Raw genomic sequence first — 69287 nt, forward strand, 5'->3', positions numbered from 1 at the left:
CGAATTAGTATTTCCTATCTCAGAGCAGAGGCCTGGTTTCCTTGCTTTGCTCTCGTGTGTGTGTGTGTGTGTGTGTGTGTGTGTGTGTGTGTGTGTGTCTGTGCCTTTAGAGTGCTGGGCTTCTAAGCGTCAGTCATGAACCGCAATCACGGCATGCAGCCCCAGAACACCCACGTCAGGTTCCACAAGTGTAATGGGTGGGCCCTGACTGCTACCCTCAACCCCAGGCTCCTTGTAGTAAGCCCTGGCAGTCATTCCCGCCTTCCTTTTTACCGCAGGTGGGCTCTTGCCTGGTCCCCTCTTGAGAACAGTCCACTCCCGTGCACATCGGCCTCCTCCTAGGCAGGATTACAGATGTGAATTGCACCCCTCTGGGGTGCTTTGAATAAGAATGGCCTCCACTGGCTCATTTGCGTATTTGAATGCTTAAGTCACCAGGGAGCAGCACTGTTTAAAGAAGTTAGACCGATCTGGAGGTGTGGCCTCTGTGGGAGGGCTTCCTGGGGCGGAGCTTCGTGGGTTCAAGCCTTGTGCCAAGCCCAGTGTCTCATCTTTTCCTGTCTGCTTTCTGGCTGAGGAGCGGGGTGTCACTGTCACGTCCTTCTGCCGCACCATGCCTGCCACCACACTCCCTGTAATGGCAATGGACTAAACCTCGGAGCTGAAAGACAGCCTACAATGAGATGCTTTCTTTTATAAGCACCACCTTGATCATGGTGTCTCTTCACAGCAATAGACAGTGACTAAGATTCCTCTCTACAGCAGTTTACCCTTCTCTTGGTTTTTTTTCTACACAGCCATTTCTTTTACCTTATCTTCCGGGTCTACCCCACAAGGTCCATGCCAGTTCTCTAAAGATGAAGGTGTCATCTGATGTGTAGGGAGCTGGAGAGATGGCTCACTGGTTAAGAGTGCTTGCCGCTATTACAGAGGAACCAACGGCTGGCTGGCAACAGCTTGTAACTCCAGTTCCAGGGCATCTGACGCCCTCTTGTGGCCTCCTTGGTCACTTCACATATAATTTTTATTTAAGGGTGCACTTACTGCACCTAACACAAGATATCCAGTTCTGGAAGAGGTCATGCAAATGGAGGCAGTGCCACAGTGCTGAGGAATGGCCATCAGGGACACATCGCTCCTGGACTCTGACTCCATATACATACAGCCCTGGGCCAGGCGCTAGACACCGCCTACCATGCTGATGGTACTCCTCATCTTTGTAGGAGGGACCAGGCGATGTGGTGGCAGAATACTTGAGGTCTCCATGACCCCAGGAAGCCACAATCTGCTCTTGGGGGCTTGGCTAGCTAGCCCTTCCCAGGTTTGCAGCTGACTACAACCATGCAACTGACTTTCCAACGGAGGCACTGTGGGGGGTGGGGGAAGTGGCCTTTGCCTGCCTGGTGCCCTGCCTGGCTCTTGACAGCACAGATCACTGGGGGTGGTTTCAAGCTTCATGGGTGGCCTGAACCCCAGAACTCTTAGCTAAGTATGGTGGCTTTGTACCCGAGATTCTAGGGCTGAAGCATGAGAAACGAGTTCGAGGCCAGCCTGGTCTACAGAGTGAGTTCCAGGACAGCCAGGGCTAAACATGGAAACCCTGTCTGGGGTAGCGGGGGAGGGGGGAACCTTGTCTCTAAGCCAAACAAAAACTTGCTGGGCTGTGGCTCAGATGACAAGAGTGCTTGTGTAACGCGCTCAAAGCCCTGGGTTCAATCCCCAGCAGCACATACACTTGGTCAGGGCAGTGCATGCCAGTAATCCCAGCACACGGGAAGCGGAAGCAGAGGGACGCTGGCATAGTGCGTGCTCAGTCACACTCACGCAGCTCGAACATATGCAGGGCCAACATGTAGAATCTGGCTTTTATTCAGCCCTTCACATAACTACAGCTAAGACAACACAGACGGGCGGGACCCCCAGCGCCGATTCCAGCTTCCTCAGCCCTGCTCCCCTTACCCCTCTACCAACGCTCTGGTGGCCCCTCCTACACCTCACCCCGGGCATGCAGCATGAAGTGGCCATGCAGCTCCCCGAGGTTGTCAAAGGAGTCCTCACACTCCGTACAGTGGTAGGTGCCCCCCTCCTCCTCATCTTCGTCCCCATCCCGCCCTGCTGGCCGATTTTCCCCAGTGCGAGACGGTTCCTCCTCTTCCTCTCCAAGAGCCCTGCTCTCAGGGCCTGGGGCTTCTTGGGTTGCTGTCGCAGGGCAGCAGAGTCGGCAAGGTGGGGTACCCGGCGGGGCCTCTCCCTGCGCTGATCGGCCGCAGAGCTGGCAAGGCTGTGCAGGTGGGCCAGCAGGCTGGGTTGCTCGGGGGGCTCGGCGGGACGGGCCACCCCTGCCCCCACCTATTCGCTGTTTCACCTTATAGCCAGGGTCATATTCGGGGTCATCAGTGGTCTCCTCTTCCTCTTCCTCCTCCTCCTCCTCCTCAGAGTCGGGCTCTGAAAGAGTGTATTCAGAGTCAGAAGAATGCTCCGGGCCTGTTGGGGCAGGTAGGACAGACATGGCATCAAGGCTGTGCCCAGCTGCCCCCGAGCCCTATTCAAGCTCACGGTGTGGGCAGGACAGCTTGGCACAACACAGATGCAATGTATCTGCACAGCTACCAAATGACTACCTGTCGAGAGCTGCATCTGTCATCTGTCATCTGTAACGACAGTATCAAGGAGGCTGAGGCAGGAGAATCACTGCAAGCTCTGGCTTAGAGAGAATGAGATCCTGTCTCAAAATAAATCACACAGGTGGAAGTGGGGATGGGGTGGACAACAAAGACAGCGCCGTGTGCCCACCCAGCGCTTACAGCAACACCTGACCAACGTGGCCACGACTGTCCCCTACACAGTCTATCACAGAAAGCAACGGCCTGGCCTAGATCATTCCAGAAAGACCAACATCAGAATTAGGCAGCTAAGCAGTAGACACACAGGTCTGTTTTGGTTGGATTGGTGTCAACACTGGTGATTTCCTTAATCATTCGCCATCTCATTTTTTAGATGGGGGTCTCTCACTGAACCCAGAGCTCAGCAATTTGACCACTCGTTCATGCCTGTCTGTGCCTTCCAGCGTGGCAGTCCAGGTGCAGAGACCACACTACACACTATGCCTTCATTTGGGTGCTGGGGAAGCCAAACTCCTGTATTCATACCTCCACAGTGGCATCCTCCTCAGCATGTTTATCTGTTTTGTTTGGTTTCTCATGTAGCCTAGGGTTGGCTTTGAACTCCTGATCTTCCTGCCTTTGCCTCTCAAAAGCTGGATTACAGACCCGCACCACTATACTTGGCTTTTATTTTTTGAGACAGAACACGTATGTATATGCTTATCTCCCACGCTGGCCATCGCCTCATCATCATCCTGCCTCAGTCTCTAAGTGCTGGGATCACAGATAATTCCCATTTCAATAAACAAGTCAACTAAAATGCTCAATTTTAAGTACAGGTACATGACTGTAATTTCAGCATATAAAAGTGGATATAGATGAGTTTGGCATGATCAAGGGTTGGCAAGATGGCTCAGTGGTAAAGGTGCTTGATGCTAAGCCTGACAACCTGAGTTTGACTCCCAGGACCCACAGATTAGAGGGACAGAACCAACTCCCAATAGTTGTGTGACCTCGCCTCCTGATACCATGAGAGTGTACCCACCCTCACTAAGTCAATAAATAAACTTAACAAAAGCTTTTAAAGGAGAAAATGTGAGGTGAGGAGGACATTAGTGGCTGCTGTAGGTCACACGCAGGGCTGCGGTCTCCATGGTCACGGGAGCCTGTAGTTCCCAGGGAGCTTGCTTGCTTCGGCCACACTTGAAACGGCATACCGAAAGCACCCACTGGGCTGCAGAAGCAAGCTCCCTCTGCGGAGGAGCGTCTCCTCCCGCAGCTCAGTGAGGGTGTCTTTGCCCTGCTCATTATTACCACGGGAGCAACAGGTGCTCAGGGGCCACTCCTCGCCCATCCTCCCCTTCACCACAGACTCCTTGTTGCCTCAGTACCACAGGGGTGTATCTACCTGCCCCGTGGCCTTTGCTTCCCTTTCTGCAGACCAAGCTCCAATCCTATGGCTCTGCTCGGGACAACACTGGTCCCTGGTTCACAGCAGCTCCTCCCCAGTGCTGCCCTCATCCTGCCTTAGGTCTGTTTCTCTTGCAGTCCAATCAAGTGCACAACAATCACTCATGTTTCTTCTGGTCCCCAAGAGAAGCAATGGTTCTTGTGGTGGCCCCGTGCACCCCACATGCTGTCCCCTCTGCTACGGGTGCTCAGTCCTGCCTTTCCTTTAGGCCCCAGGGCAAAGCTCCCTCTTTGGTGAGCCACCCTAGACCTAAAAGACTGAGGCACTGTCCCTGACCCATTCTGTGACCCTCTCACCTCCTCCAGACACTAAGGCCTAGAGGACTCTCTGTGACTGTCCTATACTATGTCCACTTGACCCTTCGTAGCCTGGCTTCAGGACCCAGCACAGGCAATCCTCTATGACAGCCACTGCTTTGATGGCTTGGCTACTGCTGCTCCCACCACTCTCTAGAGCCTGTGGCCTTCTAAGCACCCCAGTATGTCTCCCTCATCAGCCTGGGGTCTCCTTATGGGCAGACTTGATCTTGGGGTTCTCACCTCCATCTAGCAGTGAACAAGTGGATTATAACTGACGGTGAGCCCGGGCTCTGGGCTCTCCTCCAGGCCTCTCCTGCTCCTCCCTGGGAGGGCCCTTCTCCATTCTACTGGCAACTCTAGCTCCTCTGTGAGGCCCAGACCAGTGTCATCTTCTCCATGAATCCTCCCTGGCCCTTGAGGCTGTCAGTGGCTCTTTGGGCTCCCCTACGCTGCCCACCCAGGCAGTAACGCCCATCACCTAGGCCTGAAGACTCAAGGCAGGCCCTTGCTGAACTCAGCTCCACTTCTCAGCCCTGCTGAGTCTGAGTGGATCTAATTAATTCCACTTGCTAAGAGTCTCCAGCCTTGAGCCAGAGCCCCCACCACTTCTCAAGTCTGACCTCACCAGTGCTTCAGGTACCCACTATGACTTCACCAAGTTGCTTGTGATGAGCCGTCTGGTTGTTGTCCCTAGCTACCCAATCCTGGATGTTCACTATGACTTCCAGGCACTCAGCCCCTTTGCACCCGCCATGCACTCTCCATCAAAGAGATCCTCCAAGCGCAGCATGGCTCCGGCAGCCACTGGGCTCTCAAAGCCCACTGCGGCTCCCGTGGCGCCCGAGGCTCTCGCCGCCCCCACGGCTCTGGCAGCCACTGGGCCCTCAAAGCCCACTGAGGCTCCTGCGGCTCCCGTGGCTGCCGCATCTCCAGCCTCCTTGAAGATCACTAAAGCACCAGTTCCCACCAGTTCCTCAGTGCATCCTAAGTCCCCTAACTTGTTTATGAGCCCTAGCAGTTCTAAGTCTACCAGAGCAACAGGTGCCAAGACCCAGCCCAGCAGCAAGACCCAAGGCCGCAGCAAGACAAGAACATCCAGTCAGGTGAGCACTGATACTAAGGCCAGGAAGGCCAGCAGGGGCAGGAAGGGAGGCAAGACCGGAGTCATGGGACAGTATCAGCAGAGAGACACGCACAGCCGGGGACGAACTCCAGGCAAAAGGGGAAGCCAGAGCTCTAAGACATCCCCGAACAGGGCCATCACTCCTAACAGGAAGAGAACCCATTCCGCCAAACCAGGAGTGGCCAAGAAGGCGAGGACCCCTACTTCCCACCGCAAACAAAGCCGAGGCAAGAGTTATAGCCGACCTAGAACCAATGCCTATGAAAGGAGTGACTACTGGCTTAGAAACAGGCACAGGACAAAGAGCCCCAAGCTGCACGGAGCCTTAGACACTGAACGTGTAGGCTCTAGGCTACCTGCAATGCCCAACAGGGCCAAGAGCCACAGCCCGACTAGGACGGTCTTTGAGAACTTTCACAAGTCTCCAGTGGCATCCAGGAGAGCCAGGAGCTACAGCCAGCTGACTTCCCCCAGCAGGGAACAGACTCACACCCTCACTGATCTGACTCACACATCAGATAGGATCAAGAGCTACAAGCAGGCCAGAAGCCACAGCAGGACCCAAAGCCTCAGCCGCTCTAGGACCCCTAGCAGGACCCGAAGTCACAGCCGCTCTAGGACCCCCAGAAGGTCAAGAAGTCACAGTCACAGGAGGACCCGGAGCCAGGGGAGAAGTCACAGCTGGAAGAGAAACCACAGTAGGGCAAGAAGTCGTACCCGGAGGGGCACGCCCACCCAGATGGGACAAAGCCAGCAGAGCACCCACAGCAAGGAGAGAAGTCACAGCCCAAGGAAACCTCTAAGAAGGGAAAGATGGTCTAGGACCTCGAGTGAGGAAAAAAGCCACAGCCCATCCAGAAGTACCAAGGAGAGAAAGCACTGTCGCTCAAAAACCACCAAGAAGAAGGGTCACAGGCGGTCTAGAATATCCAGTCCTGAGAGTGGGAGCAGCCAGTCTAGAAGTCCCAGCATAGACACAGCCCACAGCCTGTCTCGAACTCCCATCAAGAAGAGAGCACGGAGCAGATCCCGAATCTCCAGCAAGGAGAACCAGCGTGGCCGCTCTAGAACCCACAGTAGGGGTAGAGCCCTCAGCCAATCTAGAACTTCCAGCAAGGACAGAGAGCCCACCCAAGATGCAACCCCTAAGAGCCTCCATGGGAAGCCATCTCCCACCAGGACAAAGACTTCTAGTCAGAAAAGAACTGGTGGCAAGGCAGGCAGCCACTCCTCAACACAGCTTCCCAAGGAGGTCCAACCCCAGGATGACAACTTTTCCAAGACTGCTACTTCTAAGGTCTCCTCACCTGGGGAAAGGTCTTCATCATCTTCCTCCAAGCTGGCGTAGCCTCCAGTCTCAGTGGGTTCACGGGTCTCTGTCATGGCGGGGGGGAGGGGACAAGAGACAGGAGCAGAGCAGCGACTGGGCAGGGTCCCTCCCCGGCCAGCTCTCCCGCGGTCACACCTCCAGCCACAAGCTCCTCTAATACAGGATGTTGGCAGGTAGAGAGGGGTGCTGGACAGGGAGAAAAGAAAGGCCTGCGGTGACTCAATAAATTTTTACATAACACTTGTCCCCATTCTAAGACCACTGTGTGCTCAGTGCTGGGGGGGAGGCAAAGATGGCCTCTGTTGTGCCTTGACTGTGTACAGAGTCTCAACTCTGCAGACCTTGTCCCCAGGAGGCCTTGAATCCAGTTACCTGGGCGACAGACTGTCTTGTGGTTCGTGGTCAGGGAAGTAGGGAGAGAAGACATGCCTAGTTATTTAAAGGAAGGTATTGGTATGGTCACCAATCATAACTAAGTGCCAAAGAAGAGACCTGTGCCAGACATTAACCCTTTAGCTGTAGGAAGGTCTGGGGCTGAGGGAGGGAGGACCACCAGGAAGAAGAGTCACAGATTGTTGACTATTAAGGACACAATACTTGGTACAGCTGAGATACTAGCTAGCCTGGAAATGTCTTAAACTGTTTTCTTTTTATGAGACAGGATTTTATTTATTTATTTATTTAGGGTTTTTTTTTTTTTTTTTTTTTTTTTTTTTTTTTTTTGAGACAGGGTTTCTCTATATAGCCCTGGCTGTCCTGGAACTCACTTTGTAGACCAGGCTGGCCTCGAACTCAGAAATCTTCCTGCCTCTGCCTCCCGAGTGCTGGGATTAAAGGCGTGCGCCACCACGCCCGGGTTGAGACAGGATTTTAAATAGAGATCAAACTGGGGCTTCAGGCACGCTAGGCAAACAACCCACTCTGCCAACCGGGCTGAATCCATATCCTTCCATTTGTGCTTGTTTGAAGCAAGGCGTCATATATCCCAGGCTGGCCTCAGGTTTCCTAAGGAGCCTCAGATGACCTTGAATCCCAGATCTTCCTGCCTCTTTCCCTCCCAGTGCCAGGATCACAAGAACATCACCATGCCTGGTGTGTTTTAGACGTCAATCTAAATTTGTAAAAGTCAGCCTCGCCTAGGTTTGAACTCAAATCTGTCATTTTCTGCCTAGTGCTTCAAACAGGACCTAACTCTTCTTGTCTGTGTCCTTCTCAAGTCCAGGCTTCGGTCGGCACACACAGAAACAGCTCCCTTGAAACAGAAGAGGAAGGAAGGAGAAGACCTGCACACTGTCCAAAGTCCAAGTTCACACTGGCCACCTCACCAGACTGTGGCTCAACAAGGATCCAAAGCCATGCTCTGAATAGAAGTGAGCAGTCTACACCCACAATCTAGCTCTCAGGCTGGTAAATCTGCAGTTTAAGGTCGGAGCTAGCTACATAGAATTTGAGGCTAGTATGAACTAAATGAGACACTGTCTTAAAAAAGAAAGAGTCGGGCAGTGGTGTGGTGGTGCACGCCTTTAATCCCAGCACTTTGGAGGCAGAGGCAGGTGGATTTCTGAGTTCGAGGCCAGCCTGGTCTACAGAGTGAGTTCCAAGACAGCCAGGGCTACACAGAGAAACCCTGTCTTGAAAAACCAAAAAGGAAGGAAGGAAGGAAGGAAGGAAGGAAGGAAGGAAGGAAGGAAGGAAGGAAGGAAGGAAGGAAAGGAAGGAAGGAAGGAAGGAAGGAAGGAAGGAAGGAAGGAAGGAAAAGATCTCATAGACTCTACTCCTTTGCTCAACTGTCCAGGCTTCTGGTGGGGTTGGGGGCAGGGGCACATACAGGCCTTTTATAGCTAGCTAGCTAGCTAGCTAGATCTCCTCCATTTCCCATCTGGAATTTTCTCCTTCCTCTTTGTGGATCCAGAGTGTTTATTTTCACCCTTGCAAAGCTCACCTATAACCATCCACATTGCTCCTTGGCTCCCATAATTCCTGTTTCTCTCAATGCACACATTTCTTCCTCATACTGCATTGTGACAGGACCTTGCAAGACCAGGCAGCGTAGGACTAAAAACAATATAGTTTCCACTCTCCTTTAGACTCTTACTATACAGTCCAGGCTGGCCTTGAACTTGGAATCCTCCAACCTCAGCTTCTCAGGTTCTGGGGACTATAGATAGGGACACTTAATAATATGGCAAAGCCTGAATGTTAGGGCCTGGGGACACAAACAATGGTAGCACACTGTTCAAAGCCCAAATGTCAAATTTGCTGTTGGAAGAATGCGGCTGGAGCAAGAGGAGAGGGGTGGCATCATTGGATAGGGAATTTACTAAAAACACCTAGATCATGGATCAGGTCTTTGAAGGACGGAGAAATAGTGACTGGCAAGGAAGAGCTCTCATGATTAATCATCAGATGTAGGGCCCCTCTAATTCTGTAGTAATACATTATTTTTGGAAAAACTCGCACCATTCAGCAAAGAAAAACTGAGGACAACTGGTTGTTTCTATTTTAAATATTTAATATATGTGTTCCATGCAACAATACCTAGGATTAGCCATTCCATAAATCTACTCTCCCTTCTTTTTTTGAGATCTGATGCCCTTCCCAAAAGGAAAACAAAAAAACAGGTCTAGAATAGCGAATCCTCCTGCCCCAGCAGGAATTATAGGCACGTGACACTACACTGGGCTTTAACTATTATTCTACTTGACCATCACACCAGGGATTGTCAGGACTTTCCTTGGGGGGTTACTTGGGGACAGCCATCCCTTTCCAAACCCACATTATATAAAGCTTCTTCCAGAATGTTCAGGTGGAAGCATTAGGACAGGTGAAAGCCAGCTGGGCGTGGTGATGCACCTCTGCGAACTCAGCACTTGGTAAATTATAAATCCTAGGTTGTACTCCGCGATATTGTGGGTCCAAAACCCAGCTACAAGAAACCCTCTGCCTCAGTTCCCTCAAAAGCAGAGTGGCCAGGACCTCACCCACACATACGCCTCGCAGTGCGTGAGTGAACACAATAGATACCTTTCCGCACAACGCTAGGTAGGACAGGGACTCGGACAAACCCCGGTACCAAACAATAAAGATCAGCTCCCACAATGCCCCGTGACAGCTTCCCACGATGCCTCGGGCCTTTAACGACCACCAGGCACCCAAACGCTCCTTGTCCCGGGGCTTCTCATGGAAAGCGTGTGCGACGGAAAAAATAAAAAGTCCCCTCCAGGAGCCCAGGCCCTTCCCAGAATGCCCCAGGCCCAGAACGCCTGGCCCACGGGCTCCCACAATGCCTCGAGGCGAAGCTGTGCTGGGTCCCGAGCCGCGTGCTGGGGGAAGCAAGGGACTCCCGGGCCGGTCACTCGGCCAAGCGGCCGCGGGCTCCCGTCATGCAGCGGGGCTGTATCGCCCGCTTCCCAGCATGCCCCGCGCCCCCCCAAACTCGGACACTCACGGACGCCGGCGGCCCCGGATCAGGCTCGGCGGTGGCGGCTGCACGCCCGGGCACTGCGCCTGCGTTTCGGGAGGCTAGGGGAGCGGGCGAGCGAACGGGCGAGCGAGCGAGGGGCGAGCGAGGGGCGCGTGCGCGGTCAGACGGACCATTCCCGGCGGTCGGTGGGAAGAGGGGTTCAGAGGATGGCGAAGGCTGCAGAGCTCACGCCGGCGGGGGTGGCGGGCTCTGCTGCTCACGGCCCCGCTGGACTTGGTACAGTCTGCGGCCCGATGGGTGAAGAAGCTTCAAGAATCGCGCGTGCGTGCGTGCGCGCGCGGTAGAGCGAACGCGCCTTATAAATAGTGGATGCCTTGGAATGAGGGGAGAGGGGGCCTAAATACTCGGCCCGGATCCCCCGCGCTGGAGGCTCGCTCATTTGCATAATCCTAGCGCGGGACAAAGGAAGGCCTCCCGCACTGGAGGATGTGATTTGCATATTCCCGGGAGAGGCTGTTCTTCAGAGCACAGTGATTAGCATATGGATGGGGAAGGGGGGGCACCTGGAAAAATAAAGCGCATGCGTGTAGGGGACTGCAGACTTAATCGTGGTGGGCTGGCAACCTTGTCCCGAAAGTACCGAAGGTCTTCCCTGTCACCTAGGATAAATTCCTGGACAGCACGTGGTTTCTGCGTTGCGAGAGATCTGAACCCCCAGTCTAAGGAAAACGAACCACATTTGATTAGACTAATACTTAAGAACTGTCAAGACCTGGAAGAGAGAGGTAGACGGCAGGAGGCCGTGGATGCCAGAAACGCCTGCCCCAGCTCGAGGTTCTGCAAGGGCTTCCAAGGGCTGATTTTTAAGCCAAGTCTGAACTGGAGCCAAGTAGAATGCCAAAAAGCAGAGGGAATAGCTGATGCAAATGTCCAGAGGCAAAGTAGTGCCTGCATTCTTAGAGGAAGTCCAGGCAGCTTTTTTTAGAAAGTCTGCTATAGGTGTTTGCTTTTTTATTTTTCTTTCTTTTCATTTTTTTTTTCCCCTGAGGCAGGGTCTCATGTAGCTCAGGCTAGCCTCCAACACCTGGGTTGAAGAAAATGACCTTGAACGCTACCTCTTGAATGTTGAGATTACAGGCATATGGCAGCCAGCCCAGCTCCTGTGGGTAATTTTAAAGGGCTATAACTTCATGCTGACTATTTGTAGCCATCCCTACAGCCCTCTCCTTCCCGAATGCTTTTATCACTAGCAATCTAAAACTCTAGAGTCCCATTACACCACAGAAAAGGAACAGTTGTGTTTTGCTTTGTTTCTGAGAGTCTCCCTGTGTATTCTGGAACTCACTCTAGCTCCGGGTGGTTTTCGTGAACTCCCTGCAGTTCTCCTGCCTCAGCTTCCCAATGGCTGGGGTGGCAGGTATGCACCCCCCACACCTGGTCTCCCAGTCAAACTTGTGTCCCTGACGCCTCTTCTGGACCCACCCACCGTTTTATCTGGTCCATATCCCCAGCACTTCAAACACAGTAATCCCTTTGCTGTCTCAGGCTTTGATCTTGCCTTTCGATTCATCGGGAAAACCCTTTGTCCCTGCTGCTCCGAGCTCACTCTCTCCTGGCACTGATGCCAATCCAAAGGGCCTTCCTTGATGATACAGCTCCTGCAGATTGAGTGAATTAGGGAAATTGACGCAGCACCCGTCTCAATAAATGCAGGGCTTTGAGTGGAAATGGTGTGGAGGGTGCCTGGGGCTTCGGTGTCCTTTTAGTCTCCTCACTCTGCATGAAAATTTCCATAACAAAATAAAACAGTACCCTACATCCTCCCCACCGCCGTGTGTTTGTGTGTGTGTTTTATTTAGGCAGGGTCTCACTACTTAGCCCTGGCCGGAGTTTACTATGTAGACCAGGCTGGCTGCAGATATCCACTTGCCTCTTGGGCTGTGAATTAAAAGTGTAAGCCACAGGAGACTGACTGACCTATCTTCCTTTCTTTCTGAAACAGGAGCCTAATGTGTAGCCCAGGCTGTCCTCAAACTCAGTCTCCTGCCTCAGCTCCTTGAAGGCTGGAATTTTAAGATTTTAAGCATATAAATATTAAGAGCCCTCTTTACAATTTAAAGCAAGCTTTAAGCTTTTCTGCTTGGGGGGTGGGGGCACACAGTCTTGCAGTCTTGCTAAGTAGCTAGGAGTGGCCTGGAACTTGCTCTGTAGAGCAGGCTGCCCTGAGCTTCTGCTTGCTGAGTGCTGGGCTTCCAGGTGTATCCCACCATGTCCAGCTCTGAAACTGTTGCCATTGCTGTCTACATGCTTCTGTTTCCTTCATCAAAGTTTCACAATGGTCCGAGTACAGTGACCTTTTCACCTTGAGCCCTTAAAGCCTAGAATAGGATCAAATTTCAGATTCCTGTTAAACTGAAAAAAAAACTCTTGTGTGTGCATGTGTGTGTGTGTGTGTTTTACTCACAAATGGCTGGCTGTGGTTGGATCAGCCTGTAACCCCAGCTTTTTAGAAGCTGAGGCAGAAGAGTTACCGGGAGTTCAAGACCTGCCTGTGTTAAAGTATAAGATGCTGTCTCAAAACGAAGAAACAAACAAACAAAAAAAATCCTCATCACGCCTCTCACCGCCCCCCCCCCAAAAAAAAACCCAAAGACTGGGATTTTGAGGAAGAGTGGCTGGCGGTTGGCCTCGCTGGAGGTCCTTCATCTTCCTGTGTATCAGCATCCAAGGTGCTCCTCCCCAGCGCCTGCATCCCCCCCCCTTCCTAGCGGTACAGCAGCGGACAGAGGGACAGACACACAGCCACCCCATACTTGTTCTCTCCTCAGTTTAATGGTGGTTAGTGGGATTGCCAAACCCCCCTCCCTATCCCCTCCCCGCCCCGTACAAAAATGTGTTTCATTTTGTTTTTTTTTTAAACAAGAAAAAGGGGCAAAAGCCAGTAATGGGGGGAGAGGGGTGCAATCTGATATTTTCATACAGATTTTTGATTTTTTAATATATTATATATAAAACCATAGAGAACCACACATCCCCTCCAAACTCCTTTCCCCCTCCCCGGGGGGCCTGGAGGAGAGACGGGGAAGGCCCCCCCAAGAGCGGGTGAACAGACAATTATGGAATGGGAAGGACGTGGGGGTCAAGATGGAGGGAAGGGGAGCTGCCCAGGAACCCAGAGAAGGGGGACTGGATAAGAGTCGGGGTTGTCTCCCTTACTGCCCCCCATCGGAGTTTTCACACAAAGACACAGAATTCCCATTTCAACGCCCTCCCCTGCCCCTCCCCCCACCGTGCAAACATGGCTTTGCAAAGAGGTGCCCAGAGCTCTGTGGAACTCTTACAATGGCTGGCATGGGGTCTGGAACCCCAAAGAAATCTGTGTTTCCCTTCCCTGCCCACCCCACCCTTCCCAGAATTTGACCCCCTCCCCCACAAGACCTGGTTCTGTAGCCTAGGGGTTCTGGCCTTCCCCCTGTTTTCTTCCCCCAACCCAAATCCCTATTACCCGTCCCTGGACTCAGGGTCTAGGAGGGACCTTAAGTCCCTGTCTCCATAGGGGATCCCAAGTCTCTGGACCCTAGCCTTTGGCCCTGGGAGAGATCCAGGCATCCAACACCCCCAACCCCTGTCCAAGCGCCGAGGTGTTAGCTAGTGGGGGAGAAGCCCACCATCCCGGACTCTGGTCAATGTCTTTGCTGGCTCCTTGCAGCTGGCGGTGGGGGAGTAGGGTCAAATGAAGAATTCTTCTTTCCGCTTGTGTCCATCGCCGCCATTGAGGAAGGCTTCTCTGGCTTCTCCCTGCTCATCCAAGCCACTGGCCTCATGGGTCAGATAGGATCCTGAGAGCAGGAAGATGTCCCCAGAGCAAAGGGCATGGTGATGAGGACCCAGGGAGTGTGTATAGGAAAAGAAGACAGGCAAGAGACACACCATATGAAGGAAGTGGGAGAAAGGGAACCAGAGTCCAGTTCAGTGAGGCACAGGACAAAGGTAGAGAAAGAGGTAAAGAGGAATTAGGAAGAGACTCCAAAACGTCACAGAAGACCTACCCTCATCCCCGACCTGCCCTCCTTTTTTTTGAGACAGGGTCTCCAGTTTCCCAGGTAAGCCTCAAACTTGATAGTTACAAGTGACCTTGCACTTTGTATCCCCCTGCCGCTATCTCCCAAATACCGGAGTTAGAAGCATCCACTTCAGTTCTGTTCGGCTCTGTTCATGCTAAGACAGAGTCTAACAACGGAGTCCCCTCCCCTGCACCCTTATCTCCTTCCCAACCCTTCCCCCCCGCTTCTGATAGTACTCCTTTAAGTCTATGCTGTCAATAAATTCAGCAACTTGAAAAATAAATTACTCAAAATCTCTCCCCTTATCCTGCTAAATTTCAGTCCTTTCAGAGCCCAGGGCCAAAAGCTCCACCCCCTACAGGGTATTAGTCAAGACTATGGCTTGATTTCAAATCCAATCCAATGTCTAGGCTCCATCCCCTTGCTATCCAGAATCGGAAATGACCACACCCTTCACTGATTTCAGCCCCACCCTCACTTACCCTTCTGTCGGACAGAGCACCAGACCATGCCCACTAGCACACATATGATCAGAAACACCAGTAGTGCCAGGATGCCGCCCACAATGGCGTAGGGAACCGATGTCTGAGCCTCTACCACTGCACCGGGGTCTGTCGGAGAGAAAATGTCAAAGAAGGTCCTAATCCAGCCTTCCGCTGCCAGGCCATTAAGCTATTCTGCACACAGCTTTGCTCCTTGAATGTCTGCCACCTTTTTTTAGCCACCCCCCCCCACCCTGTTTGCTCCAGTTCCTCTGGGAATCCTTGGCTTTTACACCGGTGGGTTTTTCACTCCTAGTATCTACACGCCTCTATACCCTCCCACCCCTAAGCTAGAAGTAACACCCACCATAGCTTTGGGGTTTTAAAATAAATGTTGCTCATTTTCATGTATATGTGCTTGCGTGGATTTATGTGTGCAGGAGCCTACGGAGACCAGAAGAGGGTTCTGGATCTAGAACTTGAGTTACAGAAAGTTGTGAGTTGCCATGTGGGTGTGGAGAATCCAACCTTGGTCCTCTGCAAAGGAAGTAAGCACGCTTAACTGCTAAGCAGTCAGTCCGGGTTTGCGTGTTTACTGAGACAGTGTCTCACTGTATAGCTCCAGCTAGCCTCGCTATGTAGACCGGTCTGGCTTGCTTTTGGGTTTTGGTTTTGCTTGTTTTTAAAGAGTATCTCCTGTATTATAGACTGGTCTAAAAAAAAAATTGATGAAGATGGCCTTGAATTTTTTTTTTCCAAGAAGAGATTTCTCTAGTAACAGCCCTTGCTCTCTAGATCAAGCTGGCCTCAAACTCACAGAGATCCACCTGCCTTACAAGTGCTGGGATTAAAGGTGTGTGCCACCTTCTCCTTACTGGCCTTGATCTTCTTATCCTCCTGCCTCCATCTCCAGGGTTCAGGGATTAAGGTCATTATGTGGTACTAGGAATTGTATCCGAGTTTATCATGCAGGTTAAGCAAGCATTCTTTTGTTCAAGCTCCGCCCTAAGGCCCTGTAGCCCCCAACCAGGCCTTCCATACTGTCCTCACCATAGACCACAAGCACGTAGAGCGCCCTCGCGTGGCCGTGCTTGTTCGCCGCCTCGCAGGTGTAGGTGCCGTTATCTGCAGATACCAGGCCAGGCAACGTGAGCGTCTCGCCCACCGCCTCCGCCCTCTCTGGCAGAGACTCATTCCCACGGTTCCAGCGGATCTGGTTTGGCCTGGCCGTGAGTAAAAACAAGTTAGGAACCCAAGAATCTGACTTCTCAGTTCTGACACACAGTTCTGATCCAGCATCAATCCATGTGTGTGTGTGTGTGTGTGTGTGTGTGTGTGTGTCCCAGCAGCAGTAGTCCCATTGCCAGCTATGCATAAGATGCTAGGTTCCATCTCCAGCAACGAAAAGGCTAGGAAGATTCGACCACTCTGCCTGTAAAATGCCTCAGTGGCAGGAAAAGGCACTTACCAAGGAGCTTAACTAGAAGTTAAATTACTGGGACCCACATGGTAGAAGGGCAGAACGAATTCTCATGAGTTGTCCTCTGATGTCCCTACTGTGTAGTGGTAGGCCTCCTACGCCCCGCAAAAAAAATTTTTTAAAAAAATTATGCATTGTATGTGTATGAGGGTTTGTCTGCAAGTACTTCAACGAATCTCGGGCATGCAGTGCCCTCAGAAGCCAGAAGAGGGCGCGGATCCCCGGGACAGGAGAAGATTGTGAGCCACTGTGTGGGTGCTGGGAATTGAACCAGGGTCTTCCCTGAATAGCTGGAGGCTAGTCCTCCAGGCCCCACTCCTTTTTCTAAATAAAAGGGTCTATCTCATGGCCCATTTCTTATGGAAAACCAACAGTCTTGAGGCCAGCTTTTATATGCAGCCAGGACTGTAAGTATTCTTCAATTTATGGTTTCCATACGACCCAGGAGTGCAAGCCCTAAATCTCTTCACCACTTAGGAGCCAGAAGTCAGATCTCACCTGGGGTTCCCTGTGACAGCACATGTCAGCACCAGAGTGTCTCCCTCCCTCACTACAGCTTGAGAGGCGTGGATCCGCGCTGTGGGGGAATCTGCAGCACAGGAGGAAAATTGAGAGATCATGCCAGTGATGGGGGACCTCTAGGGGCTGGCGGCTGGCGTGCAGACCCCTGAGCCACTTACACTGCACATCCAGCACGTACTGCGTCTGCTTGCTGTGTCCCGAGGGCAGCGCCTGGTTCTGTGCTTCGCAGATGACAATACCGCCGTCGTCCTTGCGATCCACACGGAACCGCACAGTGCTTGCCACGCTCCACACCTTGCCGTTCTCCTGGCCGCTGCTCACTCCTGCCCGACCCAGCCCAGTTACGGTCAGGCCAAGGGTTCTGCCCTGCCCCCGGATCCTAATGTAGGCTGCTGGCCAAGCCACATTCCTACCTACAAGCCTGGCTTTATTCACCTAGTCACGCCCCCGACACGCTTAAGGACTTAGGATTCTGGTCTAAGTTTTGTTTGTTTCGCTTTGTTTGCTTTGAGACAAGGTCCAGGTTGACCTTGAACTCTCTAAGTAGCTGAGGATAACCTCTGGATCCTCTTCCCTACACCTCCCAAATGCTGGGATGACAGGCATGTGCTATCCATCACTCGTGGCTCTACAACAGAACTGCGCCAGGGAAGTCAGTGCACTATTATCCAGGCCCCGCCCACCACTAGCCTCGCCTCTTTCCTAAGCCCCTCGGGTCCCTGTTTCTCGCCCCGCCCCCTCGGTACCTTTCAACTCCTTGCGATCCCGATACCAGCGCAGAACCGCTGCGGGGCGCGACCGCGGAACCAGGCAGCTGAGTTCCACCTCGCCGCCCTCCACTGCTTGCTCTCGGACCTCCACCACAGGATTCTCTGGAGCCACTGCGCAGACAAGGGGCGCGCGGGAGAGGGGGGTGTAAGGGAGGCACCGAGGTAGGCTCAAGTCAGTCTGGTTGCTGGATCCCAGGGACCAAAGAGAGCCAGGATCCCACAGGTGGCAGGGATCAAACGTAGAGACCAGAGGCCTGGTGAAGCCAGATGTCCAAGAGGTTAAAAACAGCCAGGGCGAACAGGTCTCAAGACAAGTGAGAGGCAGAAAATGAATGAAAGTGGGGCTCGAGGGGTCGGGGTGGGGATACCTAAGACAGTGAGCGTGGCGATCTGATGGTGGGTGTCCTCCGTGTAGAGCTGGCAGAAGTAACCCCCCTCGTCCTCTAGGCGGGCGTCTGAGAGCCTGATGCGCACCCGGCGCGGGGAGAACTCCTCCAGCTGGAATCGCTCGTCCTTCAGAGCTAGAGTGAAGAGAGCCTGAACTTGAACTTGGGACAGCCACCCTCCAAGAAACATGCAGCCACCCCCAACCATAGCTCTGAGTCTGACCTGTTCAACTTGGAAACCCATTCCAACCTCCCAAACATCACCTCCACCCACGCAGGACCATGGGAGTCCAGACTTCCAGTCCTCTTTGTAGTCATAAATGGGCAGGCTTCCTGCACTCACCTCTGGTGCCATTGAAAAAGAGGGTCTGCCGGGCTGGGTTCTGAATGACGACTATGGACCCATCGTACTGATGCAGACGGCAGGTGATCTCAGCCACTCCACCCTCAGCCACAGTCACATTCTCTGTCTGCACTTCCTGTCCCGTCCCTGAACCAAGAGAAACAGACAGAATGGAGAGTCCCTGAGATGACATTCAGCTGTGAGTGTGTGTGTGGTGGTGGTGGTGGTGGGGTGGTGTGAGGCTCTCTCTGTGTTTATGTAAGTGGTGGAATATGCATGTGTTCATATGCCAGTGTTGAGGCCCGAGGATGGCATCTGGACTCTGTGGTTCTCCACCTTATGCATTAAGGTGGGGTTTCTTGGTAGAATCCAGAAATCACAGCTGGGGGGTCAGACTTGATAGGAGCCAGCTCCGCTAGCCAGCTTACTCTGAGAATCCCATCCCTGTCTTTGGCACAAGCTTCCATGACCACAGTCCACTTATGTGGGAGCTGGGGATTTGAACTCTCATCCTTGCACTTGCTTGAACATCTCCCTAATTCCTAGTTTGTTCCTTGTTGAGAATAGTCTGTCATCCTGTAGCCCAGATTAGCCTCAAACTCATGGAAACCCTCCTGCCTCAGTTTCATGAGTGCTAAGATTGCAAGTGTGCAGCCACCGAACATGGCCTTCAGTCCTCTCTCTGCCTTCTGATGGGGCAAAATGGCCTCTAGAGGAGCCGGACAAGACTCAGTGTGGCATGTGTCTATGAGAGTGAAAAGAACATCTGGAGCTAGCTGAAGAGGGGTAGAAGCTGCCCAGGAAAATGGACAGTAATGGGAGGCTTTGACAGAAGAAATCCCCATTGGATCTTGGAGCTGGAGTTCACCCAGTATGGGAAGCTGCCTTCTTTCACACCAAGGCACCCACTGAAGCTCATCTGATGGGATTGTCTTCCCACATCTGGAACTTACATAGAGCATACAGTGTCCTGCCTGTGCCCCTCCAGTGCTATACAGGTTTACATCATCACAGCCAGCTGCAAGTTCCTCTTCCCTCTATTTCCTCGTTTCTTCTCTCCTTAGGTCCCAAACCAGCCTGGTCTGCATACATACAAATATCCTTTGCAGGCTGATTCAGCTGACCTTCCTACTAAGGAGGCTCTACCTCCCTGAATCTGGGCTGACTTATGACTTGCAGTGACCAATGGAATCTGCTAGAGGTGGCCCGGCATGCTGGCACATACATGAAATTCCAGAACTTAGGAGGCAGAGGCAGGAAGAATCTGTTCAGGGCCAGCCTGGGCTATATAATAAGATCAAGGCCAGGATGTATCAAGAGCAAGGTGCTGTCTCAAAAACAAAAGGAAGAAAAGAGATGATAGAACACACACACACACACACACACACACACACACACACACACACAGAAGTAGAAATATCTGTAGGTGGGGTGCTTGTCTAGCAAGCACGAAACTCTGGGTTAGGTCCCCAGCTCTGCATCAGTTGGGTCTGGTGGTGAATGCCTGTAACCCCTGGGCTTGAGGAACAGGCAGGAGCATCAGAAGTTTAAGGTCACCTGGCAGTGGTGGTGCACGCCTCTAATCCCAGCACTTGGGAGGCAGAGGCAGGTGGATTTCTGAGTTCGAGGCCAGCCTGGTCTACAGAGTGAGTTCCAGGAAAGCCAGGACTATACCAAACAAACAAACAAACACCCTGTCTCGAACACCCCCCGCCCCCCCAAAAGAAGCCGTTTAAGGTCATCCTCATACCTAGCCAGTAGTAGTAGGCCAGGCTGGGGAGGGAGAGGTGTTTTGCTAGAAATGATCTACTAAAAGTCACGAAGCCCAGGCTTACAGAGGTCTAACAGCTTCCTCTGAACCATCTGCTACCCGGAAACTGTTGGGTAAAGACGCCCAGAATAGCATCTTTCAGGCCCTTGCCGCTCATCCTGTGAGGGAGGCCATCATGAACCTCACAGTCTGACTGAACCCCAGGTGACCCCAGTGTAAACCAAGAGAAGCCTGCCCACCTGATCCAGTCTAAATCCCCAACCCAGAATCCGAGTAAATAAAGCACTTTGCCCACCGCCTTGGGGTTTGGAGACAAGCTGGTCTCCTGCTGCACTTCCACAGTGGTACGGCTACAAGTGTACAACTCTGCCCCTGGCTCTCAGCAGCCATTTTCCTAAACCACTAAATTCTGAATGGTCTGTCTGCTCCACTGTGAGACCCGTGGCTCTGACACACACACCTATGCTACTTCCCCCAGCATCCCTATGGCTGGGTGGGGCCATGCCATGGATATAGTGCTAGATAGACTTCTTCCCACTTGCTCTCCTGTGATGGTTTGTAAATTCTTGGACCAGGGAGTGGCACCATTTGGAGGTGTGGCCTTGTTGGAATTGGTATGACCTGGTTGGAGTAGGTGTGTCACTGTGGGTGTGGGCATAAGATCCTAACCCTAGTTCCCTGGAAGTCAGTCTTCCACTAGCAGCCTTTGAATGAAGAGGTAGAACTCTCAGCTATGCCTGCGCCATGTCTACCTGGATACTGCCATGGTCCCACCTTAATGATAATGGACTGAACCTCTGAACTTGTAAGCCAGCCCCAATTAAATGTTGTTTTTTATAAGACTTGCCTTGGTCATGGTGTCTGTTCACAGTAGTAAAACCCTAAGTAAGACATCTCTCTCCCCCACAATTCTACACATCTACTGGGTCAGAACCATCTAAGGAGCAGTCGGAAAGGCAGGACCTCACATAAGAAAGCCTCATAGCTGCCTGTTCTTCATGGCCTGTCTGTGACTTATTTTTATTTTTATGTGACAGGGTCTCTACTTAGGCCTGTCTCACCTTGAACTTTGTGTCAAGCAGGCTGGCTTCAAAGTCACATAGATACACCTGCTTCTGCCTCCCAAATGCTGGGATTAATGGCATGTGCCACCATGCCTGCCTTGATGGTATATACCTTTAGTCCCAGCATTCTGAGTTTGAGGCCAGCATGGTCTACAGATCAAGTTCCAGGACAGCCAGGACTACACAAAGAAACCTTGACTCAAAACTAAACAGAACATCATCATCATCATCATCATCATCATAATACAAAAAAATTAAAAGGTGTGAGCCACTATGCTCAACTGAGACTTCTGAGTTTTTGTTAGCACATTAAAAGTTCCGGATTATTCATGGCAGCAGTTAGCCCACCCTGAATAACCACTAAAAGAACAAATTATAGTGTTGGAAGGGTAATATTGTGAGAGGGTATGCCTCAGTGATAGAGCCCCTGCCTAGAATCCCCTAATGAGAGACTGAGGTTGTGGCTCAGTATTTGCTTGACCTGGGCAAGATCACAGGTTCCACTTCCATTAGCAAACAAAGAAAGCTGAAAGCTAAGGTTAACCAGCAGCAAAGTCCCCAGAACCTTCAGGTTATTTTTTCTGAAAGATAACAAACTACAGTCACCACTGGATAGGCATGTGCGGTTGGAGGTCCCCTGGTAAGGGCAGAGCCATTTCCTTTCATTTTTCTTTCCTTTTATTATTCTTTCTTTCTTTCTTTCTTTCTTTTTTTTTTTTTTTTTCGAGACAGGGTTTCTCTGTGTTGCCATGACTGTCCTGAAACTCACTCTGTAGACCAGGCTGGCCTCAAACTCACAGAGATCTGCCTCCAGAGAGCTCAAATTAAAGGCATACGGCACCACTGCCCATCTAGGGGGTTCTACTTCAATCTCTATTTTCCAGTCTCCCTGACAATGAATTGGTTCCAGGGACTGAACCCAGAGCCTCACATCCCAAGTCCCAGTGTATAGGTGGGGAAATTGGCCACTGAATTTATTTATGTTTCTAACTTTAAACTTGACTTTATGTGTATGCATATTTTATCTGCATGTATGTGTGCACACCATTTGTGTGTCTGGTGGCCACAGAGATCAGAAGAGGGCATCAGAACCCTGAAACAGGAATTTCAGAGTGGTGTGAGTCACCGTATGGGTGCTAGGTACGAAACCTGGATCCTCTGGAAGAGCAGCCAGTGCTCTTAACCACCAAGCAATCCCTCTGGTCTCTGGATTAATACTTACTGTGTTTGTGTGTGTGTGTGTTGTGTGGATACTTGTGTAAGTACTCATGCATGAGTGTGTGCACAGAATCCAGAGAAGGACATTGGGATTGAATACCTTCCTCTGTTATGTCCCCATCTTAACTCTTTGAGGCACGGGGTCTCCCTGAACCTGGAATGCACAGTTTGGTTTTTCCTGTAGCGTGCTGGGAGACAGAGATGAGGCACCATAGCCACCTCAGCTGTCTTTAAATGGTAATGGCTGGGCATGACAGAGCACGCCTGTCATCCCAGCACCAGGGACGCTGAAGAAGGAGGCTTTCCAGTCCATCCAGGGTCATATCAAGAGCCTTTCTCTGCCTTGATAAAACAAAATAAGTTCAGCTGTTTTTCAGGTCTCTTCCATTGTGTCCCGTGGGTTAGTTGTCTGGGAGGTTTCTGAGGTTGGTACCCAGATAAGTCAGGTGGGATCCAGTCACTTGAAAAACGTTTACCATTTATACGGAACTAGGCACCAATCAATGTAATATCCCATCAGAAGCGGCCCAGTCTCTGTTCAGAGTAACCAAGTGCAGAGCAGATTCCTCCTGCAGGACAGATGCAGGGGCTGACACCTTCCTAGCTCAACATTCTTCTTTACCTCATCATTAAAGAATCCTCATTGTTCTTTATGGCTGTCCCCCTGTCTGACTCCCTTGCAGCTAGGTAAAGCTATATGATGGTGTCTATTCTAATTAGACCTAGATAGAAATATCATATAGTCATATATGGGGTAGTTCCTCATAAAAAAATAGACATTTTTTTTTCCTACAGGGACACCCTCATGCAGGATGCAGAATGGGATGCGTAGAATTCAACAGCCATTTTGGGTCCTAGCGGCAGAGCACAAGAGTAACAGAACCCAGCACTTTGGAGGCAGAGGCAGGCAGATTTCTGAGTTCGAGGCCAGCCTGGTCTACAAAGTGAGTTCCAGGACAGCCAGGGCTGCAGAGAAACCCTGTCTTGAAAACACACACACACACACACACACACACACACACACACACACACACACACAGAGTAACAGAACTGAGTTGAAAGAGCGTGAGTCTTTGGTGGCAATGTGGAGCAGCCACGCCTTTTAACTCTGGACTGCTTTTATGCGGATAGTATCTAAGCCACCCTCTGAATTTTACCTCCCAGAGTGACAAACAAAGCATTCATCCCTTGCCTACCTATGCGGTTTATAGGTTCAGTAGGTGCCACAAACCACCCACTCGGTTGCTCAGGCCAAAGGACAGCAAACCACCCAAGTGTCCGGCCATTCCCTCAGCCCTCACACCCACCCCTCCAGAACCGTCTGCATATTTTACCTCTAAAATATATCTGAATCTGTTTGGCCTTGTCTGCCTCACCTCCGAGCACCCTCTCCTGGTATTCTCCCTCTCTCATCTGGATCTCTCAAGAACCTGTTTGTGGATCTCAACTTCCAAGCCTGCCTCTCACACCCAGGCTGACCTGTAACACGTGACCCCCTTAACGTCACCTCCTGACAGCAGGCATGCCACCAGGCCCTGATTATACGGATTCCTTTCTCTTTTTTTCCCTTTTCTCCTCCTCTTCCTCCTCCTCCTTCTCCTTTGATTTTTCAAGACAGGGCTTCTCTATTTAGCCCTGGCTGTTCTGGAGTTAACTCTGTAAGTCAAGCTGGCTTTGAACTCACAGAGATCCACCTGCATCTGCCCCCTGAGCGCTGGGATCAAAGGATTGCACCACCACCAACTGGCTGCTTCTTTTTTTAAAACACAGTCTCAACATGGAGCCCTGGCTGACCTGGAACCTGATATGTAGACCAGACTAGGGCTAAAGGTTTGTGCCACTGTAGATGACTAGGTGGACTTTTAAAATTCAAGATTCTATTTTTTTAATAATATATATGTGTCCAAGTGTGGGTATTGTGCACATGGGCACAGGTGCCCTAGGGTTGGATCCCTGGGAGATGAGGTTACAGGTGATTTTAAGCCACCGCACTTGGGTGCTGGGAACAGAACTTGGGTCCTCTGCAGGGATATATGTGCTCTTAACCACCAAGCCATTGCTTCTGCATCTCCACCCCCACCTCACCCCCGTTCGTGTGTGTGTGTGTGTGTGTGTGTGTGTGTGTGTGTGTGTTTTCAAGACAGGATTTCTCTGTGTAGCCCTGGCTGTCCAGGAATTAGCTCTCTAGACCAGGCTGGCCTTGAACTCACAGATATCTGCCTGCCTCTGCCTCCCAAGTGCTGGGGTTAAAGCCCTGTGCCACCACGGCCCAGCTCCCTCTTTTTTAAATTACAAGTTATTTATTTTTACATGTGTCTATATATAGTGTATTTATTTTTATAGTTGGCCTGCATGTTTGCATGTGCACCACATGTGTGCCTGGTGCCCTCAGTGGCCAGAAGAGAGTGCCAGGAACCCTGCAACTGCAATTTCCCATGGTTATTAGCTGCCATGCAGGTACTGGGTCCTCTGCCAGTGTAACAAGTACGCTTAACCATTGAGTCACCTCTCCAGCTGCTCCACCCCCACCCCCAGCCCCAGCCCCAGTCCCAGCCCCACCCCATAGTTGCATTTTTCAAGATGGGAGTCAGGGAGCTGGCCATGTCTCTGTGGGTAAAATGCTTGCCATTCAAACGTGAGCACTTGACGTCTGATTTCCAGCACACAAATAAAGCAGGGCCCAGTGGCTCGTGACTGGAAGCCCAGTGCTGAGGAGGTGGAGACAGGAGGATCCTTGAGACTTGCTAGTCAGCTACTCTAGCCGAATTTGTGTGCTCCAGGTTCCCCGAGAGACTCTGTCAAAATATAACATGGAAGCCAGGCATGGTGGTACACATTTTTAATCCCAGCACTTGAGAGGCAGAGGCAGGTGGATCTTTGGGAGTTCAAGGCCAGCTTGGTCTACAGAGTGAGTCTAGAACAGCCAGAGATCTACACAGAGAAACCCTGTTTTGGAAAAAAAAAAAAAAAAAAAAAAAGGAGGGGCAGGCTAAATGGCTCAGTGAGTAAAGGTGTTTGCTGCTAAGACTGTCAACCCAAGTTCAATCCCTGATCCCTGGGACTGATATGATGGGAGGGCCAGTTCCTTCAAGTTGTCCTCTGACTTTCACAAGTGCCATGGCGCCTACCCTCATACCCCACCTATACACTCAACTAAACAACTACACGTAGCTTTAAAAATGTAGGAGCTGGAGGGATGGCTCAGTGGTTTAGAGCCCTTGCTGCTCTTCCAGAGGACCCAGGTTTGATTCCCAGCATCAACATAGCAACTCACAGCCGTCTGTAAAGTCCAGCTCTAGGGAATCTGATGCCCTCTTCTGGACTCTGAGGGCACAGGCACACATAGAGTGTGCAGACATACATGTGACCAAAATACCCGTAAACAGAAAATAAAAATCTAAGCAAGAGAGAGAGAGAGAGAGAGAGAGAGAGAGAGAGAGAGAGAGAGAGAGAGAGAGAGAGATATTTAGGTGTGGTGGTGCACTCCTTTAATCTCAGCACTCAAGAGGCAGAAGCAGGTGGATCTCTGTGAGTTCAAGGCCAGCCTAGTCTACAAAGTGAGTTCTAAGCTAGCAAGGATGCCAGTGGTAGTGTCTCAAATAAAATAAATATATAAATGAAAGCAAAAACTAAGGTGGAGATAAACTGAGGAAGTCAAACAACCCGAATCTCTGGCCTACACACACACACACACACACACACACACACACACACAGGCACACACTAACCTGTACACACACAAACACACAAAGAGCCTGCTTACTGTACCATCTCCCATGCCTAATCTCTCACACCCTGGCTAGTCTTGAACTCATGACCTTCCTGCCTTAGCCTCCTGAGTGCTGCGTTGTCAGGCATTGCCCACTAGGCCCATATTAAAACGAGCCAATGGAGGTGATGCTCAGGGATTGGACCTTTGCTGGGTGGCGTGCAAGGCTTCAGAACCCAGCCCAGCCCAGCATCTAGCCCTCCTCTGGCAGGTCCACCACAAACACAACTCCTGTGTAGGCCCTTCTGGGTACCGAACAGACTGAACCCTCTCACCCTCTGACCCTAGGTCTCACTCCTCTACTGCCCTCCAGGGTACCTGGCCTCGGTCTCTCTTAAGCACACTGAGCAGGTTTCCACCTCAGAGCCCTTCCCTGCACTCTCTTCCTGGTTATTCTCTTCTACTGCTCCTGCCATCTAAGGGCTGTCTTCTGTGCTACTTCAAGCTCCTGTCCTCTGACCCCTGACCTCTGACCATCTCCAAAATGCCTTCCCTCACCGTCCTTTTCTTTGCATTCAGAAAGCTGTCTCCTCTCCATCGATTGATGTATTCTATGGAAATAGCATACAGGCTCTGTGAAGGCAGGTGTGTGACGCACAGAGGTTAAGGGCTGTCCCGTCTCCCCCACCAGCCCGAAAGTGTACATAGCCTTCAGTCACCACGTGGGGGTGGGAGTGGGGCAGGAGGAACAGTGGTTTAAAGTCATCCTCCATTACATATCTTGTAGGAAGCCTCCTGGGCTACACAAGACACTATCTCAAAAATGCAAGTCTGGGGAGCTGGGGGGCTGGCTCAGCAGTTAGGAGGCTCGCAGGCAATTCTAGCAGACAAGCTGAGCCTGATTCCCAGCTCACAACTTCAGAAATTCTAGGTCCAGGGGAACCTCTGCAGGCACCAGTACTCGAATACACATATCCTAACACACACATGATTTAAAAGAAAAAAACAATCTTAAAAAATATATCAGGATTGGAGAGTTGGCTCAGAGGTTAGGAACATTTGCTGTTCGTCCAGAGGACCTGAGCTTAGCTCCTGGCACCCACATCAGATGCACCCAACTGCTTAGAAATCCATCTTCAGCCGGGCGTGGTGGCGCACGCCTTTAATCCCAGCACTCGGGAGGCAGAGGCAGGCGGATTTCTGAGTTCGAGGCCAGCCTGGTCTACAGAGTGAGTTCCAGGACAGCCAGGGCTACACAAAGAAACCCTGTCTCAAAAACAAAACAAAACAAAACAACAACAACAACAAACCAAAAATAATAATAATAAAAAAAGAAGAAAGAAAGAAAGAAATCCATCTTCAGGCCTGATGCTCCTTCACCCTTGTGACTTCTGAAGACATCTACACACAAGTGGCACACATTCTCTCTCTCTCTCTCTCTCTCTCTCTCTCTCTCTCTCTCCCTCTCTCTGTCTCTCTCTGTCTCTCTCTCACACACACACACTCACAAAAGTAAAAATCTTTTATACATTATGTGATTTAAATTCATTTTCCTAGCTGTCACTTGTGTATTAAAATATGGTACTTGCATTCAAATTCAAGAAAAAAAAATTTTTTTAAAGTGAAGCTCAAAGCTGGAGCTATAGTTTACTGTTAAAGCATTTGCCTACCCTGTGTGAAGACAGACACACAGACAGACAGACAGGACTCACCAGACACTGAGGCACAAGCCTTTAAACTCACCACTTCAGAGGCAGGGGAGGGGGCGGGCAGTGTGGGTTCAAGGCCAACCACGGCAACAGAACAGAGACCCTGTCTCAAACAAACAAAAACCAAAACTGGGCTACTGAGATGGCTCAGCGGGTGAAGACAGCAAGCCAAGTTTGACCCCCAGGATCCACATACACAAAAGAAATAAATGAACATAACAAAAGTTTAAAAAATAAGTAAACAAAAACATTTATAGAACTTGCAGAAGAGGCTACACAACGCAGGCCTGTATCGCCTAGGCTTCCAAATGGTCAGGATCCCTGGCTTTGTTCTGACTTTCTATGAGACAGTGACTCACTATGCAGACCACGCCACACTCGATCTCACTGTAGAGTCCAGGCTGGCCTTGAACTCACGGTCCTCCCACTTCAGCCTTTCTAGTGCAGGAGTCACAAGCATGCCCTGCCACACCCTGCCCAGAGATCTCATTGTAAATGCCAGGCAGATCCAAGCTCCAGCCCTCGCCATCCGTGTCACCTTGAGGAAGTGCCCCATCCTTTATTAGCGGAGTCCACACCATCTGTGAAATGACAGTGATGCCAATGGGAGCTTTGCAGGGGTCAGCCTGGTGCCTGACACTCAGGAAGAGTCCCTGCTGGAGGCTGTGATTACAGGACACGCCAGGCCCTATGAAAACTGCATTCTCAAGACTTAAAAAAAAAAAAAAATCTCGCCAGGTGTGTCATCTACATCTGGTCCCAGCACCCCAGAAGCAGAGGCAGGTGGATGTCAGGTTGACCTCAAGAGTTCCAGGCCAGCCAAGGCCTTGTAGTGAAACCCCATCTCACAAAACCAAATCTCAAAACAAAACTCCTGGTCTGGGATATAGCTCAGCTGGTAGAGTGCTTGTCCAGCATTCCATGAAGTCCTGAGTTTGAGCCAGGCATAACGGCATACCTATAATTCTAGTGTTTGGGAGGGGGAGGCATAAGGATCAAGAGTTCAAGGTTATCCTTGACTAAGCAGCGAGTCTGAGGCCAGCCTGGGCTACGTGAGACACTGTTTCAGTAAACAAATAAATTACACAAAATCCAACCAAACAAAATCTTAAAGCCTATCCCTTCTGGACCTCACAGCCCCCATTTTACAGACGTGGAGAGTGAGGCTTGTAGGGGGTTATCCAAGACTAGTTAGTGACAAAGCTCACCATTTCCTGGGAACTATGGGGACCCCCATATCCATGACCCCCATTCCCCAACAGCTCTGCATGAGGGTGCAGATGGGGTGAGGGTGGGGGGCTTTTGTTTAAATCCCTCCCCCTCCTGAGGAGTCAGTAAGCAACCGTGTTTCTGCCTAGAATACTAATTGGCCTAAGGCTTTTGTTTCTGGGGGGGGGGCAGGGGCGGGACTTTCTGGTCAGAGAGGGGCTGAGCTTTTGGGACTGGGGCATGGACTTTGAAATGGTGTTGACAGCCAAAAGTCATCATGGGGATGGTGCTCAGAGAAAGTAGATGGGAGGGTTCTGGAAAGGGGGCTGTCAGGTGACATGGAGAGACTCAGCACCCTTTACCCTCAGACTCACAACTGCAGCAACAACTGTCCCTGGCCCAAGCCCTCCTCCCTCAGACACAGGGGTCCAGAGCCAGCCCTCCTCCCTCAGACACAGGAGTCCAGCTAGGGCAGCCCTCCTCCCTCAGACACAGGGGTCCAGTTAGGGCAGCCCTCCTCCCTCAGACACAGGGGTCCAGTTAGGGCAGCCCTCCTCCCTCAGACACAGGGGTCCAGAGCCAGCCCTCCTCCCTCAGACACAGGAGTCCAGCTAGGGCAGCCCTCCTCCCTCAGACACAGGAGTCCAGCTAGGGCAGCCCTCCTCCCTCAGACACAGGGGTCCAGTTAGGGCAGCCCTCCTCCCTCAGACACAGGGGTCCAGCAGGGCAGCCCCCTCCTTCCTCAGACACAGGGGTCCAGTCAAAGCAGCCCTCCTCCCTCAGATACAAGTGTCCAGCAGGGCAGCCCTCCTCCCTCAGACACAGGGGTCCAGTCAAAGCAGCCCTCCTCCCTCAGATACAAGTGTCCAGCAGGGCAGCCCTCCTCCCTCAGACACATAGGTCTAGCCAGGGCAGCCCTCCTCCCTCAGACACAGGGGTCCAGCTAGGGCAGCCCCCTCCTCCCTCAGACACAGGGGTCCAGGCCCAGCTCTCTTCCCTCAGACTCATGAGACAGGGGTCCACAGTGCACAGCTGGTGGATGTTTCCACAGAGACTAAGCAGGACGGGGGAGTACTTCCTGGGTCCTGAGTCAGCGAATACCCAAGGGAGTCTCAAGGTCACAGTTCTGGGAAGGTCATAGCCACCCCCTGTATATCCGTTCCCCAGGGGGCCCCTGGCATCATGCCTCTTTCCTTTTCCCTCCCCCAGGAAGCTGGTACATTCCTGGGTCCTGCCTGAACCCCCCCCTCAGCCCCCCATCAATGGCGGAGTCCGAGCATCCTCGCACAAAGCATCAATTCTTCCAGCAGATCAGCCTTGTGAAGGCGCCTGTATTTGCAGGACCTAGGCATAAGGGTCCCAGCTCAACCTCCCTCGGAAACCCCCAGCCTCTTCCTCTGTCAACCGAGAAGGCTGAGTTTCTCTCTCCTCTCTCAGTGCCCACAAGTGAGGACTCCCAGACACCTCAAATCTCAGAATTAGACCCCGGCCCCTCCTCCCTCAGGCCTATAAATCTCCACCCCAGCCCTCATCTTCAGAAACAGGGCCTTAGCCCCCCCAGACACAGGGGCCCAGACCCCTGCCATCCGCCCTCAGACACGGGAGTTCAGCCCCAGGCCCTCACAGACCCTAGCCTCCCTCCTTAGACACAAGGAGAGCCCCCCCCCCATCCTCCCTCAGATACAGGAGTTCAGGCCCCAACCCTCCTCCCTCAAACACAGGGGTCCAGACTCCAGCCTTCCCTTTCAGACACAGGGGTCCAAACCCCAGCCTCCTCCCTCAGACACAGGGGTCCAAACCCCAGCCTCCTCCCTCAGACACAGGGGTCCAAACCCCAGCCTCCTCCCTCAGAAACAGGGGTCCAAACCCCAGCCTCCTCCCTCAGACACAGGGGTCCAAACCCCAGCCTCCTCCCTCAGACACAGGGGTCCAAACCCCAGCCTCCTCCCTCAGACACAGGAGTCTAGATGCCAGTCCTCCTCATTTCGACCCTGGGATCTGAGCCCTAGCTTCTCCCTCTTGAAAACTTTGGACTCCTAAGCCATGATCCTGTCTTCTGTCCTTTGTCTCCGAGTGTCTGGGGACCTGGGCTTTGGGTGGGGGCGTCAGGGGTGAGTCAGGAGCCTCACACAAAGTCCTCCCTGTGGTCCCCACGTTCCTGGGATTCTCGGGACTCCCTGGATTCCAGGCTTCTGGTCCAAGCAGGGGTGAGCAGTCCCTCAGAGGGTCACCCTGAGTGTGGGGTTCCCGGAAGAACGCAAGATTCCACTGAACTCAGCTTGTTTAAGCCTTCACCTCAGTTACTCTTCTGCACTTTGCTCCATGAAGACCCGGCAGCCCACCCCATGCCCCTGGGTGTCCACAGAGGGGCTGAGGGGCCCCGTGTCTACAGGCAGAAGCCATGGGAGCTCTGGTTCTGGTGCCGTGGACCATTGGATGCTGGCGAGTCTGACTGCCTCCAGCACACCCCCCAACATGCACACATACACCCAGAGAGAGAAAGCCGCCTTTGTGTTCCCCAAGTCGGGGACAGGCCAGGCTCGCACGACATTAACCCACCCCTGGGCCCAAGCCCTGCTGGGTCTAAGGTCTTGGAATCTGTGGTGGAACCTGACCTCCACCCCCACATTCTGGGGACTCAGGCATCCAGTCCATGAGTGGGTCGGGGGTCAGTGATAGCCATCTCCCAAGACCCAGCCTTTGGGGTGAGTCACCATGAAAGGAGGGTCCGTCTATGCTCTAAGTGGCCACTTAGAACCATGACAGGGAGAAGTGAGTCACCCTAGACGAGAAACTTGGGATCAACAAAGTCCCCCTCAAGAGGGCTCCCCAAGTCTTAACAGCCTCTTTATTCTCTCTCAGTATCTACATATCTGTGTTTTCTGCTTCCTTCTGTTTTCACCCAGTCTCCAGCTGTGGGTCACACGCCACCCCCACCCCCATGCGCATCTCTGGGAGGCACCTGTCCCTTTTCACAGATCCTGTCCACCTAGAGCCTTCTTTCTCTCAGCATCTGCCTCTTCATATTCTCAGCAAATGAGTGATCCAGGAAAGACAGGATACATTTTGCCTGTGTGTGTGTGTGTGTGTGTGTGTGTGTGTGTTTGAAAAGCACAAATATAGGCTCCAGTCTTCCACCCCTGCTGGCTGTGTAAGGAGATATATGGCCACTGAAACCCCCTAAAACGGGTGGTCAGAGCCCTTCATAAAGAGCTGATTAAAAAGGCAGGCATGGGGGCAAAGACATGCGATCTCAATTCTGAGAGTCTGAGGCAGGAAGACCACTATAACGCTGAGACCAGTTGGGGGCTACTTAGTTTAAGACCAGCCTTTTGTACCTTGTCTCAAAACACAGAAAAGAAACTGGATATCAATAAGAAGCTTCACAAATAGGACCCCCGAGGTCCATGCTCACCAGAAAGAGAAACTGAGGCCCAGAGAAGGCCTGACATTAAACCATAGCAGAGAGGACTGCCCCAGACTGCCCCAGAAGCTAGGACCCAGCCGCCTGGAGCACTCCCCAAGACGCCAAGCTTGCCTCCTATTTATAAAGTCCCACAACATGTAATTTAGAGGTCGTTTACAGAAAGGATTAAGGTACCAGGAAGCAATCACTTTAAAATCTAAACCAGGGACAACGCTTAGAGCCACCTCCCAGAAGTGCCTGAGAGTTGACTCCTGAGCTGGGTAGGTAGTCAGCTGAGGCTACATACAAGTTCCAAGATGTAAGAGACCCGGGGGCTGCACAACCCTGATGAGTCAAGATTTCATAATTTCACAGATGTCAAATTTCACTAGAATGGTCCCATCATTGAGAGCCTAGTTCTCTCTCTCTGTCTTGCTCTCTCTCTCTCTGTCTCTCTCTCTGTCTCTGTCTCTCTGTCTCTCTCTCTTTCTCTGTCTCTCTTTCTCTCTCTCTCTCTCTCTCCTGGGAAATGAGCCTAGGGTCCCTCATATGTTGGTATGTTAGATAAGTGCTTTGCCACTGAGCTATATATTTGCAGTCCCTCTCTGGCTGCTAATTCTACGCAAGTACTTACCGAGCCCCACCCCCAGCCCCTCATTGGTGGGTTCTAGACACCTGTGACGAACACGCTACTTCCCTAGCACCCCCTTCTCTTTCTTTAATGCCTTTATTTTGAAACAGAAAATCACTAAATTGCCCAGGCTAGCCTTGAACTCATTCTGTAGTAATCCTGGCAGGCAAGTCTCATGAGCCTCCCTCCTGCCTCAGCCTCCAGAGCAGAACAGCTGGGATTACAGGCTGCCATGTCCAACAAAACTCTAGAAATGTAAAGGCGTTAAGGTTCTAAAGACTTCCCGTATCTAGCGTCATCGGGGTGTCAACGTTTTAAATAGCCTCGGGCTCTATGTTTACTGGACTCACCGGTCGCAGGATCCCAAGAGCCTGGTTTTAATGCATAAGAAGAAAGAAAGAGAAAAACAGATGGAAATGTACCCAGAGTCCCAAGCTCACACCTGGGAAATTGGGGCATGCTCGTCGCAAAGGAGGGTCTGATGAAAGTTAGGAAGCAACTACAGAAGTCTGCAGAAGAAAGGCAGAACGTCTAAGGTCGGCTTTGCCCCCAGCCTCATCCTCAGCAGCAACCCTTGCTTGGGGTGGCAGGTGTGGCAGCACTCAACTTAGAAGCTCCCTCACATTGTCAGACATGGATCTGGTTCAACACCCTCACTGGATAGAACTGGAGCCAGGAAAGAGGGCTGGGCCACCTGGTCCCAATTCTCAACTCCCTATAGGAGACCTCAGCCCTGCCTTTGCTCACCAGCAGCCTCCCCATGATGGATTCCTGGGCAAAGTAACTGGACCCACCGCAGGGGAGTGTCCCATGGTGGATATGAGAAACACAGGGTTCTAAGTGTGAGCGTTCAGGTGACATTTCCTGACCTTGTCCCCAGCCTCAGGGTCACCGTGTCTTGGGTGGGGGCTGGGGGGGGTCCTCCAGATTCCCACAGTGAGTGAGAAAGACATGTGGATGTCCTGGAGGGGGCTCCTCTGTGAAGTGTGGCTTGGATGTGTGAACGGGTGGGAGGGTTTGGGGGAGACATTTGTGGAATCCACGTGTGTGCTCACATGCCAACGTTCCCTATATGCCACTTCACACATCTATACTGTCACTGCCCTGCCTGACACCACTCTTCTCCAGGAGCGAGGAGGGATACAGAGATGGGAAAAGGAGGATCGAGGATGCATGGGGAGAGGAAGCAGATTTGGGGGATAGGGAGACAGTGGGGTAGAGAGGAGAAAGGAGGCAGCTAGGCAACAGAGGCTGCTAGAGAAATGGGAGAATGATAGGGGACAGAGAAGGGAAGAGATACAGGATGTCAAGGAGACGGGGAGAGAGATGGTGAATGGGGACATAGAGGGACGACAGCAGCACAGGAGGCGGCAGAGTGAATAGAGGAAGGGGGGCAGGCAGAGTGACCCAGGAAAAAGGGACAGAGGTGGGGGACAAAGGCGGAGTGGAGAGATGGGAAGGGGGAGACAAGGAGAAAGGAGGACAGACGGAAGGAAGGACAGGACTTGAAGACTGAGGGACAGAGGACAAGGGCTGGGGGAAAATGAGAGAGAGAGAGAGAGAGAGAGAGAGAGAGAGAGAGAGAGAGAGAGAGAGAGAGAGAGAGAGATCTAAAGACTAGGACCGAAGGACAGTGGGACCGGCCTGGAGAAGGAGGGCTTGGGGACATAGGGGGAGGGAGGGTCTCGGGCCCTTTGTCCCCGCGGGATCGGGGCCTGTGCGGGGTGGGGGGGCTGCGGCACGGCGGCCGGGGCCCGCGTCCCCCCTCCCCTGCCCGCCGCTCTGGGCTCCTGGCCCGCGCTGCGCTTTGTCCCGGGGACGAGGGTCTCCCGCAGCCCCCGCCCCCCCCCCCAAGCAGCGCATTGTTCCGGCCTCTGCAGGCCCCCAGGCGACCCAGCTGTCACAGCGGCGAGACCCCCTCCCCAACCCGACCGCAATACGCACACCTCCCTCGTCACCCCGATCCAGCCCACCGACCCGGCCCCCACCTCCGTCACCCTACCTGGCCCCGCCGCGGCCGCCCACAGCAGCAGCAGCGGCCACTGGAAGCGCCGGGCCCGGCCCATGGTGCCGCCGCCGCCGCCGCCACCGCCGCCGCCACCGCCGCCGCCGCTCGCTCCCGGCCCGGCACCTGCACCTCCCGCGCCGCCGACCCCGCCCCCGAGTCCAGTCCCGCCCTCTGCCCCGCCCACTGCGCGCCTTGGTGGGCGTGGCGTCAGCTAAGGGGCGGGGACCGGACGGGGACAGAGGGGCCCAGACAATGCGGGGAGAGGGAGGACGGGAGCGCGGAAGGGCGCGCACGGGGGTGGGAGAGCAGGACAGCATGCGGACCCGGGCGCGAGGGCTGGGCGTGAGCGTGACGGCGTCGTGGGAGCCAGTGGGGGAGGACTTAGGAGAGCGGAAGGTCGTGAGGGTCGTGTGAAGGTGCAAAGGTGTGCGTGCGTGTGCGCGCAGGCGTAGCCTGGACTAGTGGAGCTCCCTAGAGGATGCTGCACGGGAGACGCGGGGAAGATGCGCAGGAGATGCACCGGAGTGTGCGCGGAAGATGCACGAGAGATGCGTGGGAGAGGCGCGGGAGATGCACGGGGGAATGTATAGAAGACACACGGGAGATGCAGGGAAGATGCACGGGGGTTGTGCAGAAGCTGCTCGGGAAACCCATAGGGGGTGCGTGGGAGATGCTTGGGAGATGCGCGAGAGGGCGATGCTCGGAAGCGCGCGAAGGTGCGGGATGCTGGCGTGTGCTGTGAGTGTGAGCTTTGGGGGAGAGTGTGATGATGCCACAGTGTATGTGGGCAAGGAAAGCCTGAGAGGCTGGGCAGCAGCGGGTGGCTGAGCAGGTGTGGACTTCATTGGGCAGGGCGTAGAATAGGATCCGCTCCCTCCCTCTAGTCCTGACCATGACACGCCAAGTTTCAGTCTTCTTTCCCTGGGAGGGGCCTCCAGAAAGCTAACCAGACTGGAAGGAAGTCTTAACCCTAGGCCCTGGGGAGAGCGAAGCCCCTGCCTGGGGCAATCTACCAGGTATGGCATCCAGGCGCTGTACTCTTTCCCACACTGTCCAGTCAAGTCTGTCTGTGTGACTCTGCCTTTCAGGTTCTGTTCCTCATCCTGGAGGGGGGCTGACTCATCCCTCCAAACTTTACTCTTTTTTTTTCTTCTTCTTGGGTGTGGGTTCCCCTGAACCCACCTCTGTGGCCACCTGAAGGCCTGGAGCAGGCTTATGACTCATAGGACCAAGAAGAGGAAGAAAGTGAGGTGCGGGTGGCCTCTGCCTCTCACAAGACTCAGGGACAGCAGGTAAACTGCGTCAACATATGCCCATTCTGAAAAGTTCGGCTTTTTATTTTCTCTCCATCACTTCTAAACTGTTGTATATCCAGGTCAACCAAGGGTCATCATCACATGACACACTTCCTGTCCAGTGCCTAGCTCCCAGCATCCTTTCTGTCTTTAGTTCCAAATTCATCAACTCTTATGTCAGGACCAAAACTCCTAGCATCTTGTTTCAAGGACCATGGTTCCCAGCAGCCTCTCTGTTTTCTACCGTAACTCCATATCCACCCACAGCTGTGAGCAGCTGCATTTCTTCCCAATTCTCGGCTCACCGCGTAGATTAGGGAACGGAGTAACAAAGCCGCTCATCTCTGTGATGCGGGCGAGGTGAGAGACTGTTTCGGGGATACTTGTTCAGGGTCTATTAACCGGTTTTTTTGTTGCCAGTAACTTGGTGACAGAGATTGGATGAGTTCTGAAGGAAGCTTTGCTTTGGCAAGCTCTCGGGAACTGCATCTGCCGAGGGCCTTTTTGTTGAGAGGCCTCAGGGTGTCACGTGGCATGAGACAGAAAGCACACGTGTGTCTCCTGGTCTCCGTGCTCACCCAGCTGCCAGTGTTCAATCATGAGGGATCCACCCGGATGACTTCACTGATGCAGCCCCAGAAGCCCCACCTCTTGAGCATCTAAGCATCGTAGTTGGATTAAGTGTCCATCCTTTTAGTGGCTTACAAGGGGATTAATGTTCCTGTGTGTGTGTGTGTGTGTGTGTGTGTGTGTGTGTATCTTTCTATGTTTGTGTCTTTCTTTCTGAGTGTGTGCATGTCTGTGTGTTTCTTTGTGGATGTGTGTGTTTGTGTCTTTCTAGGTGTGTATATCTGTAGGCTAAGGTGTGAATGTGTGTGTGTGCCTGTGTGTGTATGTATGCATTTCTGGGTGAATGTGTATTTCTGTGTGTGTGCACCTGCATGTGCCAGCTGGAGGATAACCTTAGGTGTCACTTCTCTTCAGGTGTGTCTGAAGGGACCCTGGCCAGCTCATGCCTGGCCAGCACAGCTCTGAGGTCTTGCCCTTCCCTCCCATCTCTCTGCCCAGCCACCAGGGTCTGTTCCCTCATTTGGATTCTTCCTCCATCTGAGACTAACCACCAGGGTCCAGCAATCAAAATCCCCCCCTTGGCTCACCTAATTAACAAGACCAATTAAAATTAAACACCTCATCCTAACGCGGGTTTCCCCCTTAAAGACTGCTGTTTGCTTATGGGCCATGCCTGTCTCCTCTCGATACAGAGGCAGTCCTTTGTCCCACTCTGGGAGAAATACCCCTCCTCTCTCTGCCTTGTTCCCTTCCCCTTCTCCCTCATCCCCTATCTCCTGTCTTTGTTGTCTCCCGATTCCCTGCCCTCTGTCCCTCTGGGGCAAATAAACCTCCTTTGTGCTGAAAACTTGATCTTGGAGTGTCCTGAGCCAATACTTTTCCTAACAGTGTCTACTGTTTTCCCCCTTTGAGACAAGTTCTTTCACTTACCTGATACTCACCAACTGACTTGACTGCCTGGCCAACAAGCCCCAGGGTTCCCCCTGTCTGTGTCTCCCAGATCCTGGGGTTTCCAGCCCATGCCACCATGTCTGACTACATTTCCCATAGGTTCTGGGAATCGAACACAGGTCCTCATGCTTGCACACTGAGCACTGACTGGTCTATCTCCTTAGTACAGGATGCACTTTCAACACAGACCTTGTTGGCATGCATCCAAGCTAGACCCACACCACTACAGGGGAGTGACTCATAGTTATCCCTGATGACCTTGTCCTTAGGCAAGCAGGTGGACCTCCATCCATCTGTCTCTCATGTCTTCTTTCCCAGCTTTGGGCACCTTGGGAAAGACTGGTTCTCATCTGTCCTCTCTGCATCTGCCGAGGGAGGGCAGGTCACTAGTAGATAGGGGTCCTGTTCCTTCAAGGCCCTCTCTTTGTAGGCTTTTTGGTGCAAGCGACACAGAAACCTACTTCAACTAATTCAGCTGGTGAAAGAGCGATGATTCCAGTGGGCTGTAGCCAAGGCTCAGGGGGTGCCGTGTGTACCCCAGTGTGATCCCCAGCACCACAGAAACCAGGCATGGTGGCACACACCTGTAATCTCAGTGCTCAGGAATTCAAGGTCAGCTCCTGTTGCATAGTTTAGGGCCAGTGTAGCCTCCACATACCCCACCCCACCCCGTTTCACTGAGGCCAAGGGCTCTCCCTTGAGTTTCTTCAGTAGACTTCTTTGTTCAACCATCCTTTTCTTCCCCGTGTCTGGCCTCACTAGTAATTCTAGCCCTAGGGCTGTCTGCCAGCCGTCTATTAAGATGAGGGAAACCATTGGTTCTCAGCATAGACAAATGGCCAGGTTATGCCAAAGTGACAGGGTGGGTTGTGATTATGTGCATTTTTTCTTCTCTCTCTCTCTCTCTTTCTCTCTCTCTCTCTCTCTCTCTCTCTCTCTCTCTCTCTCTCTCTCTCTCTCTCTCTCTCTCATGTGAGGTGTGTGTGTGCATGTGTGTGTTCTGGTACTTGGAAGCCAGAGGAGGACATCCGGTCCCTTGGAGCTGGAGTTACAGGCGTTTGCTCCATGCCTGGCTTGTTACACGAAGGCTAGGATCTCAACTCTGGTCCTCAGCATTGCATATCAGGAACTCTTAGCCTAACCCTCTCCTCTTTCTCCTCTCCCTCCTCCCCCTCCTCCTTCTCCTCCTCCTCCCTGTCTCAACACACAAAGGCTCTCACTTTGTAGCCTCAAATTCCAGATCCTGCCTCCACTTCTCGGGCCCTGGGATTTGTATCCTAAACCAGCATCTATGGTTCCTGTGGAGGTTTGGGTGAGCACAGCCCCCTTAGGCTCATATGTTTGAATACTGGGGCTGCAGCTGATGGAACTGTTTGGGAAGGATTAGGAGGTGTGTCCTTCTTGGAGGAGGTGTGTCCCTGGAGGCAGGTTTCTGGGGGTTCACTTGGCTCCCTCTGCCTCAGGCTTGCAGATAAACATGTGTTTATCTGTTCCTGTCACCATGCCTCTGGTCTTCCATCATGGACTCTAACATAAGCGCAATTAAAGGCTTTCTTTTATATGTCGCTTTGGTCATCGGGCTTGTAGCATAACTAAGACATTGGCTAAGGGTGTGCAACTATGCTAATTATATCAGAGAGGACCACAGGTCCTAACTCTGCTTACAATGGAAAGCAGCCTTCTCAAGCACAGGTGGATGCTGGAATGGAATTGCTGGCCCTACTGTCTAGAGATGGAAGCGGCCACCCATGCACCATGAACTGCATACATGGAGGATGTCATGGGAGCATACTGACTTTGCTCTTGGGTTTCCTAGTCCCACCTCCACCCCTTTGCTCTCTTCTGAGAAGACCAGTGATCTTCTCACTACAGTGCCCACCCCTTCACTGACCCGATGATACAAAGATGCATGAGACCGTCCAGGTAAGTGGAACGCCAAGCAGGGTTTGCCTAACGAATGTTGTAGGTTTCCTGTGTTTTTTCAAAGAAGTCACCGGAGTAAATGACCCCTTTGCTATCGCCTCTGAACATGGGTGTAATGCCTGGAATGGAGGCAGCCATCTTGAGATCACGAAGCAGACAAACATGGGCCATTTGGGACACTGAGTTAATCAGCTCAGGAATTCCCTAGCTCCACAACTGCTTTTTGTATGAGCAAAAGCATTTCCTCTTTCCTTTCAGCCATCTTGAGTTGGGTGCAGTCCTGGCCACGTGATTCATACAGATCATGTGGAAGCGGTCCCGCTTGCTTGCCAACGAGAACATTCTAAGTGATGGGAACTTTCTTGGCTTGTCTCTCTAGTTACTCCTTCTTACTTGTGGCAGGATCCCTCCCACGGGGTCTGTTTCCTGGCTCCCCAGTGAGTGGGCCGTAGATCGTGAGAACTGCGGGATGAGGTGACCTTCCCTGGCCCCAAGCAGAGGGGAGCCGTGGGCAGAACTGGTGGATCCTTTAGCTAAAATGTGAGAACCTGGAAAAAGGAATTGAAGTGGTTTTGGTCTTTAGCTCCACGGTAGGTGTTTCTGTCTACTATGTGGGAAGTCAAAAGTAGGCAGTCTGAGCTCCAGGCCAGTGAGCAATGGGGACCGTGTCTTAAATCCAAGGTGGGTGCTTTCTAAGCAAGATGACCGAGGTTGACCCCCACCCCCACGCGCGCGCATGTGCGAAAAGGTAGGGAGGGATAGAATCAGCAGGAGGGAGTCTTTTCTGGTTTACACAGGTTCTTTCTTGTCCCCAGCAAAACCCCAGGAGACCCAGGACTTTGCCTAGATTCTAACTTCCAATAACAGTTTCTGCTTAAGTCAGCACAAAGCGATTTTATCTCTTGCAGCTAAAGATCCTGGAAGACCAACTCAGGAGCCTGAGAGACTGAGGCCTAATACAAACCGTAGAATAGGACCTTGTGAGGACACTGTGGGGTAGCCATTTCTACCCTCTGAGTCCCACTGCAAGGCATCATGGGAAAGGAAGCCTTAGCTTCGGTGTCTTTTGCGAGGCATCACAGTGAGACTATTTTCTATTTCAACTAGGAAGCATCTCATAAAACGTCATCTTTGGCTCTCTGCTGCAGGGCATGATGGGAAATATAGCCTTGGCTCATCCCCCCCCCCTCCCCCGCGGAAGGCATCAGCAATGATATAGACTGGGGGGGCTGGGAGACAGCTTTGTTGATACAGTACTTGGATCCAGAAATAGGAGAACCTGAGTTCAGCTCCCCTGTACCCATTTAAAAAACAAAAAAAACAAAAAACAAAACAAAACAAAACAAAAAAAAAACCCAGACAGCCTCAGTGCCTCTGTGGTTATCGCGCTTGGGAGACAGGAGGATCTGCCTCAGCCTCTCAACATGCATAGTCAAACCAGTGGGCTCTGGGGTTCAGTAAGAGACCTTGTCTCAAAACAGGGAGGTGAAAAGAAAGCCAGGCATGGTGGTACACACCTTTAATCAAAGCACTGAGGAAGTAGAGGCAGGTGGGTCTCTGTGAGTTTTAGGCTAGCCTGTTCTATAAAGTAAGTTCCAGGGCAGCTATGGCTACATGGTGAGATCCTGTCTCAAAGCAAAAATCAAACAAAAAACAATTCCCTGCTGCTCTCATCTTCCCAAGCTAAATGTGACAGTGGGGAGACCCAGCTTTGTTCACTGGTACAAAAATCTTTTATATATATATTTATATAATAAATTAGAGCAATAATAATGATGATAATAATAATAATAACAACAGCAACAATATTATCTCAACTAAGAGGCCCCTGCTGCCCGCAGCCCTTGTTCCAGTTCTTTTCTGGTTCATGGAAAAACTGAGGCCCAAAGAAGACAACATGACGGCACACACATCCTCAAAGATGGAGCAGGGGGGAGGGGGTCAAAAGTCCCTGGGTCCAGCCAGGGCTGACGGCTCAGGAATCAGGTCCAGAGGAGGATGCCCCATAGTCCGAGGGTCAGGAGCAGAGAGGCAATGAGGCCGAGTTGAGCAGGGCCTGGCCTGAGGGCGCCCCCTGTGGGTCTGTTACAGCCACTGCCGTGGCAGCAGGAGACAGAGAGGTTGAGGTGGGTCGGGAAGAAGGAGTCGGCCATGTGGGAGCCTTGGCACCAGGAAGCCGTGGCGCAGCCTCTTACGGTATAACTCCGGTTTCCCAGCACTGAGGAAAGAGAAGAGTCAGTGAGTCCAAGTGAGAATTCTCAGGAAAGTGACAGGCTCCTGGTGGTGGACGCCATCGCCAACCGCCAGTTCCCTGTTGGGAGCAGGGCTTCCCAAAGTGTGTTCCAGGAACCGCTGGCAGTGCCTCAGACTCACACCAGGATTGATTTCATAGTAACACTGAGATGTCATTTGGCCCTTCCAAGCTTTTTGCGTGTACAAGAGATACTTTTCCAGAGAAACCCCAGGACATGATATTGCAACAGGCGGAACACGAAAGCAGAGCCGGGGACCAGCTGTCTGCTATTAGAGCCAGACGGGAAGAGGGTTGCCACACAGTAAACAATGACAGCACTCTCTTTGCACTTTTTCATTATGAAAAACACAGGCATCCCCCCCGCCCCATCAAAACTATTATTTATGAGACCAGCTATGATAGTGCACGCCTTTAATCCCAGCACTCAGAAGGCAGTGGCAGGCAGATCTCTCGGTTTGAGGGCAGCCTGGTCTACAGAGTGAGTTCCAGGGCAGCCAGGGCGACAGAATAAGACCCAGTCTCAAAGAAAAACATTAGGGTGTAATGAAGTGTATTATTCTTGTTGGCTCCACAGAGTCAAACTCTCATGTTGCAATTTGTCCTTTCTGCAGGTAGACACCGCCTCCTCCCTACCCCCTAGACAGGGCTTCTCTGTATGGACCAGGCTGCCCTCAAACCCAGAGATCCACCTACCTCTGATTCCCAAGTGCTGGGGTTAAAGCTGTGTACCACCACCCCCAGCTAAAGTGTGGCCTTTAACATAGGACGATCCACCCCGCCCATCTGTCAATCAGTCTGATCAGCGCTCAGTGCCTCAGTGGGTCTCCTTCCAGCTCCCACAGGGCCTTACCATCTAAGCCTGTAGCCACCAGGCACTGATTCATTGGTCCCCGGCAGTTGATGAGAGACGCCTCTTTGGAGGAACACCCAAGGGGAGTGTTCCCCTCACAGCTGTAACACTGGAAGCCATTCGGTGGAAAGCTCTGAAGATCCAGAACTTAAAGATGGAAAAAAAAAAAAAAACGACAGGGAACGAAGATGAGCACTGGGTCTATGCAGCCATCCATCTGCCCACGCTCAGCCTGAGGTGATAGGGCGCCACCTGATGGTCATGCCCTGGAACTGCATTTTCTTTTGGCATTGGGTTCTCCAGGGTTGAACTCCACTCACATCTAGCTAGGCAACTGATGGTGGACCCTAACAAACTATGTATTATCAAATAGGCCCCACTCTCTAAAACGTTACTATACAGAGTTGTTCACTGTAGTAGCCACTGACTACCTGTGCTTCTTAAGGTTTAAATGAATTATTGTTAAATATAATCCTAGAGCTAATGAGATGGCTAAGCAGGCAGAGGAGCTTGCAGCCAAGTGTGATGATCTGAGTTCAAGCCCCAAGACCCACATGGTGGGAAGTGAGAAATGACTTCTCAAAGTTGTCTTCTGACTTCTACAATTAAGCTACGGCATGCTCATGTGGGCTCGCGTGCACTCACACTTTAAAACTATACGTATGTATGTCATCAGATCCCTTGGAGCTGGAGTTATGGGTAATTGTGAGCTGTTCCACCATGGGTGCTGGGAACTGACTCCAGGTCTGGTATCTACTCTTAGTAGATGGTGCTGGGCCATCTCTTCAGCCTTCGGTACAAACAATGTCTATTACTGTGGAAAGTGCTGCTGGACAAAGAGCTGCTCTATGGTCTGATATGAACGGCATTGCCTGGTCACGCCTGGCTTTTCTCTGTTCTTTTTCTGAGATAGGGTCTCATATAGCTGGACTAGCTTTGGAACTCACTGTATAGGAGACAGCTGTGAACCTCTGAAGCTCCACCTCTGGCGTACTGAGATTGTATTTAGGTTCAAATTAATTAATATTAAATAGTAAGTTTAGGACTGAGATGGCTCAGTGAGTGAAGATGCCTGCTGACAAGCCTGAGGACCTTGCTGAAATGTGTAAGACCCTGGCTTCAACCGCCTGTCCCAGGAATCAAAAGCAGGGTTTTGCAGAACATTAACAATTTTAAGCACACTTATTTATTTTATGTGTATGAATGAGTTCTTGCCTGCACCTGTGTCTATGTTCCATATGCATGCAATGCCCATGGTGTCCAGAAGAGGGCACCAGATGCCCTGGAACTGTGGTTACAGATGTGAGCTGTGTGGGCACAGAGACTCAAACCTGGTCGGTCCTCTGCAAGAGCAGCCAGTGCCTTTAACCACTGAGCCACCTCTCCAGCTCGGTTTATAGAAGAGCTGTATTTCTATGAGATTGCTATGAAATGGTTTCCTTGGCCTTAACCTCATGATGTGTTGGGACATCACGGTGGCTTGCCTGGCTCTGCATTCTCAGGACACACAGCTTTGTCAGCAGGACAGTCCCCACCCAGAGTAGGCAGAGCTGGGGCATGGGTAATTGAGTGACCCGGAAGAAGATTTGCAAGTCGGGGTAGACCTCCAGGAGAGGCGATATTGATGCTGGTTGAACGGACTTAGGAGAGAGTGAGGAGAGAGAGTTGTAGAAAGAGACAGTAATGTCCACTTCATCTTTCCTGCCCCTTACCTGGGCCACCATTGCAGTGGGTGTAGTTGCAACACTTCAGGAAGTGAAAGGTCTGGTTGCTATGGAAACCTGCTGTGCCTGGGCATCCGGGAAGACTGCCACAGCCTCGGGTGTAGTCCTCATCCTTCAAGCTCCCTGCAGAAGGCAGAGGGCAGATCCCGGTAAGGGGCTGGGTGTTGACTTGCCCCCTTGCTCACACCCCTTTTATCAGAGGCCCTTATTACTTAGGGTAACTTCATCCCTAGCCAAAGGGCTTCCTGTTCCTTTTTCCCTTTGTTATAGATAAAGGAGGCCCGAACGATAAATAGATCCTTATGCGTTTCTGGGATTTCTAGAAAGAAAACCCTTACAAAACAAAGGAATTTTTTTGGGTCCTTCTTTCCCCTTTTCTTTTCCCTGGAATGTGGACACCAAGTCTGGAATTCTGGTGGCCATACTGTGCCATGAGGCAGTCATCAGAACGAAAGCAATATGCAAGACATGACAAGGTAACTGGGTTCCTGGTCACTCCCAAGCCGATCCAGTGACCCGGAGCTTCCAGTCACTGAGAATGTTGGTCCCGTGACTGTGTGTGGATTCAGTTGTCTCTTGCTTGCGCTCTGCTCCCAGGACTTGAAGATCTCTACTAGGACTTGCCCAGCAGATGGAAGCTTACTTTCTGTGCTCTGGAGGGTCACCACTTCAATACAGTGTTCTGCAGGATAGCGGCATTGCAGGCTTTGCTCCCGGCCCCTCTCACAGCTCTGGTCCAAAGAGGTGCAGGACGCACACTCGAGGTAACGGCCCCGGGGGAAAGCACGGCCTCGGACTCCTAGGAAGAGAAGGAAGCAGTGTGTTGGCAGCCAGGTCCTGCAGAGAACTCCCCTCTGAACCTGGCAGCCAATCACCAAGCCTACTTATCCCAAATCCTTCTAGAACGAATTCTGTCCTTTCCAGCCTTTGGTACTCCTCAATACCAGCCTCCATTCTAGCCACTCCCATTTCCACCCCAGTTCCTCTCAAATGGCCCTAAAATGAAGTCTTTAAAGCACATCTAATCCAGTTCTCCTCTGCTCAAAACCCTTCCATAGCTCCCTATTGTTAGATTAACAGCTAAGCACATGAGTGTGGCATTCAAGGCCCACTGAGGACTGGGTCCCTGACACCTGTCCTGCCCCGTCTCCAAGCGCCAGCCCCTCCCAAGCTCTCTTCCATACTGGCTCCACAGTCTTAGAACATAGACCCTGAGCGGCACCAGACTTTTTGATATTCTGTTGTCTCTGTCTAGAACACCCTTCCTTTACTCCTGGTCTTTCCCAACTCCTCCTCATTCTGCATCATCCTAAATAGCACCTTTTCTAGGCAGGGGCTCTCCCACTAAGCCACGCCCCCAGCCCCTCCCTGGGGGATTCTAGGCAGGGGCTCTACCACTGAGCCACGCCCCCAGCCCCTCACTGGGGGATTCTAGGCAGGGGCTCTACCACTGAGCCACGCCCCCAGCCCCTCACTGGGGGATTCTAGGCAGGGCTCTACCACTGAGCCACGCCCTCAGCCCCTCACTGGGGGATTCTAGGCAGGGGCTCTACCACTGAGCCACGCCCCCAGCCCCTCACTGGGGGAGTCTAGGCAGGGGCTCTACCACTGAGCCACGCCCCCAGCCCCTCACTGGGGGATTCTAGGCAGGGCTCTACCACTGAGCCACGCCCCCAGCCCCTCACTGGGGGATTCTAGGCAGGGGCTCTACCACTAAGCCACGCCCCCAGCCCCTCACTGGGGGATTCTAGGCAGGGGCTCTCCCACTGAGCCACGCCCCCAGCCCCTCCCTGGGGGATTCTAGGCAGGGCTCTACCACTGAGCCACGCCCCCAGCTCCTCACTGGGGGATTCTAGGCAGGGCTCTCCCACTGAGCCACGCCCCCAGCCCCTCCCTGGGGGATTCTAGGCAGGGGCTCTACTACTATGTTGTATTAGTAGCCCCTCCCCCCTTTTTGATACAAAGTCTCACAATGTAACCATAATACAGAATTCTTTATCTCCAGCTGTCTCATGGAACAGAACTATCTCTTAGCTTTCTTTGCCTTTATTTCCAGGACAGTCTACCTGGAATCACAAATTATCACTCACTGATGGATGACCCGAAAGTTCAAAGCCTCACTTGATGGATCCATGGTAATCTTGTTTTGCTTAAAGCTTCTAACTGAGGCCAACTGGATGGTTTTCCCTGGAAACACCATGTCATCCCTTGCCCAGGCATTGGCTCACACCATCCTGTAGCCTGGCACGGCCTCTCCTTCCTGACCCAGGAGATCAGAGCTGTGTCTGAGCTGAGTCAGTCCACTGGCAGGCGCAAGGCAATTAGGTGAATCACTCCATCCAGAGCCAACTCATCTATCTCATTCAAAGAAAAATGCCTAAAAGGCCCACAACCCGCCTCTTCCCACAAACTTCCACGAAAACCAAAAGCAGAACTTCTCCAGGCATGGTGCTACATTCCGGTAATCTCTGGACTTTGGTGGTTGGGGCTGGAAGATTGCAAATTTGAGGATAGCCTGGAGTACACAGGAAGACTGGGGCTCAAAAAAAAAAAAAAAAAAAAAAAAAAGAAGCCGGGCGGTGGTGGCACATGCCTTTAATCCCAGCACTTGGGAGGCAGAGGCAGGCGAATATCTGAGTTCGAGGCCAGCCTGGTCTACAAAGTGAGTTCCAGGACAGCCAGGGCTATACAGAGAAACCCTGTCTCGGAAAAAAAAAATTAAAACAGGAATTTCCAGCACAGCCACGCTGTCTGTCCCACCCTTCTTGGCAGGGGGTGGGATAGGGGGGGTTCCATTTTGAATACTTCTTCCCAGGATGCTCTTCTAAGTACAGGTCATGTGACCTTCAGGAATCTGCTTAGTCCCTCCCCCCCCTTTTTAAAAATTTAATTACTCATTGCTAAGTCTTACCAGTGATGTAACAAGTCTTGGTGAAGAAAAGCACTTGGGAGGCTGAGGCAGGAGGATTCCCTAGTGAGGAACTGGGCTAGGGGCATGGCTCAGTGGTGGAGCCCCTGTCTAGAATCCCCCAAGGAGGGGCTGGGGGCGTGGCTCAGCAGTACAGAACTAGGATTCCCAAGACCCTACCTTCCATTTGTGGTACTAAAAACAAATATCTGACTTCCAGACCTATGTACTCAGCTGCCTCTTGGTTTTCTTGGCTTCACTCACCTGAGTCTCTATCTGCCTCTGCCATGGTTGGCTGTGGTTTGTCTCCCAGAGGGTCATATGTTTTAATTGGTCTTTAGTGTGGCAGAGCGTTAGGGGATGCACCTTTAAGGCAGGAAGCTAGTGAGAAGCTGCCAGGTCATCTGCACACAATACTTTTGGAAGTGATTAACAAATTAACTTTGGAGGGGATTCCAACTTGGCTCTCAAGAGAAAAAATGGTTTTTAGGTTTTTTTCCCTTCGTTTTATTTTATGTGTGTGGTGTTTTGCCGTCATGTATGTCTGTGCACCATGTGCATGCAGTACCAGAGATGGCCAGAAGAGGGCAACACACAGAACTGGAGTTACAGACTTCTGTGAGCAGCCTGATGTAGGTGCTGGGAACTGAACCTGGGTCTTCTAGAAGAGCAAACTGAACCAGTGAGCCAACCCAGAGCTGTGGTGCCCCATTTTGAATTCTTCCTCAGCAATACAGTCATGAGGTGACAGGGTACTGGGGGTATCCAATGTGTGTGTGATGGGGAAGTCTCTGGCCAGAGCTAGCACCCTACTGTGTGGAATTCCCTTCCCATCTCCAAAATGATGAGTTACATATGCTTTTTTATTGTTTTTTTTTTTTTTTTCTTTTGACTAGGGTTCAGTCTGCATTCTGGAATCTGCTAGACGGACCAGGCTGGCCTCCAACTTATGGAAATCCTTCTATTATGTTCTCTCAAGTTCTGGGATAATAGGTGTGTGCCACCATGCCAGGCTGCAGCTCTTTCCTTTACAGCTCTTTGGTGCTTGTTAGACAAACATGAGTTTGACCCAGAACTAATGTAAAAACCATGGAGCCAGGGTCCTGTAATCCCTGGTCTGGGTAGGCACAGTTGGGAGGGTCCCTTGGACTTGCTGGCTGCCAGCCTAGCTTCAGGCTCAGTGAGACCCTCTCTGAATAGAATTAGGTACGGAATGACAGAGTAGAACAGCTGCTGTCTTCCTCTGGCCTCTTTGTGCACACACACATATACACACACCACACACACACACACACAGATAATGCACTCACACACATACATATACATCCATAGACAATGCAGTCACACATATACACACATGCACCACACATACACACTCACAGACATGTACACATATGCACACACATAAACATTTACATGCACACACACCACATACATATACACATCCATGCACACACTATACACACACCACATGCTCTTGCACCGATACCATACACATACACACAACACTGACACATACATGTGCACATACATGAACACACGCACACACACACAGAGCTCTAAGTTATTTTCTTTTGTTCCTTTTTAATCGATCAGGGTCTGTTCTTCACCTCTTGGCTGGCTCTCAGGGGATCTAAAATGGCTATCCGCACCTCTCCAGCTCGGCTCCTGTTGTTCTTTTCTGCGCGTACACTTGCCAAAAACAGGAGGGAAAACTGTCTCTAAATCTAGAGACTCTGCCCGTCACCCAGCCTGAGCCTGTTGCCTCAGTCTCAGGACTCCCTCTTCATGGCTCTGTCTACTTTAACAGAGCTAAGCTGGTGAGTTGGAACACAAGCGTGACACCTGCGACACTCTCTGTGTCTGGCTTCTCTCTTCTAAAGATCACAGGGCCCCAAGTTCCTGCCTTTGCTTTGTGCTCTTCAGAGACCTCAAATCACTGGCTGTCATCTGCCCAGCTTTATAGCCGTCGCCCTCAGAAGCATTGCCCTGACATAAGAGTCTCTATCACACCCAGAAAAGAAGCCTCAGTGTGCAGGTCCCATGCCACTAAATTCCCTTTATCACCTGCCATCCAGCAAGACAATTCTATCCCATCTCAGTGGACACCCCTGACTGGGTGCAAGCTACATCACCCACCCATGTCCATTTCTCCACTCTAGCTCCCCTCTCATCTGTCCTCCCTGCTAAGGGCAGAATCATTTGTCAAAAACAGAAGTGGGAGGGGGATATAAAAATTAGGAAAGAGGGTCTAGGGATGTGGCTCAGTTGGTGGAGTATTTGCCTCGCATGCATAGAGCTCCGGGTTCTCTCTCCAACACTGAGGGAGCCTATGGCTGGGATCCCAGCACTCAGGAGGTGGTGACAGAGAACTGGGCATCCAAGGTATTCCACAGGGATATGGGAAGGTCGATGCCAGAGAGGGTTATCTAAGAAACAAATAAGCCAGGCGTGGTGACATACACCTTTAATCTCAGCACTGGAGGTGGAGGCATGGGATCTCTGTGAGTTTGAGCTAGCTTGGTCTACAGAGCGAGTTTAGGACAGTCAGTAGGTAGGACGGAGGAAGAAGACAAAGCAGGCAGAAAGGCTGTCCCTTCCCTCATGAGGACCCCGGGACTGTCCCATAATCAATGTCCATCCAGGACCAGACAGTGAAGAAAAAACACAAGGAGTGGAGTTCCTTCCTCACCTTCCCTCTCTTGACTACTGACCGCAGCCTAAAGCCACGATGCTCAATCAAAAGGCTGATGGAAGGTTCTCCTTTCTCTCCACACGCTCACCATACTTTGCAACTCAGAAATCATCGTTTTTAAAAAAGGTTGTTGGAGAAGAAAACTAAGATGTCACACATGCTAGGCAGGGGCTCCAGCACTGAGTCACACCCCCAGTTTTAGTACTCAGGAAGCTGAGGCCGGAAGATCTTCTTTTCTAGCCAGCCTGGGCTATATCATTTCAACCAAACAAAACCACTGGGTGGCCGGCTATTTCGACATGGGGGAGGGAGATGTCTTGGGACACTGATGGGGGCAGGGGTGAAATTTGGGTAGGGCTATAGGTGGATTTGGGCCGGGGTGAGAAACAGACTTGGTGCTGGGGTGATGCAGGTCTGGGGATAGAATTGGGGTGGTGATGGGCTTTGGCTAGTGGTGGCAAGGACGCCTGACTCACCGGGTCTGGGCCTGTTGCAGAGGTTTGTGGCACATACGGTCTCTGTCAGGCTGATGATCATGGAGCCCATGCGGTAGCTCATGGTCCTGTTGGTCTTTTCGCTGTGGGCACAGCTTCTTGTCACCACCTCCAGCTCTCCATCATCTGTGAGGAAAACAGCTTTAGTCCCCCAGAAGCTCCAAGTCCCAGCCAGCCGAAGACACTCCTGGCCGCAGAGTTACTCATCTCCAGGGCCAACCCTTGTGAGCCTTTCTTCTTGTTTGAGCTCACTCTGTTATCTTCTAGAATGATCCTCCCTTCCCCTGTACACATCACATGGATTTTCAGGGTCTATCCCAAGGTGAATGAAAGCAGCAGGGAGGTGCATTTAATGGGAAAAAATAAGTAAAAGAAATACACTGATTAATTAATTAGACTTTATTGGGATAGGATCTTGCTATATAGCCTGGTCCGGTCGGGATCCTGCTTCAACCTCCCTAGTAATAGAGTTCCAGGTGTGTACCAAAGTGTCCAGCTTTTATTTTAACTTTATTTATTTTGTGTGTGCATGTATATGTATGTGTATATGTGCGTGTGTGTGCATATTTGTGTCTGTGTGTGCACGTGTGTGCTTGTGTGCTCTTGTGGAGGTCAGAGGACATTTTCAGAGTCAGTTCTCTCCTTCCAGGAGGTCAAACTCGGGTTATGGGGCTTGGTGGCAAGTGCCGTAGCCTGCTCAGCGGTTTCTCTAGCCCTGTCTGCTTTTCTTGTTTTGGTTTGTTTGTTTGTTTATCTGTTTGTTTGGTTTTGGTTTTTCATGACTTAGGTCTCTCTGTGTAGCCCTGGCTGTCCTGGAACTCACTCTGTAGACCAGGTTGGCGGCGAACTCAGACATCCTCCTGCCTCCCAGTGCAGGCGTGGTGGTTACATCTATGATCTCTACCTTTAGGAGTTTCAGGCAGGAGGACCACATGTTCAAGGTCATCACTGGCTACAGTACAGGTTTAAGGCTTGAGCTATGTGAGAGACCCTGTCTTACAACAAAACAAAATAAAAACTTAAGACCAAACAACAGCAACCAAACTAAACACACCCCACCACCGCCAATCCCCAGAGCAAAGCAAAAAATATTTATCTCTGAGTTACACACAACACTGTAAACGATTCTCTTGGGTTTATTACTTTGTGTGCACGAGAGTTTTGCCTGCATGTACACCTGTGTACCATACCCAAGCTTGCTGCCCGAGGAGCAGGTGAGCCACCAGGTGGGTGCTGTGCATGAATCTCGGTCCTTCACAAGATCAACAGGTGTTTAGTTATGCATCTGTGGGGGTGTGAGAGCCTGGGCTCTCCTTCCGGAGCTGGGGGTCATGGGTGGTTGTGAGCCACCCCATGTGGCTTGGCTACCTGAACTGAACTCCAGGCCTCTGGAAGAGCGGCTGGTCTTAAATGCCGGGCTGCCTCTCCACCCTTGTTAGATGTTTAAACTTTTATATATCTTCACAATCTGGAGAGGGACGGTTACCTGGCCTATTGTTTCCTATCGGTTGTTGGGGGGTGGTCAGCCTCACCTTGCCATTCCCGAAGCACGGTAGTCCTGCAGAGGTCCTGGCCCAGGGCACACTCCTCCACCAGGCACCTCTCGTTACTCTCACACTGCATGCACTGCAGGCCCTGGGAGGCTGGGGGAGAAGAGAGGAGAGGAGTCCGAGGTGAGGGCCAGGGTTTGCCTCCCACCCCACCATGGCGTGAAACTGGTCTAGGCCTGTTCCCCTCGGATGCATGCATTGTGCCCTGATTGCCCATGGTCCACTCCCTCTCTCTAAGATCTATATAGTCCAAGCTGACCTCAAACTCACAGCAATCCTCCTGCCTCAGCCTCCTGTGTGTTGGGATTACAGACATGCACCACCTGCCATTCATTCTAACTCTGCACTTTTGCCCCCCCCTTCTTTTTTTCCAAGACAGGGTTTCTCCATGTTACCCACCCTGGCTTTCCTGAAACTTGCTCTGTAGACCAGGATGGAGGCCTTGAACTCACAGAAATCCACCCACTTCTGTCTCCCTAATGCTTGGATCAAAGGCATGCGACCCCCCCTTGCCCCATCTCCCAATCTCTAACTCTTCTTCTTTCTAGCTCTTTTTTTTTTTTTTTTTTGGTTTTTCGAGACAGGGTTTCTCTGTGTAGCCCTGGCTGTCCTGGAACTCACTCTGTAGAGCAGGCTGGCCTCGAACTCAGAAATCCGCCTGCCTCTGCCTCCCGAGTGCTGGGATTAAAGGCGTGCACCACCACGCCCGGCTTTTCTTTCTAGTTCTTGAAAAGACTTTCTACCCTGGGTCCCATTTAGGTCCTGTGTCCTCTCTACTTGGTCAGCTCTGGACATTGGATCTTTATCCCTTATCCACCCATTCCACCCTCTTCCTTAGCTACTCCTCAGGATTCTCTCCAAGACATGAATTTTTTCGTCCTGAAGCTCCAACCCCGCCCAGTAGCCCTCCAAGATAATCTCAACTGAGCTGACCTCCAAAAACATTCTCTCCCCCTTCCCCGACACTCTCCTAGGTTCTAGTCCCAGCCCGTAGCTCCTGCCTGTCTCAGAGTCTCCAGTTCTGCCCAATATTCTAGCCCTGCCCCTGGCTTCCTTAACCGTGCTTCATGCTTCCTTCTAGATTCTAGTTCCCACACTCTGGCTCCTTCCCTAAATTCTCTTCCTACCTTTATATTATTTTATTAAATATTTCTGAAATGTTTTCACTATTTATGGCTGGTCCGAAACTCTATGTAAACCAGGCTGGCCTTAAAGTCAGAAATCCACCTGCCTTGGAATTAAGGCTATTTTCCCACCACACTCTACTCTGTTCTTGGTAGACTAGCCCTGCCCGGGCTTCACCTTAACGGCACACAGCCCAGCTGTTCTCAACCTGTGGATTGCCACCCCCAGGAGGGGTCATATATCAGATATTCTGCCCATCAGATATTTACATGAAGATTTCTATCAGTTGCAAAATTACAGTTATGAAGTAGCAACAAAAATAATTTTATGGTTGGAGGTCACCAAACTGTGAGGAGTTGTATTAAAGGATCGTAGCATTCGGAAGGTTGAGAACCACTTTCAAAGACCCACCTCAGCCCTCAAATGTTTGTCCCACCCCAGGACCGGAAGTCCCTCCTCCAGGTCTTCACCTAGGCCACGACCCGCCCCTCACTTCTCGCCAATGTTATAGCCCCCGCCTTAGACTGCCCAGTTTCTAATCAGAACTTTTGCACCAGCCTTGCCTTAGTCTGGCCCCCATTTCCCAGACACGTTCCAGGAACAGAAAGGCTAAGTAACTGTCCTGAACCACACAGCCAGTTCTGACCCCAGGTGGCAGCCCCACTCCAGGGTACCCTCCTCCCAGGGTTGGATTTCACAGTAAGAACTGTCCTGTCTGAGCCCCGAGATCCGGTCTGCAATTTAGAGCCGGTCCCCTTTGTGTCAGATCTCCTTTCTTCAACAAAAGCCCCTCCCCTTTGCACCCCCACCCCTCCCCCCTCTAGCTCTCAGACCACCCAGGCCCCGCCAGAGATCTTTTCCCACCCCATTAATCATCTCCGGTCTCCCGCGGACTGGAGAGGGCTTTCCGAGTTATTCACCGTGCCAAACCCTGATTCAATTCCTTCCTCATTTCCCTCTACTTTCTCAACACCATTTCCCCCACATTTCCTGGAGGAAGAAGGCGAGGACGTAACATAGCAAAAGACAAGTGTATTCGAGGGACCGGCCCTGGGCTCCGGCTGGACCTTTGAGATGTAGACCCTCGAACCCCTGTCTTGTCCCAAAGCGGGATCCCCACACAGACCAAAACACTGTGGGGAGTGGCTGTGAGGTCACACGCCCAGTTATCATTCAACCCCTAGCTGTGAGGCTTTGGATCAGCTTCTTAACCTCTCTGTTCCTCCGCGTCCTCCAGTGTGCCAGGCACTGTGCACCAGGGATCAGAGTTTACTAAATGAATGCCTGCGGGTGTCTGACTGTGCCACGTGGAGCCTGAGAACACACCCGGAGAATAGCTGGATAGAAGGGTGGAGCGCTGGGCCATCGTCCTCTAGCTCACGCCCGGTGCCACCACGCAGCTCTTACCTGGGACACAGGTCGTCGCCAGCAGCAGCAGCAGCAGCAGCCGCCGCCTCGGGAGTCCCATGGGTTCTTCCTTCACCTCTGCTCTAGACTGACCGAGGGGAAGAACTTTTGTGAAGTTTTGTGACCCTAGGGCTCCTCCCACTGTTTGCTAAAGAGTGAGTCAGCTCCAGGGGTTGCCTCGCCTTCCTCCCCACACACCCCCAGCCCTTTCTCCTCCATAGTTCAAGAAACTGCCCCTTCCATACATAGTAAGATGCAGTCTCAAAAAAGGAGGGAGGGAGAGAAGGAGGGAGGAACGGAGAAAGGAAGAGAGAGAGAAGGAATGAGAGAGGGAGGGAGAGAGAGAGAGAGAGAAACTATGATGGAGAAAGGAAGACAACCAAATAGCAAGGGTTAGAATCCTCTCTAGCCTTGGCTACTTCTTACCAATCAGACTTTATGTTTTCAAATTTTGTTTTATTTGAGTTTCTCCAGAGAGAGTCTTGCTATGAAGACCAGCCTTGAACTCAGGAACCTCCTGCCTCAGTCTCCCCCGAGTCTGGATCATGGGCATGCTATCATACTTTGCCGAGGTGGTACAATTTCATGCAGGGAAATCATCTGGAACACTAACTTGCCAAACTAGAGGGCAAAATTCCTTCAGACCAAGGACCTCCTGGGTACTGGGCATGGTTTCAGGAACTGGAACACAGCAGGAAACACAAGGACGCCACCCTCTGCCATTAGGATGGGGAGGATACACTAGTTATCTAATCTCTCCCATCAGTCGGAAACAAGGGAAAAAAACCAAGTTGAAAGAGGAATAAACTGTAGGAAGAGAGGTAAATGGCTTAATTGCTTTAGGAGGGTGATGCGCAGGGCAGCCAGGAAAGGTATGCAAGAAGTGGATTCCTACAGAAAGCCTTTGAGGGAGAGGAAAGAGTCATCGCAAAAGCCCTGAAGGCAAAGAATCACTGGTGGCTCAGCGTGGCTGATGAGTGGGAACCAGAGAGCAGAGAGCAATGAGCAGCACCCGTACAGTACAGTAGTGATGTCACTGCTGTGAGTACCGAGTCACTGAAGCCTGAGCTGGGAAAGATGGAACCCGAGGTCTCCTGCAGGACTGACAAGGAGTCTACCAATGAGCCACACCCCAGCCCCTCACTGGGGGATTCTAGGCAGGGGCTCTACCACTGAGCTACACCCCCAGCCCCTCACTGGGGGATTCTAGGCAGGGGCTCTACCACTGAGCCACGCCCCCAGACCCTCACTGGGGGATTCTAGGCAGGGGCTCTACCACTGAGCCACGCCCCCAGCCCCTCACTGGGGGATTCTAGGCAGGGGCTCCACCACTGAGCCACGCCCCCATCTTGGTTTGATTTAATGTCAAGATAAGGTAAAAGGTGAAAAATAAAAATAAAACCACCCCAAATAAAGTTTTCTTCTAAGAGGTCCTAACTGAGAGAGTAGGGGGCTGGCCCCAGACTGTGAGGGCTGTGTGACTGACTGATCATTAGCAGGTGCCTTTCTTAGCCTCTCTGTGCTGCAAGCTTATCTGGAAGGTTGAGACAGCAAAGGTCTGAGAGGAGCCCTGAGAGAAGTGAGAGAGATCCTGTTTCATATGGAGGAGGAAGAAGAGGAGGAGGAGGAAAACAAACTATGATTGCTTTAGGGCCTCAGGCATAGTATATGCTCAATAAGCAGGTGGCTGTCTTGAACATATTCATTCCTAACTCTAGAATCTGTCCATTGAAAAGCTTTGCTGGGGGCTGGAGAGATGGCTCAGCATTTAAGAGCACTGACTGCTCTTCCAAAGGTCCTGAGTTCAAATCCCAGCAACCACATGGTGGCTTACACCGATCTGATGCCCTCTTCTGGGGTGTCTGAAGACAGCTACAGTGTACTTACATATAGTAATAAATAAATTTAAAAACATTCTACAAAGTTGATTGACTAAGTGTAGAGAGTTGGAATGTTACAGGTGCAGAGCCAAATTTATGGTAGGCTACCTATGTTTTTTTAAAATAGGTATGTATTGCTTTTCTCGGTGTTGGCTCTAACATTCGGGCAGCTGCTGGATAGTTCGGGGGTGTGCAAACACATCCCTAGCTTCTACCAATCTAAAGGCTACGAGCATCATCAGAGAGCATCTGAGGTCTATAGTAGAATTTTCCCAGTTTGCTCTAAGCCTCCCTCAGCTTTGGAAGTTGCTTTGAGATTCGGCCTACGTCATGCTGTCGCTCTGAGAAGTTCATGTAACCGTGGGTGCTTAGGGGATCACGAATCTGTGTCCCCTGGCCATGGTCACTCCCGTTTGGCTCCAGAATGTGCTCATCCTCTGGGGACAGGTGTGCTTTAGGGCAGCCGGCCCAACCTCTCTCCCAACCCTTTCCCCTCCCCTCCTGCCAGGGCTCTTGCTATGTGACAGGGAAGCTGGCCCCAGCCAGGGAGTCTGAGGTCAGTGGTTGTCATGCTGATGGTGACCAGGATGGGCCACTCCCTGGTTGTGTCACCCTAAGCCAACACAGTTCTCTGTTTCTTTACTTGGAAGACTGAACATTGGTGGGGGCTGGGTTGTGGCAGTGTGTGCCTAGCATACGGAGCTCGGGATCCAGTCGCCAGCATCCCTGTGCACCAGAGTTCTGGAAGCTGAGACAGGGGCATTAGGTGTGCTGGCATTACTGGCATATGCCACTTCTATCTGCCTCTGCATAACTATCTCTCTCTCTGCATCCCCTCCTCAGTTGTCTGTTTGTCTGTCTGTATCTTCTTCCTTTGCTGTGGGTTTGTACCACTCTGACTTCTGGGAGGTTCCAGTCAGGAGTAGAAGGAAGGGAGAGAAAAGTGCCAAGTCACTGATACCTGTGTAGAAAAATTGCAGGAATGTCCACTCCTTCCTTCTGGTGACTCACCTGGCCTCACCCTGCTGCTGGGTTGTGGGCGAGGTCCAGCGCGTGGGGGCTTCCCCAGCCTGAGGAAGGAAAAATGACTATGTAGGGATGAAGGTGAGAGTGGAGGGGCAGAGGAGATGGAGAGGAAGAGAGGGAGGAGGAAAGAGACAAAGAGACAAGGAAGAGAGAGGGAGGGGGAGGGAGGGAGGGAGAGAGAGAGAGAGAGAGAGAGAGAGAGAGAGAGAGAGAGAGAGAGAGAGAGAGAGAAACAGGAGTGAAGGGAGCCAAGGGTTAGAGGGAGAGATGACCTGGGAAGGAGAAACAATAGATGAGAGAGAAGAGTCTGGGCGGGCTGGGGTGCCTCTCAGTTGTAGAGCACTTGCCGTGAAATGGGCCAAATCAAACCAGATTAGATTAAATTCAAGTTTATTGGGAAGCTGCTCTCAGACGAGTTCACTGGACCCAAGGACTGAAGCCAGGGGAGTCGCCATGGGGAGGGGGAAGAGGGAGAGAGACAAAGAGAAGAGAAGGGGTGTGTGTGTGTGAAGAGAAAGACCAAATGTCTGGATTATATAAGGAAGAAGCCCTGGGGGGAGGGCAGCCCAGCCCGTGGACTAGAAAGTTCAGGGATGGGGGCAGGGTATGCCAGGTAGGGACTGAGGGATGCTGGGAGAACAGATCTGTTTTGGTGTGTAAAATACGCACCTCAGTCCCTTGTCCCAGGGACCGAAGCCAAATGTTGCCTAGGATACCCTGGGCCCTGGGTTTGAGGGGGGAAAAGAGAGCCGAGGCCACAGAAGGCAGTGGGGTCCCTAGAACCGGGGATTTCCACACATGAACCATGATCATCCGTAAGAGCAGCTGTAGCTGCCGAGCCAGAGCCATCTCTCCAACCTCCCACCTCTCTGGGCACCAGACACATAGCTAGTGTGCATACAGGTACAAAACATTTACACCTATAAAATAAATAACCCAAGATTCTAGCTAGGGGCTGGACAGATGCCTCAGAGGATAGGAGGGCTTGCTTCTCTTCCAGAGTTCTCAGTACTCACGTGGGGTAACTCCTAGCTACCTGTAGCTGCCAGCGGCTACACGAACTGAGTTCCCGAGAGAAAAGCTGGGGCTGGATGGGAGAGAGAAGAAGGAGACCAACACAAGTTTCTGATCAAGGCCCAAAGTTTACTTCTTGAGTCTGAACTTTAAAAGGGGGTGGGGGGAGCCCATCCCCCACCAGGCCAGGCTCTCATTGCTACGGATCCTGGCCAGGAAAACAGGTTCAGCCTCTCAGCAGGTAGTGGCTTCTTGTGGCAGGGCAATAGACTTCACCTAAATGGGAAAGACTCCACCCTAGGTGGGCTAGCCAGCTGTGGCTTAAACAAGGTCTAAATCAGCCCGCTCAAGGCTGGGGGGCGTGGGGAGGGGTGCGCACAGCCATCTGAAATGTTAGCTCCAGGGAAGCCAGTGCTCTCTATTCACTTCTGGGGTGTTAACAGACAGGCAGTATTTATTATTTGTCTATCTGTCTGTCTCTCTTTCTTCTGTGTGTGTGTGTGTGTTCCCACAGGCCCCTGCTTTCTTGCACACAGAGTTCTCCCCTACTCTGCCCTGCTCCAGTCTTTCCATGGCACTGAGGTAAGCTGTGTTCAGTGTTCGTAAGTACTCTCTCTTTCTACGCAGGATGTGTGTGCCTCTCAAAATTGAGCGTCTTCCTGTGGTTTGTGTGACTCTCTGTGTGCTACCACAAAGAACTCTGTGCCCAGCAACTGTGGTCTAAACCGTAATCCAGCACCGAGGAGTCTGAGGCAGGAGGATCAGGAGCTTGAGATCGGCCTGGACTACATAATGAAGTCCCACCCGTTTCCAGCTCAGGGCGGGAGAGTCTCCTCCGCTGTTTTCCTCACTGGCCTCTTGACCAGCCCGGTAACCTCTGAGGGGGACACCTCTTTACAGTCCCTGCAGCTGTCTGGTCATTGGACCCTAGAGCTGGTCTTTCTCTCTTGGAGGTGGCATCTTCCTTTCTCTCTTTCTTCTTCCCACCAATCCAGAACCAAGGGCTCAGGGTCTGTAAGACAAGATGGCTGAGCTAGACCCAGACTTCTGCCTCCTCTCTCTCAGGAAAAACCACCCCACCCCTGGCTTCCTACCCGACCCCTTAGAGTTGGGCCCTTAACACCCTACCTCTGTCAGTTCACAGACTGGGTGCCCTGTACCTCGCAGTGGGGAGGGACCAGCCTTATGCAGAGCTGGGCATGGAATCCAGGCTCTGAGTGAAATAGGCAAAACCACTCGGATGGAGCTGCCAGCCTTAATTCTATCATTCACACCGCCCCCAACAGGTTCTGAAAGGACAACATAAACCGGACTTGTCTCTGTTTAAGGACCAGGCCTGATTTTGAAAAGAAGGCTGTAGCCAGGCGTGGTGGTGCATGCCTTTAATCCCAGCACTTGGGAGGCGGAGGCAGGAGGATTTCTGAGTTCGTGGCCAGCCTGGTCTACAAAGTGAGTTCCAGGACAGCCAGGGCTACACAGAGAAATCGTGTCTCGGAAAACCAAAAAAAAAAAAAAAAAAAAGAAAGAAAGAAAGAAAAAAAGAAAAGAAGGCTGTAAGGCACTGTCTCCGGAACAGACCATAAAATCCAGAAACAAGGTCATAAAACCCCGTCCCAAAGAACAGCCTGGGGATAACCACAAGAATGGAGAATATCTTATCCCAGGATGGATCATCTGTGCTGGGCAGTCCTACCTCATCCTGTAGTTCATGACATAGAATGCAGACCACCTGGCACAGCCAATCAGAAGCCGACCTCTGTGACCTCCCCAGCACCCACCAATCAAATTTCAGATTACCTACCCCACTCTCTAAATACAGAAGAACTAACATAATCACCAATCAATGTTACAGTAATGTCTCCTTTATGGCCCCTGCCAATCACATTAGAGATTACCTAATCCTTCTAGAGAGTTCCCCTGCTTCCCTATAAGAAGACCTTCCTGCCTTTGTCTGGGGTCGCCATTTTGAAGAATGGTTGACCCCTGCATGTTGGTTATTTCTGCAGAAGAAACACTCTTTGTCCTCGCATACTATTTGAGTCTGGGGTCTTTCTTCAGCGAATTTCAGACCCTTACAGTTCCTCACGTTGCCTAGGCTGGCTTTGAACTACTGAACCTCCTGTGTCCATTCCCAAATGCTGGGATTACAGGCTTGTCCCACCCTCATTGGTTTTATACAGAGAGAACTCAGAGCATCCTGTGTTAGGCAAGTGTTCTACAACTGAGCGGCATCACAAGCCCCTTGACCTCTCAAATATTGTTGTTATTGTTATTTTGAGACAGGATCTCACTATATCTGTCTCTGGCTGTCCTGGAGCTCACTCTGCAGACCCGGCTGGCCTCAAACTCAGAGATTTTCTTTCTTCTGCCTCCCCGGTGCTAGGATTTAAGGCATGTGCCACCATGGCCAGTCTACCATCATCATTACTAATGTGGGCTTCATTCTTTATTTCTTTGTTTCTTTCTCTCTAAGATAGGATCTCACTGTTACAGGCAGCCCACCAGAGATGACCATTCAGACACAGTCTATGGCAATTGGAACTGTTTACTGCAGCCCTCTAGGACCACGTCCAAGTGTCCAGAGATCTAGGTGTGGCTCCGGATATTCAGGATACTGTGTGTGTGTTCCTGTGTGTGTTCACAGGGATCTTGCAGCTGAGCAGCTGCAGGAAGCTTCCTGGAAGTAAGTCATTTTACAGAACCGAGATAAACCGTTAGCTGGCGGGGGGAGGGGGTTCCATACAAACAGGCAATGCTAACAAAGACTAAGATACCTTAGCTGGGACATTCCGGATCTTTGGTTCCAGAACAGAGCTGAGTAATTTTCTTTAAGATTCTCCATCAAGGAGAGCGAATTCTAGTTAAAACAGAAATGACCTCAGCAAGAATATGAGGTGGAGAAATCTCTGTCTTGTCCTGTTACATCACTATGTAGTCTTGGCCTTACTAGAATTGGAGTTCCCGATGTGGACAGACTGCAAGATTACCATACGGATCCAGGGAGTTGACACCTGCATACGGTCAGGAAGCAAGTCACTAGTAACAATTGTAACAAGGCATGCCCTTCTTGGACACTCTGAATCACTTCCACCCCTCCCCCTCCACACCTCTCTAGACTCAGTCCCCATCCAGATGTCTTTCCATGCCCTTTCCCATCAGCCTTCAGGCCAGGTGGGACCCATATCTTCCCCTGCTATGCTATCTGCTCTCTCTCTCCTGCTAGCCTGGACAAGGCTCTTGAATTAAAGCCCAGGGTACCGTTGCCCCTCTTCCACCTTTGTTTCCCTAACTCTGCTCAGCTGTGTGACCCTGAACAGGCACCCTCATCTCTCTGGACTTCAGTTTCCCAACCCATGAAAGAATTGAGTTTGCTTCCAGAGGTATTTTGGTTTGTTTTTGAGACAAGTCCTACTGTGTAGCCCAGGACTTAGAGTGGGTTAGGTCTCAAACCCTGGACAAGTGACTAAGGTTCCCGTTTAACTTATCAAAGCAGGTCTGGCCACCAGGGTCTCCCAGTATCCTTCAGTCCATGTGTGTTACAGGGCCCTCCTGACTGGCATACCCCACCCCTACCCTAAACTTCTCCAGCCCAGGGGCTGGGCTACCCTTTCCCCAGTTGCGCTTCCTATATAATCCAACCATTTTAATTACCCTGCTCATTTTTGAGCCTTCTAGTTGCAGCACCTGGTTCTCCTCCCCCCTCCCCTCCTCCCTTCCCTCCCTCCCTCCCTCCCTCTCCTCACATGACTCCAGTCCACTGTAGATTCTCCCAGATGTTCCTGCCTCTGTCTGTGCTCTCCCTCACATCCACAACAAACCTTCTCCTCCACCATACCTAGGAAGAGTCATGTCCCTCCCTTCCTTCCTTCCTTCCTTCCTTTCTTTCTTCCTTCTTTCCTTCCTTCCTTCCTTCCTTCCTTCCTTCCTCCCTCCCTCCCTCCCTCCCTCCCTCCCTCCCTCCCTCCCTTCCTTCCTTCCTTCCCTCCTTTCTTTCTTTTTCTTTCTTTCTTTCTTTCTTTCTTTCTTTCTTTCTTTCTTTCTTCCTCTCTTCTTTTTTTTCTTCCTTCCTTCCTTCCTTTATTTCTTTTTCTCCACTCATCTGGTGCTGAAATTCAGGTTTTCAGTTTAAAACTTGCAACAATCCTCCTGCCTCAGCCTCCCAAATGCTCGATTACAATGGAGCACCACACTGCCTAACTGAGTCTGACCAGGACAAGGTCTTGCTGCCTGGCTGAGAATGAGAACAGCTCTTCAAGGGCAAGTTCATGGCCTTGGGCTTTGCTAGCAGCGTTCCTTTCCCTTTGGCTCTGATTCTCCAAACTCTGCCCAGGGTTAAGAAATAAGTGGCCTCGGGCTGGAGAGGTGGCTCAGCAGTTAAGAGCACTGACTGCTCTTCTGAAGGTCCTGAGTTCAAATCCCAGCAACCACATGGTGGCTCACAACCACCGGTAATGAGATCCAATGCCCTGTTCTGGTGCTGTCTGAAGACAGCTATGGTGTTCTTAGATATAATAATATATAAAATTTTAGGCTTGGAACAAGTGAGGCTGACCAGAGTGAGCAACCTTCATTCCCAGCAACCACATGGTGGCTCACAACCATAAATTAATAATAATAATAATTATTAATAATAAATAATTAAGTGGTCTGGATCCCGGCAGAGAAATCAGCTTGTGACCTGGATTGAGACCCGAAGCCCCAGACTCTGATTCTTCATCTGGAATGGGAAGGTGTGGGAAGGTGTGTAGGAAAAAGCTGGGCCTCTTCTAGCTTCCATCCAAGACTCTCAGGGGTCCCTCTGGAGGTCAAGCCAGAGGCTGGCTGGGAGATAGGGCTCCCCCAGCCCAGATTGAGAGGCCGTTTCCACCTCTACCAGCTTAGCCTGGGCTGGCGTGGAGTTTGGTGACTTTTTTTGATTGTCCGCCGCTGCACACCGCGTGGCTTATATCTACCATGGGACACTCCCCTGCGGTGGGCCAAGTTACTTTGCCCAGGAATCCATCATGGGGAGGCTGCTGGTGAGCAAAGGCAGGGCTGAGGTCTCCTATAGGGAGTTGAGAATTGGGACCAGGTGGCCCAGCCCTCTTTCCTGGCTCCAGTTCTATCCAGTGAGGGTGTTGAACCGGATCCATGTCTGACAATGTGAGGGAGCTTCTAAGTTGAGTGCTGCCACACCTGCCACCCCAAGCAAGGGTTGCCGCTGAGGATGAGGCTGGGGGCAAAGCCGACCTTAGAAGTTCTGCCTTTCTTCTGCAGACTTCTGTAGTTGCTTCCTAACTTTCATCGGCACGTGAGCCTATAGGCTGGACTGGAGCTGACAGGAGCCAGCAGCAGCTGCAGCTTGCGAGGAGAGCAATCCCCACCTGCAAGCCTTGGCCTCTTGATGGCTCCTAGGAATACCTTTCCTCTCCTTCAGGCACAGGTCGGTCCCTTGTCTGTGCAGGGTATGCGCTGTATAAACGAAGGGACTCAGCAACAGATATAAAAACGGATGACGTGAGCACTCCGTGGTATAGCTGAGGGGAAGGTTTTTATTGTAGATATGAGAGAGAGAGAGAGAGAGAGAGAGAGAGAGAGAGAGAGAGAGAGAGAGAGAGAGAGAGAATGAACAGCCAGAGCCAGAGCTTCTGGAAGATCCTAGAGCAGAGAGAGAAGGCAGTAGTCTGGACATGACCATGGTGGGGTAGGGGGACCCAGAGGGAGCAAGAGAAAGGACTAAGACGGGAAGACTAGAGAGCAGACACACAGTGGGAACAGGAAGACTAGAGAGCAGACACACAGTGGAAAAGGCAGGGTTATGGGGAGAATGAGCAGTTGGAGGAAGGGAACCGTGAGCTCATGGGGGAGTCATGGCAGGGGAGGAGCTGAGGAGAGCTGAGAAGGGCCAGGATGCTGACACAGACTCTGAAATGTGTACCGGGCACTTGTGATAGATACTGAGGGAGTCGGGAGGTCAGCATGGGTAGGCTAATAAGCATCACAGAGAGCCATGTGTCCCTTCAGCCAGTGATAGGGCTGAAGGAATAGGCTGAAGGAATAGGCTCTTGGGGCAGAGGAGCACTGGCTTCCCAAGCGCCTGAGGAATGCTAGCTGTTGTCTGGCTGCCAGAGTTTGGATCTGTCTGTAGATAAAGTGCTCCCCTAATGGACCTGAAGCCCTGGGTTCAATTCCCAACACCCCATAAACCTGGAAATGGGGTTGCACATGTATAATCCTAGCACTTGGGAGTTGGAGGCAGGAAGATCAGGAGCCGGGAGTACTCCTCAGTTATCAAGGCCAACCTGGGCTACGTGCGACTGTGTTTACGTCTGCAACCCGAGCACTGTGGAGGTAGGGCAGGAGGCTCGGGAGTGCAGGGTCATCTTCCGCTAGGTAGCAGATTAAAGGGCTGCCTGCGCTGTGTAAGACTCTGTACAACAGAGGGACTTTCAGGCTACCCAGGGCTATATAGTGAGACCCTATCTTATAAACAAGCAAACAAAAAAAAAACCTCCAAAAAACAAGACCCCAAACTTCCCAAAAGTCACTTACTAAAAAGACAAGCAAGCAAAATACCCACTCCACACCCAAAACCTAAAATAGTAAACTCCGTTCCTGGCTGACGTTCAATCATACCCTTCCGCCCCCAAGTTCTGACTGTGGCATGAGTGGGTGTTTTCTGTTCTCTCCTCAGCCCACAGGGACTTCCAAGACAGGTCCAGCTTGCTCTCTGCGACACATCCCTTCTGTGTGAGTCTCTGTTTCATTCAGCCAGCTGCAGCAGGGTGGAACGAGACAGTGTAGACCAAGGAAGTGGACAGGGTTTGAGGGTAAGCAAGGAACAGTCTTGTGGGGGTACCCTGAGGTTCTATGTGGCCTCTTAAGTCAACTTAGTGACACCGGTGGCTGACACAGAGCTCTGCAGTGACACCTGTGTTATCTAGAGAAGGACAGAAGGCAGGGGATGGGGCTTGAAGCTTTCGGTTCTCCATCTGTAGAAAAGGAGAAACTGTCCTAAAGACTAGCTCTAGCATGACTTGTGGGGGACTGTGGAGCAGGTGTTTATGTCCTGACCTAGGGCCTCCTCCCTGGTTTCTGTGACAACTGCCACACTCAATCTATTTACAGATGAGTTTGGCTACTAGCTGGACCCCTTAGGAATTGCACACAGAAGAGAGAGAGGGCCCGGGACTCTGCTGCTTCCTGGCTGGCTAACTAGGGCAAGAAGTGGAAACCTCGATGTTTCGCATCTGGAAAATGGGTATGAGGGATGGGGCTATAGTTCCATCATTGAAGACTCATTTAGCGTGCACAAGGTCCAGGGCTTCCTCCCTGCACCCCATAAACTGAGTTTTGGGGTGCGTGCTGCTAATCCCAGAATTCTGAAACTACAGGCAGGAGGATCAGGAGTCATCCTCCGCTACATCATACTGAGTTAAGAGATCAATCTGGGCGACATGGAACCCTACATGAAAACAAAGTTGAGTGTTTGCAGACAGGGGGTTCTCAACTTGTGGGTCTGGACCCCAGAGAGGTATTGCATATCAGATATTTATATTATGATGCATTACAGTAGTAAAATTAGAGTTCCGAAGTGGCAATGAAATTATTTTATTGGGGGAGGGTGTCACCATAACACAAGGAAATGTATTAAAGACTTGCAGCATCAGGAAGGTTGATAACCACTGTTGTGGACTGAATAAAAGATCTTCAGGTCCAAGTGGAAGATTTCTTCAGGACATGGGAGCGCATGGGACTATGTTCCCCATTCCCAGTGAGGCCAAGCTAGCCAGACTTTGGAGAACTTTAGTCAGAAAGAATTGTTCTGGAGAGAGAGAGAGAGAGAGAGAGAGAGAGAGAGAGAGAGATTGAGAGGGTCTGGATGGGGACCTCTAATTCCCTGTTCCCTCTGGCCACACCCAGAGTGCCAACGCCCGCCCCGTTAAGTGTCCCTGCCTTTCCAGGAACACTTCAGCCCACGTGACTCCCTTTAGTCACCAACTGCCTGGGGAACCAGACAGTGTGCATCACTCTCAATGGGTCGTGGAATGGAGGTGAGAGTTCTGTAGGTCACTGGCACAGTCAGCTGCTCTGTCACCCGCGCACAGATGTGCGCTGGATTTCCCCTGTATGAGTGTCTTGGTTTCTCTCTTGTTAACCAACAAATCACCTGCAGGCCTTGTGGCTTTAGGTGTCAACGGGTTTCACCATGCCTGCGGTTCCTGGGGATGGGGAAATGAGGAAGAGTTTCACAAAACACCGGATCTCTGCCGTGTCTGCAGCTGCGGCCCAGCGAGGGGGGGTTGAGCACGCCAAGGCTCCAGGAGGGAGATCGAGCTGTCTCCCATCATGGCTGCCTCAGGACCTCAACAAAGCCTCTGAAGAGCTCCCCCAGCAAATGGGGTGGCAGCTGCCTGGTCTTTTGGGACCCAGCCTTGGAGGTCACTTCCACCATGCTTGTAGATTGAAATGGTCCCCAAAGTCTAGCTGGTGCAGGGGTGTGGCTCACACCTGTAATCCCAGCTCCTGGGAAGGCCTTGAGGTGGGAGGAACCCAAGTTTGAAGTCAGTCTGGGTTATACAATAAGACTCTTCATCAGATAACAGCTAAAACAAACAAACAAACGAACAAACAAACAAACAAACAAACGAATCTTGGTTTTGGAAGGGGTATGGGAGTCTGTTGATAAGTCAGAGACAAAGAGTTGTTCTTATTTTTGTTTTGTTTTGTTTTGTTTTTAAACTATTATGTTATTAAAATTATATGTATGGCTGGGTGGTAGTGATGGACGCCTTTAATGTCAGAGGTCAGAGAATAACTTACCTTCCCTTCTATCCTGTGGGTCCTGGGGTTAGAACTCAGGTTATTGGGTGAAACAGCCCCTCCCACCCCCAGCCACCTCTCCAGCCCCCATACCTTGCATTTTTGAGACACAGTGTTGCTATATTAACCAGGCTGGCCTTGAACTCTCAATTCTCCTTCCTCTTCTTCCCAAGTTCTGGGAGCCAAGGCTAGGCTTGCTTATTTACTTTGATTCAAGGTCTCCAAGAGTAGTCTAAGGGACTCAAATGATCCTACTGCCTCAGCCTCCCAAGTAGCCAGGGCTACAGGTAGGAATCACTGTTGCCTGCCTACTACAGACACATTGTTAAGACAGAGGCACTCTGGGAAGATGTTGATTGGAGGGAGGAAGATTTCAAACTTTAAGATTCCTAGCAGTCGTGGACAAGGTGTCTCCACCGGGGGAAAAGGTGCTTTCACCAAGCCTGATGACCTGAGTTCAATCCCTACCATCTACACGGTAAAAGGAGAATACCCACTCCCACATGTTGCCCTCTGACCCCCACAGGCACATCTGTACTACAGACGTGCCTCCTCTCCAGTAAATAAATCAAAACAAAACCAAAACAAAACAACAACACCAAAAACAACCCACCAAAACCAGACTAAGAAAGGTTGTAACAATGCCAGAGGCCATATAGAACTACTGAGACAAGAGTAAGTGATGACTCAGATGACTTCAGACAAAGACAGACATCAAAATGGGAGGCTCGGCCTCTGAGTCACTCCTCTTATCTCCCTCTCTTTTGCAAGGGATTTCTAAATCCTGAGGGACTGTGCTACACTCGAAGATAGCCAGTTACTAGAGAATGATGACACCTGGGTCCAGAGGAGCATTCCGTCTTACTGCTCAGACTGAAGGAACCCTGAGGTTCCGCCCACACAGCCCTGAGGCTCCTCCCACGCAGCCCTGAGGCTCCTCCCACGCAGCCCCGAGACTCCTCCCACCCAGCCCTTCTGCTCCAAACTAGCTAGCTCCGTAAAGCATCTTCTCAACCCTCCCTGCTTTGTATCTGTTCTTCCCAACAGTCTGTGTCCCCAGGGCATTCCGTGCCATGCCAGAGTGCTCTTAAGAGGAACCACACACCCTCAGTACTTCACACATTCAAAAGCAGACCGCCATTGGCACGCGCAACAGACTCACACTTCTATCCCAGCACCCACTGCGAATCTGCACAGCTGCAGGAATTTTAAGCTCAAACATCCTGAAATGTGAGATTGGAGGTCCAGGCTCTATTTAAGGAAGGAAGATCTCATGGTTTCTTCATTTCTCTCTCCCTCTCCCTGTCCCCCTCTCTCTCCCTCTCTCTCCTTCCCTCCCTCCCCCGCCTCTCTTTCTTTCTTCATTTCCCTACTTGTGTAGGAAGATAGATTTGCTAATAGTCTTGTTTGACGTCACCCAAGAAAACTCACCATTACTTTTATAGTAGAGAAAGGAACGCTGATTGAAAAAGTGTTTTACTAGGATGAAGCTCTGTGCAAGATAGACCATTTACCCAGGATCCCCCAGCGAGGAGGTTGCAGGATAGCCCAGTGGTACAGAGACAGAAAGAGACTCAGAAGTACTGGGCAGTTATTAAGTGCATTCACCTACCAGAACTGTAGATATTCCAGACATGAGAAAGGAACTTCACCCGGGCAGGGTAGTGTTCTCTCTACTCAGAGATGCAGAAGACGCCTTTGTTAGATGCTACGCAGCAAGGAACACTGAAACGCAGAGGACTCTGCACGTGCTGGATCAGCAGTCAACGCCCGAACATTCTCACCTTCACATCCTCA

General features: G+C 51.5%; 4 protein-coding genes across 5 annotated transcripts; 1 reads left to right on the top strand and 3 right to left on the bottom strand.

Annotated features, from left to right (window-relative positions):
* Positions 1-1838: 1838 nt before the first annotated feature.
* Znf428 (zinc finger protein 428) lies at positions 1839-10764 on the bottom strand. 2 transcript variants are annotated; one of them, XM_021167260.3, is made up of 3 exons: positions 10275-10764; positions 6804-7012; positions 1839-2484 (listed from the first exon to the last, which is right to left on the bottom strand). In XM_021167260.3, exons 2-3 carry the CDS (start codon positions 6877-6879, stop codon positions 1988-1990), a joined length of 573 nt encoding a protein of 190 aa, XP_021022919.1. In that variant the 5' UTR covers positions 6880-7012; positions 10275-10764; the 3' UTR covers positions 1839-1987. The 2 variants fall into 2 exon arrangements, with proteins under 2 accessions (XP_021022919.1, XP_021022920.1); XM_021167261.3 differs by having other exon boundaries at positions 1839-2445; positions 10275-10762.
* On the top strand, positions 5094-6869 carry Srrm5 (serine/arginine repetitive matrix 5). The gene has a single exon (XM_021167258.3). The coding sequence runs from the start codon at positions 5126-5128 to the stop codon at positions 6842-6844; it is 1719 nt and encodes a 572-aa protein (XP_021022917.1). The 5' UTR covers positions 5094-5125; the 3' UTR covers positions 6845-6869.
* Positions 10765-13679: 2915 nt separating the features above from the next.
* On the bottom strand, positions 13680-35150 carry Cadm4 (cell adhesion molecule 4). The gene is made up of 9 exons (XM_021168710.3): positions 35017-35150; positions 18298-18444; positions 17937-18089; positions 17545-17679; positions 16957-17121; positions 16775-16865; positions 15847-16019; positions 14797-14925; positions 13680-14089 (listed from the first exon to the last, which is right to left on the bottom strand). The coding sequence occupies exons 1-9, from the start codon at positions 35078-35080 to the stop codon at positions 13980-13982; spliced, it is 1167 nt and encodes a 388-aa protein (XP_021024369.1). The 5' UTR covers positions 35081-35150; the 3' UTR covers positions 13680-13979.
* A 6420-nt stretch (positions 35151-41570) lies between these two features.
* On the bottom strand, positions 41571-54852 carry Plaur (plasminogen activator, urokinase receptor). Its single transcript, XM_021168535.2, has 7 exons — positions 54769-54852; positions 52219-52329; positions 50669-50812; positions 45233-45388; positions 44578-44712; positions 42866-43012; positions 41571-41979 (listed from the first exon to the last, which is right to left on the bottom strand). The coding sequence occupies exons 1-7, from the start codon at positions 54827-54829 to the stop codon at positions 41744-41746; spliced, it is 990 nt and encodes a 329-aa protein (XP_021024194.1). The 5' UTR covers positions 54830-54852; the 3' UTR covers positions 41571-41743.
* Between the last annotated feature and the right edge of the window lie 14435 nt (positions 54853-69287).

Source organism: Mus caroli, unplaced genomic scaffold, assembly GCF_978045245.1.
Source record: "Mus caroli unplaced genomic scaffold, Mus_caroli_1 scaffold_8, whole genome shotgun sequence".
NCBI lineage: Eukaryota > Metazoa > Chordata > Mammalia > Rodentia > Muridae > Mus > Mus caroli.

Coding starts and splice junctions, on each gene's coding strand:
- Srrm5 (XM_021167258.3), top strand. CDS start 5,126: ATGCACTCTCCATCAAAGAGATCCTCCAAGCGCAGCATGGCTCCGGCA.
- Znf428 (XM_021167260.3), bottom strand. CDS start 6,879: ATGACAGAGACCCGTGAACCCACTGAGACTGGAGGCTACGCCAGCTTG. Junction 2,485..6,803: donor TGATGAAGACCTTTCCCCAG/GTGAGGAGACCT, acceptor CTGCCCCAACAG/GCCCGGAGCATTCTTCTGAC.
- Cadm4 (XM_021168710.3), bottom strand. CDS start 35,080: ATGGGCCGGGCCCGGCGCTTCCAGTGGCCGCTGCTGCTGCTGTGGGCG. Junction 18,090..18,297: donor CTTTTTCAATGGCACCAGAG/GTGAGTGCAGGA, acceptor TCTTCACTCTAG/CTCTGAAGGACGAGCGATTC. Junction 16,020..16,774: donor GCTGTCACAGGGAACCCCAG/GTGAGATCTGAC, acceptor ACTCACGGCCAG/GCCAAACCAGATCCGCTGGA.
- Plaur (XM_021168535.2), bottom strand. CDS start 54,829: ATGGGACTCCCGAGGCGGCGGCTGCTGCTGCTGCTGCTGCTGGCGACG. Junction 50,813..52,218: donor CGTGCTTCGGGAATGGCAAG/GTGAGGCTGACC, acceptor TTTTCCTCACAG/ATGATGGAGAGCTGGAGGTG. Junction 43,013..44,577: donor CCACTGCAATGGTGGCCCAG/GTAAGGGGCAGG, acceptor TCCATCTTTAAG/TTCTGGATCTTCAGAGCTTT.